General features: G+C 40.1%; 1 long non-coding RNA gene across 1 annotated transcript; it reads right to left on the reverse strand.

Annotated features, from left to right (window-relative positions):
- Positions 1-16,753: 16,753 nt before the first annotated feature.
- Positions 16,754-35,952, reverse strand: LOC122464184. Its single transcript, XR_006288118.1, has 3 exons — positions 35,882-35,952; positions 30,772-30,774; positions 16,754-16,766 (listed from the first exon to the last, which is right to left on the reverse strand). It is a non-coding gene; the product is annotated as an uncharacterized LOC122464184 (long non-coding RNA).
- Positions 35,953-72,089: the final 36,137 nt, after the last annotated feature.

Consider the following 72,089-nt stretch of genomic DNA (forward strand, 5'->3'; position numbering starts at 1 on the left):
AAACGGACCACTTGTGGTATAGCCTGGACTGGAGAGTGAGTCTTCCCAAACACTTGCCAGACACAATCTAGTCAACATCACTTATAAAGGGCTGTGAGAAGAATGACAATTTGAAAAGGAAGGTAATTAGTGGGATGGATTGTTGGCTTCTCTTGGCTGATACTCCAGCAAGACAATCACTGGAATAGAAAGCTAAGTGCAGTATTAAAATTGCCCTAAGACACAAATTATACTAAAGGAGAAGTCAGAGCAGATTGGACATCCTAAAGGGAGCCAGATAAGGGTGTTTGGCATGGGTCAGTACAGGTCAATTGGCTGGACATCTTTGAAATGACTATGGTGTATATGAAAACTATGTAGTTTGGGAACCTCTTGGAGTTATCAGCATGCTACAAACTCAAGTAACATCTTGTAAGGGACCTAGTGAATAGGGGTTGAATTTGGTTCCTACAGAATAGCAAATTGGTGCATACTGTAAATCAACAACAATGAATTATCATATTGGTGCAAGTTACATTCCCTCCTACTTCCTTGGTGCTATAGCTAGTTAAAAAAGGGGAAAGAGATCCCAAAAATTCTGTGTAAAATGTTCCTTTTCTGTGAATTTTGAAAGTTTATTGAATTTGTGAAAAATGTGAGTTTGAAAGTTTTAATCATCTGTACTTTTCTGTTACACCTGCATTCTGACTGACAATGCTTAGTGCCTCATCAGCCCTCTATGCACAACTTCTAATGCAGTAAATGAGAGAGGGGTGTGTGTATAATAGACAGAATAAACAGACTCACTCTAATGTATACTACTGTTTAATATCCCCAGTAAAATTGGGCCAGCTGAACAGCCTAAGTAACTGAACAACCTAAGCAAAAGGAAAAAGAGAAGCCTTTGACATTGTTGATAATAGGACAGTACTAAAGATAGCAAATACTGAGAATAATCTCTTTTCTTTAATGTTGGAAAAGAAAGAACTTTCAGGACTTTTATTTTTCCAGTTAGCATATAGACAGTTTTGACAATTTCTGCATCTAAGTAGACAGTTTTCACTTGGTTACTAATGACAAATCATAGTTAAATATCAACTTCAAAACTCAATACCTTCATGGTACATTTAACAATAGCTTACAGGCCCTGTCTCCTTTTAATTCATTTGGACCATTTCTTGCAAATTCAAGCTATGGTATATGTGAGTCAGAACTGAGAGTTGAAGATTCAGGAATTGCCAGATCAAATAGCTCCAGTATATCTATATAATAGATAAAAGGGGAACATGAAGGGAGAGATATAGGACTAGGAAACTCATTCAATGGGACAATGCTATTGTAAAAGGACAGGTGAGAGCCCTTTTATCTTACTATATCTCAGTTGTTCTCAAACTTTTGTACTGGTGATCCCTTTCACATAGCAAGCCTCTGAGTGTGACCCCCCCCCCTTATAAATTAAAAACACTTGTTTATATATTTAACACCATTATAAATGCTGGAGGCAAAGTGGGCTTTGGGGTGGAGGCTGACAGCTCATGACCCCTCATGGAATAACCTCCCAACCCTCTGAGAGGTCCTGACCCCCAGTTTGAGAACCCCTTCTATATCAGGCTTGGTGGGCAAGAATATGTACTTTAAAATTGGAACAGGACAATTGAAGTTGGTTTGCTCGTATTTTGTATCGTGTGATATGTTATTGTGCCAGAAAGAACTGGATAATCAGTATTTAGATAACAACTAAAATTAGATTATCGGCAGGACCTGACTGAGGATCAAATCCTCCCCACTGTTGCATGTGTGTTAACGAGAGAAGAGGACATCTGGGACCTCATAGAGTTTAAGACAAGAAGGGATCATTAAATCACCTCATTTGGTCTCCTGTATATCATAAACCACCAAATATCACTCAGCCACCCCTGCACCAAGCCCAGAAACTAGCATTAGACAAAAATATTACCTCTCTCAGGGGAGTAAACTATTACTGCCATAGGCAGAGAAGAGGAGGGACCAGTGTTCACCAATGCCTGATGTCCCTGCAATGGCAGGGAATAGATTTAATGAGATAAAGGCAGATGATCAAAGGAGATGGCAGGTGATAAAAACCTACAGATAGATAGTAAAAAGAGGTGATCTTATCAGAGGGCTGATGTTGAGATAAGGGGGAAGGAAAATTACAATAAGTCTGTAGGAGCAACAAGGAAAACAAGTGGGGGAATCTGGCCAATATCCTAGATGTCTGTACACAATCTCAAGGAGTATGGGGAATAAACAGGAAGAAATAGAATTATTAGTACATAAGCTAAATTATTACTTATTTGACATCAGTGAGACTTGGTGGGATAAATTATAATGACTCGAATATTGGTATGCAGGGGCATAGCTTGTTTAGGAAGGATAGGTAGGGGGAAAAGGGAGGAGTTATATTATACATCAAGAATATACACACTTGTTCTCAGGTCCAGAAGGAGGTAAGAGGCAGACAGTTGAAAGTCTCTGGGTGAAGATAGAAGAGGAAAAAACAGGAGCAACATCATGATATGGGTCTATTATAGACCTCCAAATCAGGAGGAGGAGTTGGATGAGGCATTTCCAGAGCGAATAACAAAAATATACAAAACACGAGACCTGGTTATAATGGGGGACTTTAACTACCCAATCATCTGTTGGAAAATACAAAATAACTTCTAGGAATGTATTGGGATCAACTTCTTGTTTCAGAAGGTGGAGGAAGTAAGTAGGAGGAAAGCCATTTTAGACTTGATTCTGACTCAAAGGGAGGAACAGGGTGTGAATCTGAAGGCAATTTGGGTAAAAGTGATCAAGAAATGATAGATTTCATGATTTTAAGGAAAGGAAGGATTGAGATCCACGGAATAAGAAGAGTGGACTTCAAAAAAAGAAGACTTTAACAAACTCAGAGAACTGCTAGGTAAGGTCCCATGGGAAGAAAATCTAAGGGAAAAAGGTATTCAGGAGAGCTGGTAGTTTCTCAGTGACAATATTAAATGTGCAAAAGCAAACTATCCCAAAGGAAAGAGAGGAAGAATAGTAAGAGGCCAATATGACTCCACCAGGAGCTCTTTAATGGTCTGAAAAACAAAAAAGATTCTACAAGAAGTGGAAATATGGACAAATTGCTAAGGATGAGTACAAAAGACTAGCACAAGCATGCACAAAATGAGTTACCCTTATTAAGGGTCATAAAAGGCAATAAGAAGAGGCTCTATAAAGAGCAAGGGAAAGTTTAGGTCTTCTACTTAGGGGAGGAGGAGAGCTAATAACTGATGACATCAAGAAGGCTGAGGTATTCAGTGCCTATTTTGCTGCAGTCTACACTGAAAAAGTTAATGGTGACCAAACACTTAAATTATTTATATTAACAACAGAGAGGAAGGAATGCAAGCCAAAATAGGGACAGAACAGGTTAACGAGTATTTAGGTATGTTCAATGTATTCAAATCGGCAGGGGCTGGTGAAATTCACCATAGAGTACTTAAGGAACTAGCTGAAGCAATCATCTTTGAGAACTCCTGGGAGGATGTTGGCTGGAGATGGGCAAACAATAGTGCCTGTCTTTTAGAAGGGGAACAAAGAGGAGCTAGGAATGATAGACCAATCAGCCTAAGCTTGATACCTGGAAAGATATTGTAACAAATTATTAAACAATTTGTAAGCATCTAGAAAATAACAGGGTAATAAGTAATAGTCCACATGATTTCCTTCTTTGCAGGGTTATTAGCCTAGTGGATGTGGGAAGCTGTAGATGTGATATAATTTGATGTTAGTAAGGCTTTTGACACAGTTCCACATGCCATTCTTACAGGGAAACTAGGAAAATGTGGTCTCAAAGTAACTGTTATAAGATGGGTACACAAAACTGGTTGAAAGACCATACTAAAGAGTAGTTATCAATGGTTCAGTATCAAACTGGGATGATATATCTATTGGAGTCCCACAGGGGTCTGCTCTGGGTCTGATACTATTCAATATTTTCATCAATTACTTGGATAATGAGTGGAGAGTATACTTAGATCATTTGAAGATGACACAAAGCTAGGAAGGGTTGCTAGCACTTTGGAGGTTAAGTTTAGAATTCAAAGTATCATTGACAAATTGGAGAAATAACCTTACAAGTCGGAGAAATCAACAGGATGAAATTCAGTAAAGACAAGTGGAAAGTTCTGCACTTGGGAAAGAAAAATCAAATGCACAAATACAAAATGGTGAATAACTGGCTAGGCAGTTGAATAGGATCTGAGGGTTATAGTGGATAACAAATTCAATACAAGCCAACAGAGTGATGCAGTTTCAAAAAAGGCTGATCTCATTTGGGGTGTATCAACAAAGTGTCACATGTAAGACTTGGGGGTAATTGGCCTGCTCTACTCAGCACTGGTGAAGCTGCAGCTAGTTCTGAGCACTGCAGTTTAAGAAATATGTGGACAAACTGGAGAGAGTAGAGATGAGAGACACAAAAATGATAAAATGCTTAGGAAACCTGACCCATGAGGAAAGGTTGAAAAAGGACATATTTAGTCTTGAAAAAAAAGACTGAATGGGGACTTGATAACAATCTTCAAAGATATTAAGGGCTGTTACAAAGAGGATGGTGATCAATTGTTCTCCATGACCACTGAAAGTAAGACAAGAAGTAATGGGCTTAATTGGCAGCAAGGGAGATTCAGGTTAGATGTTAGGAAAAGTTTTCTAACAATAAGGACAATTAAGCACTGGAATAGGCTTCCAAAGGAGGTTGTGGAATTCACATCACTGGAAGTATTTAAGAACAGGTTAGACAAACACCTGTCAGGGATGGTGTAGGTATACTTGGTCCTGCCTCAGCACAGGGAGATGGACTAGATGACCTCTCGAGGTGCATTCCAGTTGTACATTTCTATGATTCTGTGATCCTAGCAAGTGAACACCCGCTCCCGTCCACACACAGGAGCAGAAGAGGATCTTCTAACTTTCTAACCTAACTTTCACAAAAGCAGTAGGATGGGGGACTAACTACTGACCTAGATACACATAACAGCTGCAAGGGGTCATGGTCTTCGTGCGCCCATTTTCCTAGTACCTGCACAGTGAACATCACAGTGTGCAGCATAAGTAAGTGGATCTACATGCTGCTTGATTTGAAAAGGACATTCCTCTCTTTGGTCCCCAAATGTGAGCCAACATGCCCTGCAGTCGGGGCCCATTGCAAAATGGATGTCATTCTAATCCACCTGTCTCCTAGACTAATAAAGGCAAAGGCAGGATTTTTGTATAATCTTGAGCATTAACTGTGTTCCTGGTAAATCATTTAGGGAAACTGGAAGTTGGAATTGATTGTCTAAGGAAGGAATTGATTGTCTAAGATAGAGTTAGGGATCAGTCATTTAGCTGTTGATTTCAACAATTCTTTTCATTGATGCTTTCCTTCAATGGTAAAGAAAAAAGTGACTTGAATAATTTAATTGTTGGCCTGGTCATTGCTTGTGTTCTCACTGGTCATTGCTCTTGGGAGACTAAATAAAGTAATGAAATTAAGAACAAACTAATTTTTGATCACAGATAAGATGGAAGTTATAGAGCTGGTCAAAACACAGTAATTGTCAAAAAAAATTGTGAAAAACATTTTTTTTCAAAATGTTCCCTCTTTTTTATTTTTTCCAAATGAGAAACAAAGTCAGTATTAAATTTTTGATTTTCAGAAATGCAAATATTTTGGTTTTCACTTTTTTAGTTGTTTTTTTCTCCACAGACCCCTCTTTTTTCCTTTTCCTCATCTTTCCCAGAGGCAAAACAGAAAAAAAGGAAAACAGGAAAGGAAGAAATAAATCTATTTCTAGTTTTCCAAAACTGAAAAATTGGGGGGGGGTGTCAAAAAAATCAAAAAGCTCAAAGAAAACAAAAATGTATATGAAAACTTTTCTATAGAAAAACATCTATTCTTCTTTGAAAAGCATGTCTAAATGAAAAATTTCAACCAGATCAAGTATATTGTACTCCCATATTTATTGAATTCAGTGCCTTTAGATATACTATCTTAATGATTTGTCTAATTTTAAAGAAATTTTAATATTAATTGTATTGAGAGTGCTAATATCATCAGAGCAGTGGGCTGAAGCTATCACAACTTCAGAAATATGTTTTAAATGGGAGATAGATGTAAATAAATGGACTGATTCTGCATGATACTATGCTCCTCCCTGAAAAGCACGAAGGTTGGGAACAGGGACTGAAACTTTTAATGCCATTTAAAATCAAACAAAAACCCCACCCACTCTTTATTGCAAGAATATTTGCAAGAAAAGCAAATGGTGTGTTTTGTTTTTGTAAAATGAAAACTTAGGGATAGTTCATTTGTAGATTCGACTTAATCTGAAGCACTTGTATTTTGAGTGTGTTGGGCATAGGAAGGAATTAAGGGAAAGGTTTTGGTTTGGCCCATTTCTTTTGAAAACTGAAAACGATCCACATAGGTCAGTGAGTCGATACGGAAACATTTCCCAGTGCTACCCAATCCCTCAACACAAGATATATTACATTGCTGAACTAATGAGAAGTCAGGAGTTAGCAAACAACAACAAAGCTTTGATTGTTTCAGGTGATGGGAATCCTAATAATTTTGTTTGTGACAGCTTTTGCCAACTTGGCTCATTTGACCTTGCAAAAAATGAGAAAGATAAAGAATTGAAGAAAGCTAATATCACTGGTGTGAGCTGGAAAGGTTATGTAAATTTTGACAGATGTCAGTGTTTATTTTAAGCATTTTTTTTAGATTTTTATCAATTTAAATTTTCACAGTAACACCAAATTATGGGCTTTAAGCTTTTTTATTTCTATTTATTTCAATGTTCACAGTTGTGGGAAATTATGGGGTGGGTCAGATGATGGGAAGAGTCAGACAATAATTATTTAATGTCAGTAGAAGTTGTGATTCAAAAAGTTAAATCTCTATGTCTGTTAAAACACAAATTGCTGACATCACATGTCAAAATATACAAAATAAATATCCTTAATATCAAACTGTAAGAAGTTTTCAAGCAATATTTTTCTTACTTATCAATGGAAATATTTGTTGTTAATGTGTGTGTGTATGGTAAAATAATTTGCAGGTACTTACAGATAAAAATCTAATACTTCCAAGACCATTTATAAGGATAAACAAAAAATGAAAACTAGTGTATAGATATATTTAATCTCCTGCCAAAAATACAAAAAAACTCATATGGCCTAGTTAGTGTGAAGGATTAGAAGACACTAGGATCCTAAATTCTAACCCAGTTTAAGCCACTTACTCAATTTGTGGCCTGGGGCAGGCCATTTTAACATCATATTCCTCTATCAATCCACCTGGAAAATGTACTAAAAAGTAGAACCATACTGAAATCAGAAGCTGAATCTTAGCTGAGGGATTTTTTTTTTAAATATATAAAGAAATTTTAAGTAATAAAAGAATATCCTTCATCCTAAATGTATTTTCAGCCTAGCTGTGAAGTCTATTATTCTCCTCATTCTCTCAGTTGGTGCCTTAGGAGAACAAAAGTATCACTTACTTGTAGCCAATGTGTAAAATAATTTGTCAAGGCAATTCACTATAGTCACACAACAGTAGCATATATAAACTGTTCAAAAAATGATGGATTTCAGTGAATTTTCCCTTGTACATCAATTGATAGCTGCTTCCTTTTGCATGAACACAAGTACCTACTGTATGTTCCCCCTCACTGACCTGTCATGTTGTAAAGTTAATCTTCGAAATATCATCTCTACTAAGTAGTACAAAGACAGAACTGTGCTATCCACTTGGAACTTCCAGTGCTACTCTCTAGCCTCCAAAAGATTGAGGGTCATGCCACTCAAGAAGTATTCAGGCATGTAGCCTGAACATCTTTGTCCCTTTGCAGTAATGTCATTCAAAATGGGAGACATTCTATAATATAAAATAATTACTACCAGGAAATAATGAAAGGATACATTAGCTCAGAAAACCTGTAAGAGGGGAAGGATGGTCCAGTAGTTAGGGCACTAGCTTAAGACTTGAGAGACCCAATTCCCTGCTCCACTGTAGACGTCCTGTATGACATTGGGCAAGTCACTTAGCCTCTCTGTGCCTCAGTTCCCCATCTATAAAATGGGGATAATAGTACTTCCCTATCCCACAAAGGTGTTGTGACACACACAGATACTACAGCAATGGCGGCTTTCTAAGTACCTAGGATAGATAAGAAGCCCCACCTAAGAGAATTAAGTTAATATAATATACAGTATACTGACATGAAGGAAGCCATTGCTCCAAACATCAATTATGTAACTTCAGCTTACTTATCCATTCCACCTTGCTTCATACAGATAATATAAGGCCACATTCTGCCCTCACATCCGTTCAACTTCTTTGATGCCAGTGGGGGTGCACTGGTATACCATAAACGGCCTATGAAACTTTGACAAGTCTAGCCTTCTAGTAGGTTTTGGATGAGTTTGCCTTTTTTTAAAGTTGAAACTGGTTTGTCAATCATCAAAACAAGATTTAAAAAAGGGGTTTATTTCCAGTTCATTGATATTTTCTTGAGATTCATTGTACCAATGACAGAAATAGTTGTACATAGTGTAACAGTAGTTACAATTTTTTGATGCTGATGCTTTACTCATTACAGAAGCAAAGATTCTCATTAATTTTGGTAGGAGCTTTGCCTGTGTATATAACATGTTATCAGTCCAAGCCCTCAGTTTGTTTAACTGAAACATAAGAGTCTATCCACTGTCTAAGGTAGATTTGTTATGAGGCCAAAGCTGAATAATGTCATTTGCTCACCAGTTGTTTTCAGCTTTGATCTCCCTGATTATATATCTCTGTGGTACTTTAATTTTTGATTCTGCCTGCCCTATTTTGTGTTTTGCATTTGTATGTAATTTTATCCTTGTACTGTTTTTAGAGTTGGTGGCTTTGCTTTAGTCTGGCCCCGAGAATTTATATTCTTTTCTGGAGAATACAGTCAACAGTATACACATTTCCTTTTTGTATAATCCTTGCATATATGCATATATTTTCTCCTTCAATTCTGTGATAAATTTTGCCTTTCCAAGTGATGAATCTGTACAGATTTGCCTCAGTATGAGGGAGGGCTATATTGAACTGAGCATCATAAAACTGTCTGGCCTATTTGATGTATATCTATTATCCAAATGCTTCCTCCTCTTTTCCTCTCTTGTTTGGCCTTAATTTATTGTTTGTATTTCAGTAGTGCTACAACACAGTAGGCTCTTTACAAATGTATAGGAACTCATAGTCTCTGCCCCCAAAGAGTTAACAGTCTAAAAGTAGTGGATCTCTTATTGCATTTATAAGCATGGAATACTACTTTACAGCTACTGCACTTGGCAATCATAACATACGAGTTACAGTTTCAAAGAATTAGGAACAACCTCCCCTCCCCACACACATACAGATGAATTATTTTACTGCGAGCTTCTCTGAGTTCATCAAAGTTTCATTAACTTTGACAAAGTTGCCATCATTGACAATATCTCATTTTACATTTTTCTACGATTGATAATTTGAAGATTAAGCAGTTTTTAAATGACTGAATAACATCCTGCTACATACTTGGAAGCTACAAAAGGCACTCCATATATATTTAATTAAACTGACCTTAAAGCCAGCCTGAAATGTTCATTTTAACAAACATCTTGCTGTGTAATTCACTCCTGGAAGATTTGGTTGGCATTAAGGATATTTTAGGAATACTCAACAGCTAAAACATCATTAAGCTTTAGAGATTATCTATCATTATTGCTTCTAAAATATATTACTATGAGAGACAAAGGAAAATAGAGACATTTGATTTAGAGTAATAGATTTTAAGGTCAGAAGGAACCATCATGGTCATCTAGTCTGACCTTTTGCACATTGCAGGCCACAGAACCTCAACAACCCACTCCTGTAATAGATCCGTAACCTCAGGCTGAGGTACTGAAGTCCTCAAATCATGGTTTAAAGACTTCAAGTTACAGAAAATCTACAATTTACACTAGTTTAAATGTGCAAGTGACCCATGCCCCATGCTGCAGAGGAAGACAAAAAAACCCCAGGGATTCTGCCAATCTAACCTGGGGAAAAATTCCTTCCTGATCCCAAATATGGCAATCATTTAGACCCTGCGCATGTGAGCAAGACCCATCAGCCAGACACATGGGAAAGAATTCTCTATAGTAACTCAGACCCCTCCCCATCTAGTGTCCCATCACTAGAGGTTGGAGATATTTGCTACTAGCAGTTGCAGATTTGCTACATGCCATTGTAGGCAACCTCATCATACCATCCCTTCCGTAAACTTATCAAACTCAGTCTTGAAGTCAGTTAGGTTTTTTTTCCCCCACTGTTCCACTTGGAAGGCTGTTCCAGAACTTCCCTCCTCTGGTTGTTAGAAACCTTCACCTAATTTCAAGCCTAAACTTGTTGATAGCCAGTTTATAAGCATTTGTTCTTGTGTCCACATTTGTCTTTAACATAAATAACTCCTCTCCCTCCCTGATATTTATCCCTCCTATGTATTTATAGAGAGCAGTCATATCTCCCCATAGCCTTTTTTGGTTAGGCTAAACAAGCCAAGGTCTTTGAGTCTCCTCTGATGAGGTACGTTTTCCATTCCTCTGATCATCCTAGTAGCCCTTCTCTGCACTTGTCCCAGTTTGAATTAATCTGTCTTAAACATGGGAGACCAGAATTGTACACAGTATTCCAGATGAGGTTTCACCAGTGTCTTGTATAATGGGACTAACACATCATAGAATCATAGAATATCAGAGTTGGAAGGGACTGCAGGAGGTCATCTAGTCCAAAGCAGGACCAATCCCCAACTAAATCATCCCAGCCAGGGCTTTGTCAAGCCTGACCTTGAAAACCTCTAAGGAAGGAGATTCCACCACCTCCCTAGGTAACCCATTCCAGTGCTTCACATCCTCCTAGTGAAAAAGTTTTTCCTAACATCCAACCTAAGCCTCCCACACTCCAACTTGAGACCATTACTCTTTGTTCTTTCATCTGGTACCACTGAGAACAGTCTTGGTCCATCCTCTTTGGAACCCCCTTTCAGGTAGTTGAAAGCAGCTATCAAATCCCCCCCCATTCTTCTCTTCTGCAGACTAAACAATCCCAGTTCCTCTCCTCATAAGTCATGTGCTCCAGTCCCCAATCATTTTTGTTGCCCTCAGCTGGACTCTTTTCAAGTTTTCCACATCCTTCTTGTAGTGTGGGGCCCAAAACTGGACACAGTACTCCAGATGAGGCCTCACCAATGCCGAATAGAGGGGAATGATCACATCCCTCGATCTGCTGGCAATGCTCCTACTTATACAGCCCAAAATGCCGTTGGCCTTCTTGGCAACAAGGGCACACTGTTGACTCATATCCAGCTTCTTGTCCACTGTAACCCCTAGGTCCTCTTCTTCAGAACTGCTGCCTAGCCATTCGATGTACCTTTGCCTTTATTTCTGTCTTTCCTGAACAGCATATTTCCTTCAATACCTATACTCAAATCATGACTACTATTCTACCATGTTTCTGTTATCCCTATAATATCATATGGTTTCATTTCCTGCACCAGTAGTTATAGTTCCTCCATTTTGTTACCCAGGCTCCTTGCACTGGTATACAAATAACTTAGTTGTTTCTGCTTGGCTTTGCCCAGATTCCTCAACCTATTGGATACAGTCATTCTACTGCCAGTATCACCTACCTGACAGTTAGCTTCATTGGTATCGGCACTACCTTTCCTCTTAATGTCCATTCTCCTACCCACTGCTGTTCCTTTCTTACTTGATTTTCCTCTCACTCAGTGTTAGAATCAGGCATGGAGATTACATGAGCATCTCCCACCTCCCCTGAGTTCCTAGTTTAAAACTCTTGTAATCAGTTGTGCCAATCTCCATCCCAGAAGTCTATTTCCCTCCTTACTCAGGTGGAGTCCATCCCATGAGAACAGGCCTTTGTTCATCTGGTCTTTTCCGCTGCCTGGTTCTCGTAGTCACGTGTTCTATTAAAAATCAGTGTGGGCTAAATCACCAAATATTTATTTCCTTAATCTGGCCTGGAAACAAAGATTTTTAGCCCCCTCATCTTGCAAGGTGCTGAGCATTGTCTGTGGGATGCTGAGTATTCTCAGGTCTTAGTAACGGCACAGCAATGGCAGTTGAGCCTTCCCAGCACTTTAGCCCTCTGCATTATTGAGACCTTTGTTACTGATCATCACAGACTACAGACCCTTTCTCTGTGCTTTCTGTTAGAACTGCTTCGTTTCTTTGACAGTTCAAGGACATTTCCATTTGGAGAGAATTGTGTGAAAAATCTGGGAGCCGCTTTTTTGTTTTTAAAAAGAGACAAATGGTATTTTGTGTGTGCTCGCCACATTTTAGTTAAATGAAACACACTGTGATGCTTAAAGTAAGGCCACTACTCTGAACAAAGAGAGCGATCTCTCAAGTGAATTATATACAATGGAGCCAAGAGATTATGGAATCAACAGTGACTGGTTTGTATCTGTTGAAATGGAATTGGCACTCAATAGAGGGGGGACGGATTATATAACAGGTGCTGCTGTTGAGTTAAAATAAAATGGTTGAACAGAGATAATATTTTATAACCTTAATTTATTCAGTGAATTTAGCCTCTTTTTCTATTCATGGAACAGTCATGTCCTCACTGTTAAATCGTTCCCAGAAATACTACCATCCAGCGGTAGCACTAAGAAAAATAATTTTGCAATTCAGTTTCCTCAAATGTATTCATTATTCAATATGTTCTATACATTTTTGGTGATTTTTTTCTAACTCTTTGGATTGCTTATCAATAGTTCTCTGTGAATGTTCAATATCTGAATTGTGTTAGGTATGGCCAGAAAAGTCAGATGTGTTATTTCTGTTCCCTGGCTGGATGTGTGTGTGAGCACACTGCTGGAATATCTCTGTTCAGGTGAATGCAGAATTTGGTTTCTGTGACTATTAAAGTTTGCTTTCCCAAATGTTCATGCCAGTAAAACTCAGTTGCATGAATATTTGCAGAAAGTGAACACACAAAGGGAGCAAATATGGAAGAAGCAAATTTATTTAAACAGTTGAGCAAATATTCACACATATATCCAGTTCTGCTTAAAAGCAGCTTCCCTGTAAATGTACAGAGCTTTCTGCATATGTGTATTTCCTTGCTTCCAGGTAAAAACACAGAGAGAAATCCCTACTATCCTGATGTCAACCTGCCCCTCCAACCAATCCTGTTCTCCACTTCAAAAAATGACATAGATCATTACAGAACTGCCAAGCAGGAAGACATGTGATGAATGTGGATGTGGGTTGGGGTAGGCAACATGCCACTACTGTGTTGCAGTCCAACAGTATGTGGCATTGCCTTATAAATGAATTTTCTTCTCAAATGATCCTATTACTTGATTCTCTGGCTGTCTTAAAAATCTTTTTAATTGACAAGAGCCTTTTGTGATTTTGGCCTTTGTAGCTGAGGTGATCTGTAATCCTCCCATAGTTCAATTCATACCTAAAGCATAGGTGTTTAAAAAGCTAAAACAAAGTTTTATAGCTATAGGGCCATTCACTTGCCTTCATTTTGGACTTGCTGTGCTAGTGAATGCATCCCCCAGGCTTTATATGAGCTTCTATAAGCTTTGTTTTAGTTTTAAAATGCCATAGAATGGAGCACAAGGCGTGTGAATGAAACTTGTTGATCAATCATTGTGGGACTCTTGAGTGCATGTGTACACAGACACATACACACATACCATGATGGCACATCACTGGAGCAGATATTAGTTAAGCACGTGTTGTGGATTTGTTGAACGAAGAGCATAGCACATGAACTCGTGAAACCATTTTATATAAGTGTGAATCCTATTTCTTCCTCCAGTGTTTTGGCTGGACTGGTTCAAGGGTTAATCAGGGAGGTTCTGCTGTATAGAGGGCAATAGGGCTGATTTTCAAGTCTACTTGCCAGAGTTCCAGCTTTGGAAGTTCTCAGTGTGTCTCAATGCTAGGAGGTGATGTATGCTAGTAGATCTGTAACCATTCCCCAATAGGGGTAAGGAAGCACATGTGTTGCAGATGTTGTTACACCTTTCAGGTTGCAGCAGTGGACACAGCGTGGCTGCTACTTTGCAGAATGGAACTTGGACAATGAAATGAGACTACTTGCCCAAGTTGCTGGACAGGCTTTCAGGATGGGGACTAAGAGAATCTCTTTTCTTTGACCTTTAATGTTTTTGAAAGATGTCTGGGGTTGTCTCTTATACACTGCCTCATAATGTTTGCTAACTGTGCAAGACATTATTGTTTGCAATGTTGTTGTATCTTTGCTGGTCCCAGGGTATTAGAGAAGGTAGCTGAGATAATATCTTTTATTGAAGCAACTTCTGTTGGTGAAAGAAACAAGCTTTCACGCTTACACAGAGCTCTTCTTCAGGTCTTCTTGAAGAAGTTATTGATAAGGAAGTTAAAGGAATGTGCAAACATGACACATCCTCATCACTTCCCGCACATACAGTGACACCCCTATTGTCTACACCAGTGGTGGGCAACCTGTGGCCCATGTGCGGCCTGCAGGCCGCAGGTTGCCCAACACTGGTCTACACAATGTTCCTTGTTCTGCTACTAACTTATGGTAAAGAAAGAAATCACTCCTTGGGCAGGGTGTAATGCAGTCTAAAATATGATGGTTCTCACTGTTTGTAATCTAAATTGAATATGCCCTTATTTCCCTTTTTGCTGGTGCTATCAAGGGCTTAATAGCTTTCTTGAGCTTGAATGATTATTTCTAACCACCTTTCAGTAAGGTAGATTTTTACCATAAACCATATTGGATCTTGCTTGAACTTACAAACAGATTATTCATAAGGTTTACTTGGTTTCCTGAGAATAGAATTCATGTAGGATTTATTAAATAAAAAGATGCATCTCCCTCTCTGCCCTGTGGCTAATAGGTTTGCCCATGAATTGGTTGTCTCCACCTCAACTACTGTACTCTTCTCCTCTCTGACTTCTCTGCTTTCATCTTGTTCTCTTCCAGCCAGTTCAGATTGCTGTGACTAAAATAATCATTCTTGCCCACAGCTGAGCTCATGCCACTTCACTCTTTAAAATCCTCCCTTGGCGCGATCAGAGAGCAAGTGTGAAAAATTGGGATGGGGGTGGGGCGTAGTAGGTGCCTAGATAAGAAAAAGCCCCAAATATTGGGACTGACCCTACAAAATCGGAACATCCGGTCACCCTACTTCCTCTTAACGTCTGCATCAAATTCAGACTTCTATATTCTTCACCCCCAAAATTCTGAACAACGGTACCTCAGCTACATCTTACAACTCTGTGACAGACTGTACCCTATCATAGAATCATAGGTCTCAAGAGGTCTTCTAGTTCAGTCCCCTGCACTCAAAGCAGGACTATATTATCTAGACTATCCCTGCTCTTAAAAATCTCCAATGATGGAGATTCCACAACCTTCCTAGGCAATTTATTCCAGTGCTTAACCACCCTGACAGGAAGCTTTTCCTAATGCCCAACCTAAAGCCTCCTTGCTGCAATTTAAGCCCATTGCTTCTTCTCCTACCCTCAGAGGTTAAGGAGAACAGTTTTTCTGTCTTCTCCTTGTAACAATCTTTTATGTACTTGAAAACTGTTATGTCCCCCCTCAGTCTTCTTTTCTCCAGACTAAACAAACCCATTTTTTTTCAATTTTCTCTCATAGGTCATGTTTTTTAGACCTTTAATAATTTTTTGTTGCACTTCTCTGGATTTTCTCCAATTTGTCCATCTCTTTCCTGAAATGTGGTGCCCAGAACTGGGCACAATACTCCGGCTGAGGCCTAATTAGCATGGATTAGAGCGGAAGAATTACTTCTTGTGTCTTGCTTACACCACTCCTACACTCTTGTGTCTTGCTTACACCACTAATACATCCCAGAATGATGTTTGCTGTTTTTGCAACAGTGTTACACTGTTGACTCATATTTAGCTTGTGGACCCCCAGATCCCTTTCCATAGTACTCTTTCCTATGCAGTCATTTCCCATTTTGAATGTGTGCAACTGATTGTTGTTTTTTTTGCATTTGTTCTTATTGAATTTCATGTATTTACTTTAGACCATTTCTCCAATTTGTCCAGATCATTTTGAATTTTAATCCTATCCTCCAAAGCACTTGCAATCCCTACCAGCTTGGTATAGTCTGCAAAATGTATCAGTGTACTCTATGCCATTATCTAAATCATAGATGAAGATATTGAACAGAACTGGACCTATAACTAGTCCCTGCTGGACCCAACTCAATATGCCTTTCCAGCTTGACTGTGAACCTCTGATAACTACTGTCTGGGAATGGTTTTCCAACCAGTTATGCACCCACCTTGTAGTAACTCCATCTAGGTTGTATTTCCCTAGTTTGTTTATGAGAAGGTCATGCAAGACAGTATCAAAAGCCTTACTAAAGTCAAGATATACCACATCTACTACTTCCCTCCTATCCACAAGGCTTGTTACCTTGTCAAAGAAAGCTATTAGGCCTGTTGGACATGATTTGTTCTTGACAAATCCATGCACTGACTCTTTCTTATCAGATTATTATCTTCTAGATCAGTGGTTCCCAAACTTGTTCCGCCACTTGTGCAGGGAAAGCCCCTGGTGGGCCGGGCCGGTTTGTTGTTGAGTATGCAGGTTCGGCTGATCACAGCTCCCAGTGGCCATGGTTTGCTGCTCCAGGCCAATGGGAGCTGCTGCAAGTGGCGCGGGCCAAGGGGCATACTGGCTGCCACTTCCAGCAGCTCCCATTGTCCTGGAGCAGTGAACTGCGGCCACTGGGAGCCGCAATTGGCTGAACCTGCGGATGCGGCAGGTAAACAAACCAGCCCAGCTCGCCAGGGGCTTTCTCTGCACAAGCAGCGGAACAAGTTTGGGAAAAACTGTTCTAGATGTTTGCAAATTGATTGCTTAATTATCTGCTCCATTATCTTTCTGGGTACTGAAATTAAACAGACTAGTCTGTAATTCACCAAGGTGTCCTTATTCCTCTTTTTATACATTGGAACTATATTTGCCCTTTTCCCGTCTTCTGGAATCTCTCCCATCATCCATGACTTTTCAAAGATGATTGCTAATGGTTCATATATCTTTTTGGTCAGCTCCTTGAGTATTGTAGGATGTATTTCATCAGGCCCTGGTGACTTGAAGACATCTAACTTGTCTCAGTAATTTTTAACTTTTTTTCCCCCTATTTTAGTCTCTGATCCTACCTCATTTTCACTGGCGTTCACTATGTTAGATGTCCAATCGCTACTAAATTTTTCAGTGAAAACTGAAATAAAAAAGTCATTTAGCACTTCTGCCATGTCCACATTTTCTGTTATTGTTTCCTCCCCCACACCAGTTGATTAATGGCCCTGCCCTATCTTTGGTCTTTCTCTTATTTCTAATGTATTTGTAGAAATATAAATGTTCACCACTTTTACAAAACTAGGATAATTTTTGTACAAAGTATGCCTTGTGAAAACTCATCATTCACTTATCATTATTGTCCTGGTAAAATAAATGCAACAACATTGTATGTAAAGTTATAAGATTCTACTGCATGATGTTACTAAGGCGTATTCCAATTCTGAGGAAGCAGCCTAAATCAATTCCTCGGAGACAAAAAGCTAGTCAGCACCTCAGCCAAATGTCAGCATAATCAAATAGACTATCACCATTTTAAGCAGCCATTCATTGGCAAGAAAAAGGGTGTGAGCGATGAATTTACATTTTGGCAATGGAACAGTTGGAGTTCCCATCCAAAACAGACTTGTTGTCACCTGAACCCCAGTTGGAGATGATTCTTAAAGAAGAGAAATGCTATAAGAAAGGAGAACAGAGGACACAAATTACCTCTCTCCCAGCATCAACTACTCACGGCATCAACAAAGTTTGAAAGCCAAAAGGAGCATCATTGAACTGGGGGATGGGTCCTGGCTGAAATATCCAGCCATACTGCTCTGAACACATGGTGAGAAAAATCTTGTTGCTTTAAGTTCACTTAGTTTGTTAATATATGTATTAGTTTTCATTTTACCTTTTATTTCTTTGTACCCAAAAAGGTGGAGGATTCTTGTTTGTGGAGGAGGATAGTGCCTCTTCTCTCTGGAATAATTCAATGAGGGACATGACATAAGCCCTGTGGGTATTTGTAAAGTGGTTCCACTGCAGTTACAAAATATCTGCTCACCCTGCAAGTTACTGGAGACCTTTTTGATGTGAAATACTCAGATCTTTGGAAGAAATAAACTACCTACAGCTATCTCTAGCTTTTAGATACCAGAAAAGCACCTACTTCTTATTCTGGTTACCCTACAGAGAACAAGATTAATGCTGAAGAGGGGTCACAAATTCTCCCTGGAGTCTTTTTTTCTTGTTAATATTAATGTCTAGTAATGCTAACTGGACTCTCAAACTTGTACGTTGACATCTGGTTATGACCTGTGGATCCCTGAGTTGCAGAGATACATTCATGTTGCCAGGCAACCCTATTGTACCAGTTAGTTTGGGGTTTGGGTTTTTTTTTTGCGTTTTAGAAAAAGGAAGTTTTGCTTTCTAGTAGGTTTCAGAGTAACAGCCGTGTTAGTCTGTGTTCGCAAAAAGAAAAGGAGTACTTGTGGCACCTTAGAGACTAACCAATTTATTTGAGCATAAGCTTTCGTGAGCTACAGCTCACTTCATCGGATGCATACTGTGGAAAGTGTAGAAGATCTTATTATATACACACAAAGCATGAAAAAATACCTCCTCCCACCCCACTCTCCTGCTGGTAATAGCTTATCTAAAGTGATCACTCTCCTTACAATGTGTATGATAATCAAGTTGGGCCATTTCCAGCACAAATCCAGGTTTTCTCACCCCCCCCCCACACACACAAACTCACTCTCCTGCTGGTAATAGCTTATCTAAAGTGACCACTCTCCTTACAATGTGTATGATAATCAAGGTGGGCCATTTCCAACACAAATCCAGGGTTTAACAAGAACGTCTGTGGGGGGGGGGGTAGGAAAAAACAAGGGGAAATAGGCTACCTTGCATAGTAGACAGCTGAATGGATAAGAGCAGAGATGACTCAACCTACAAAATTCAGATCTGGATTTTTCAATATCACTAAATTAAGAGTTGTTTGGACCCAGACTTTTTGTTTGTGAAGATGTGAACCATTGGCAAAATTTGGATCTGGATCCAGACTTGATTTCAAATACCAACTCACTCTGCCGCAAAAACAAACAAACAAACAAAAAACCTTGGAAGTATTTAGATCTGGGACTTTGATTCAGGTCCATTCCTGGATAAAACACACGAGAGGGCAGAGAGAAGGAAGTCTTCCCCTTCTCTCTCTTTGTTACCCTCCACAGAGCAAAACCTATGAAAGTTTAGCACCACTAGCAATGTAAGACTCTGTTAAGTTGGGGCAGAAAAAGGAGGGGAGGGAAACCTCATTTTGCACAAGCCAACAGTGATGCCCTTGCTCTTGCAGGACTGATCTTTATCCCGCTGCATTCCTGGAGTAATTAGTCAGTGTTAGGCAAAATAGCTCATTACCTGCTGCCAGGGCTGTATGAAGGTATGCCAAACCCAGTGCAGCTGGTAACTTGATATAGCCACTACCAGTAAATTACATGTTAGTAAGTGGGTCTTCCATCTAAGTCTAGAGGAAGTCTAAGGCCATGTCTACACTACACACTTAAGTCAACATAAGGCAGCTTATGTTGACCTAACTATGGAGGTGTAGCCACTGAAATGCTCCTCCCGCTGATGTAACTCTCCTGCTACACCAACATAATAAAACCACCCTGATGAGAGGCGTAGTGCTTAGGATGATGTAGTTAGAGTGACAAACCATTAGTGTAGACACTGTGTTGCTTATGTGTCCATGCCCATTGTGACCGTTCTGGTCACCAGTTTGAACTCTGCTCCCCTGCATCCAGGTACACAGGCATCCGCCCCACCCTCTTTAAAGTGCTGGAAATTTTTGAAATTCCTCTTCCTGTTTACTTACTGTGATCGGTTCACATAGTATCTGGCCAGCTGACCATGCCAGCTCCCTGCAGCAAACGCAGTCCTGCCTGGAGTACCCCAGAGTTGGTGGATCTGCTGGGTCTGTGGGGAGAGGAGACTGTGCAGTCACAGCTCCACTCCAGCCTTCACCACTAGCTCTCATTTTGGTGTTCTTGTGCCGGAGGGCAGGGGGAAAACTCCTCACACAGTTCCAGGAAGGTGGCTTTGCACATCTGAAAGTTTTGCAGCCACTGCTCATCATCCCATGCCTGCATAATGAAGCGATCCCACCACTCAGTGCTTGTTGCCTGCACCCGGAATCGACAGTCCACCATGGGCAGCTGCTCTGTGAATTCCACACGCAAGCTTGAATTGTTTCTGTCCAGGCCACACAGACATCACAGTGTCATTATCAGATTTTCAGCTCACAAAATACTGCAGGATCAACCGCATTGTGTTAAGAGCTGTGCAGGATCCATGCTTTCAGACAGAGATAGCGGGCACACAGTTTACAGGGGCTGTTGAAAAGCGGCGCAAAATGTAGTTGGAAGCCCATGGAATGATGGGATGGTTAAAACTGCATTATGGGATGCTGAGCCCGTCCCCATGAGGCACTGCGATCCCTTCCCAGAACACCCAGCAGCAGATGGTAGCGAGTTGCACAGTGGGATATCTACCCATGGTGCACTGCTCTCTCTGTTGATGCAAGAGCACCAACTAGGGATGTGCTCCACTGTCACAGGGAGTGTTGTATGGACATGCAAAAGTGGTTTAATTAGGGCAATGGATGAACGTTGGCGTAACTTAAGTTGACTTAATGTTGTAGTGTAGATATAGCCTAAGTCTCAGGCTGTCTATATGTCATCTAAACTAATGTAACACATATGGAGGAGTATAACAAGATTTTAACCTGCACAGTTAGCAGTAATTATAACTAGAGCTGACTGGGAGATACAGACAATTCTGTTTCACAAAGACTTGAGGTTTTGACATTTGTTTTTATTTTGATTTGGAGTGAAAAGTAAACCTTTTGAATTTTTTTGTGAAATGGGGTTGTGTCAAGCTGTTCATCTGTGGATCAAAAGGGTCACCTTTACAATTTGTGTTCTCCTCCTCGTTTTCTCAGATATGTTCCAACTAGCTCATGTTATAATCCTTCCTATAGCAGCCAAGTAAATTTTGCTATCTCATTGTGGCAGGGGGCTTGTTAATTCAATCTGCCTGTAAGAGAAGTGAGCATGACACTCAGAATTAGAGTTTGAAATAAGGATGTCTTTCAGAGAACCCTAGGAAAAGCCAGCTGTGGGGAGAACACTAGAAAGAGAAACCCCTGGCAGAGGGTATATGTAATCTATCTGGGGCAGGGCACCTCCTAAAAGGTGTATATTACATTACATTGGATACCCTCCTGGCTTACTGAAACTCACCTCTGAATTTGGTCCTGTAGCATTTTTCTTTGTTATGAAATCATCAATCAGATTGACAGCAAGTTGTCTGTGAGCAACCAACCTCTGTCTACATATGCGTTATCCATTGATTTCAATGGGAATTCTGTCATGGATAAAAGCAGCATTTGGCCTTAAATATACTGCAGATAAAATAATCCAGTAAATAACAAACTAAATAAGACAAAACATTTGACAGTATCAGAGCTGGTTCTCTGTGTGGTACTGTCATAAATATAAAGGGAAGGCTTACCACCTTTAAATCCTTCCTGGCCAGAGGAAAAACCCTTTCACCTGTAAAGGGTTAAGAAGCTAAAACAAACTTGCTGGCACCTGACCAAAATGATCAATGAGGAGACAAGACACTTTCAAAACTAGACCGGGGGGGGGGTGAGGGGGGCGGCAAAGGGTCTGTCTGTGAATTTGATGCTTTTGCCAGGACCAGAGCAGGAATGCAGGTCAGAACTCCTGTAAAAAGTCAGTAAGCAATCTAGTTAGATATGCGTTAGATTCTGTTTTGTTTAAAAGGCTGATAAAATAAGTTGTGCTGAATGGGATGTATATTCCTGTTTTGTGTCTTTTTGTAAAGGTATTTACCATCCTGGTTTTACAGAGGTTTTTCTTTTACTTTTTCTTTAATTAAAATTCTCTTTTAAGAACCTGGTTGCTTTTTCATTGTTCTTAAGATCCAAGGGTTTGGGTCTGTGTTCACCTATGCAAATTGGTGAGGATTTTTATCAAGCCTTCCCCAGGAAAGGGGGTGTAGAGCTTGGGGAGATATTTTGGAGGGAAGACATCTCCAAGTGGGCTCTTTCCCTGTTCTTTGTTTAACACGCTTGGTGGTGGCAGCATAAGGTCCAAGGACAAAAGGTAAAAGTTTGTACCTTGGGGAAGTTTTAACATAAGCTGGTAAGAATAAGCTTAGGGGGTCTTTCATCCAGGTCCCCACACCTGTACCCTAGAGTTCAGAGTGGGGAACACTGCTAAATTGACACTATAGGGAGAATTTCAGTGGGAAATTCTTTACTTCCTTGAAAACAGCAGCATGTAAAATTTTACTTGCCTCCTACCAACTGATCACCAGCGGGACTTAAATTAGCAGTGATATCTAACGGTTTATTTAGCTGTCAGTTTTTTTAAAAAATGCATAGTGGAGACAGGCAGCACACAGTGAAATCTTGAAAACAAGTTTGTTTTCATACAAATGTGTGCAAAGCTGAAAAACACAGACTGTAGCCACTAGAGAGCAACAAGGACAAGTTTCATTAAACATTTTATTCAAAACCCTTGCCTCTGTTCTAACTTTCCTGTGGAGAACTTTGGCATGTGTTACCACTGAAGTCTGTGGTTTAAACACAAAAGGAAAAAGGAATCACAAAAGGAACAGCCACCCCCAGAATCATTTCAATTCAAGGGCTTTCTACGTTTGTTTTCACAGCACAATCCATCAACATGTAGTAAACCTATAGAGATACAATGTGTCGATGCAGATCCACATCATAGGAGACTTCTGTGTCACTTTTTAAAAAAATGATGAAGGAAAATTTTTTGAAGTACTGTTTCTTTATTTCCTAGAGAATGGAAGACTTCTTGAAAGATTTACAAGGTACCAATGAACCCTCCAGCAAGAAAATAGCAAGTTACTGCTGAAGATATAAGGTAAGGTGTCAGAATGTATATGGATTAAACTAAGGACAGTTGGGTTATTTCACTGCTGTTTATTGTGCATCATACAGGGTATTGGGGATGGGAAGGGAGACTGAGTGATGGTAAGATTTTAAGTTTGCCACACTTTTTTCAATTGATAGCCATACGTACATAGAACAGAGCAATCTAGTTCCAGACAATGCAGCGTGGAAGGGACTTTAATAGAACTGTAGAAAGGTAGGGCTATAATGCACCTTGAGAGGTCATCTAAGCTAGGTTCCTGCACTGAAACAGGACCAGGTATACCTAGACCATTCCTGACAGGTGTTTGTCCAATCTGTTCTGAAAAACTTCCAATGGTGGGGATTCCACAACCTCCCTTGGAAGCCTATGCTAGTGCTTAACTATTCTTATAGTTAAAAACCTTTCCCTAATAACTAACCTAAAATTCCCTTACTGCATATTACCTCTTGTCCTACCTTAGGTGGACATGGAGATCAATTGATCACGGTCTGCTTTGTAACATCCCCTAACATATTTTGAAGACTTATCAGATCCCCACCCAGTCTTCTTTTCTCAAGGCTAAACATGCCCAGTTTTTTAACTTTTCCCAATATGGCAGGTTTTCTAAACCTTTTATCATTTTTGTTGCTCTCCTCTGGACTCTCTCCAATTTACTCATATCTGTCCTAAAGTGCAGTACCCAGAATTGGCCATAGTACTCCAGCTGAAGCCTCATCAGTGCCAAGTAAAGAGGGACAATTACTTCCAGTGTATTTCATGTGACACTCCTGTTAGTACTCCCCAGAATGATAATAGCCTTTTTGATCCACTATAACCCCAAGATTCTTTTCAATAGTACTGTGACTCATGTTCCCCATTCTGTACTTGTGTCTTTGGTTTTTCCTTCTTAAGTGTAGTACTTTGCTCTTGTCTTCACTGAATTTCATCTTGTTGATTTAAGACCAATTCTGTAATTGGTCAAGGTTATTTTGAATTCTTATTTTATCTTCCAAAGTGATTACAACTTCTCCCAACTTGGTGTCATCCACAAATGTTATAAGCATACTCTCTACTCCATTATCCAAGCTATTTAGGAAAATATTGAATAATACCAGACCCAAGACTAACCCCTGTGGGATCCCACAAAATCCATCCTCTCAATTTGACAGAAAACCGTTGACACCCTTTGAATATGAACTTTCAACCAGTTGTGCAGCTACCTGACAGTAATTTCATCTCGATCATATTTCCCTAGTTTGCTTATGAGAGTGCCAATGTGGGACTATGTCAAAAGCTTCACTAAAATCAAGATATACCACCTATTCTGCTCCCCACCCCCATCCACTAATCCTGTCAAAGAAAGAAATGAGATTGGTTTGGCATGGGTTGTTCTTGACAATATTTCTTATAACACCATTACCCTCTAGGTGCTTACAAATTGATTATTTAATAAATTGTTCTAATGTCTTTCTGCATATCAGAGTTAAGTGGCCTGGTCTATAATTTCCCAGGTGTCTTCTTTTCATCTCTTTTTAAAAAGATACTATGTTTGCTCTTCTCTAGTCCTCTGGGACCTCACCTGTCCTCAAGGTGTTCTTGAAGATAATTGCTAATGGTTGAGAGATGTTTTGACCAGTTCCTTAAGTATCCTAGGATGAATTTCATCAGGCCTTGAGGATTTGAATACATTGAATGTATCTAAATATTCTTTAACTTGTTCTTTTCCCATTTTGGCTTGTATTCCTTCCTCTTTGTTGTTAATACAATTTGTTTTAAGTGTCTGGTCACCATTAACCTTTTTTAGTGAAGACTAAAGCAAAATATACACTGAACACCTTAGCCTTTTTGATGTCATCAGTTATTAACTCTTCTTCCCTGTTAAGTAGAAGACTTACACTTTACTCTTGTTTCTAATGTATTTATAGAACTCTTCTTATTACCTATTCTGTCCCTTTCTAGGTGTTACTCATTTTGTGCCTTAGGCCGTGTCTACACTAGCAAGCTTACTAGGGTTGCCATTTTGCTTGGATGTGTTCCTAGAGGTTTCATCACCTGACATGACGCGTTATGCCAACGGGAGAGAGCTTTCCCATTGATATAATAAAACCAGCTCAACGAGCGGTGGTAGCTATGTTGGGAGACATACACTTGAGCCCTTATGCTGGCAAACTTATGTCACTTGGGGGTGTATGTTTTTTCACACCCGATAAACAAAAGTTTTGCTGACATAGCCTTAATCTTTCTGATTTTGTCCCTACATGCTTGTGCTATTCTTTTGTACTCATTCTTAGCAATTTGTCCAGGTTTCCACTTTTTGTAGATTCCTTTTTGATTTTCAGGTAATTAAAGAGCTCCTGATACAGCCATAATGGCCTCTTACTATTCTTTCTCTCTTTTCTTCACATCTCGATAGCTTGCAATTGTGCCCTTAATATTGTCTCTTTGAGAAACTGCCAGCTCTCTTGAACTCTTTTGTCCCTTAGATTTTCTTCCCATAGGAATATACCTACCAGTTCTCTGAATCTATTCAGTATGGTGAAGTCCATTTTCCTTATTTTGCTGCGCTCAGCCCTTCCTTTCCTTGGAACCATGAAATCTATCATTGCATCATCACTTTCACCCAAGCTGCCTTCCACCTTCAGATTCGCAACCAATTACTCCCTGTTAGTCAGAATCAAGTCTAAAATTGATGACCCTGGTGACATCCTCCACCTTCTGAAACAAAAAGTTGTTCCCAGTACATTCCAAGAACTTACTGGTCATTTTGTGTTTTGCCGTATTACTTTTCCAAAAGGCGTCTGAGTGTAATCCCCATTATTACTAGGTATTGTGCTTTAAATGTTTGTTGTTTGTTCTAGAAATGTCTAATCCACTTTTCCCTCATGATTTGGTGGTCTATAGTAGACCCCTACCATGATGTCACCATTGTTTTTTTCCTCTTTTATCTATACCCAGAGACTTTTTTCAGCTGGTCTGCCTCTCACCTCCTTCTGGACCTCAGATCAAGTGTATGCGTTCTTGATGTATAATGCATGATCTCTTCCCTTATTTCCCTGGCTGTCCTTCCCGAGCAAGCTATAGCCGTCTGTACCAATATTCCAGTCATGAGATTTATCCCACTATGTCTCTGTGATTCCAATTAAGTCCTAATTGGGTCCTGATTTAGCTTAAAAATAATACTTTCAGTTCTTTCTGTTGATTCTCCATACTGCTTGCAGGGAAATTATGTGCATTTAATAAGAATGTGCACAATTCCCTGTGGTTGGGTTCATGTGATCCATTGTGACATTGGAAATTGTTAATTGTTTAACTGAGAAAAGATGGCCGTGGCACCAAAAAGGATACAAACATTTCAGTTGAACAGTGGTGTTGTAGAAACACATATGATGGCATCTACAGATACAAATCATAGTTTTGGGGCAAACAGATATCATTGCATATCCTCTCAGTGCCAGATGTACCCCTTGTATGTGCTGTGTATGCGTTTGCTGATTCGGTTCATGATGCCTTTGTAATTTGTACAGTGCCTCCAGATCAATGTAACACTGCAATGCTATCTCAACTGTAAGAGGAAACATATTTTTTCTAGTCTTGAATTTCCAAATGTAAGTGCACTGTATACGTGTCCTTTCATGATTTATGGTGCCTGGCCAGGCTACATATAATGCCTAAAATGCACATACTCTGTTGTTGAGAAACTGCTTGCATATGAAGACTTTGTCTGTATATGTAACTCCATCTTACCAGTCTCATGAAATCATGTATTCTTAATGCTGCCTCATTTCCTTTGCTAGGAACAATATCTAGTGCTGCTATTGATGCAGCCAGGGCCTTTGCAATAAAGTTCTATTTAAAAAGAGATTTTTCTGTGTGTTTGTGGACCATTTTGACAAGAACGGGTGGAGGAAAGAGGTTTGAGTCTAATGTGGACACTAGATCTGGGTTTGTACTCACCTCCTGATGTAAACGGAGGGAGTGGAAAGTTAATTGGGTGTGTTGAGAATGGCAGAACACTCACCAGGAATGCTGGTGTAACTCTGCCTCATCCTCCCCTTCTTAGCCAATGAACACGTCTTCCTCATCCATCACTCCAGGAGGGGGGGGCTGAGGGGTGGGGGGAGTTTCCTTCTCCACTCCAGGATGTGAAGTGTCCACAGTGATTGCATGGGAACGGGGCAGGTCCAGGCTGAATATCACATCCAGCTCATTATAAAAATCACAAGTCATGCAGGTGACTCCAGAATTATTATCATTCTCATTCACTTTCCGGCACCCTTGCCTCAGCTCTTTTCCTTTTGTGTGGCAATGGGAATCCACTCTGGGCTACCAAAGTTTCACTATCACCTTCACCAAGTTGCTATAAATATTCCTGTTCCCCTGGAAGTGCTGTAGCTGCGTCTGAACATTCTTCTGTCCCCAAATGCAAGGAAATTGAGCCCCAACCTCCTGGACCAGGCAGCGGCATGAGACAAAGCGCAAGGAGCCATGCTTTCAGTGAAAAGCTAGCAGGAAGAGAAGTGGCTGGGCATTTAAAATTGATGTGAATCCAGATACTGTGACCCTTGTGCAGCAGAATTCACATGTGCTACCAGACTGGTCACGCCTGAAGGGAGTCTTGTTAATGGGACACTGCAGCTTGAGGACTGCTTATAGTGGTACAGGTCCATGTACCCCCACACTGACACTGTCTCAATAGAACTTTTCTGACAGGGGACTTATGTCACTCTGGAAAGGAGAATAACTTCCAGAAAAAGTGCAGAGTTTTGTTGGTAGGAGACAAAATGAAGTGTGGATGCATACCTGGCTGTGCTGAAAAAAGGTGAGTTTCGCCAGTCCAACTTCCTAATGTAGAATAAGTCTAAGGGACAAGACCAGAAATTGACAGGCACACAAAGAACTGAGATCTTTTGGTCCTAAATTAGGCTCTGGCATCAATTATGAGGATGGAGCAAGTGGACTCTACCACACTTGGAGACCAGGAGTCCTCCAGTAGTAGTTATACAGTTAGATGTTTTTGTGATAGCCTGATTCAGTCTGTTAGTTGTACTTTTTTGTTAATATTAAAATAACTGAGCAAGTCTTTTAAAAACTCTGGTGGAGTGGTTTCTATTAGTCTGAGCTCTTGACAGGAACTAGTGACAAATGTGTGGGTAATAAGCATTGTTTGCAATGTTGTAACCATGTTGGTCTCAGGATATGAGACAGACAACGTAGGTGAGGTAATATCTGATATCGGGCCAACTTCTCTTGATGGAGGGACAAGTTTTCGAGCTACACAGAGCTCTTCTTCAGGTCTGCCAAAGGAAATCTGAGCGTCTGGGCTAAATACAAATTGGGACAGATTTTTAAGCATAAGAGGTACCACATTTAGGCAGTCACTGAAATGAAGTGCGCAACTGAAGGCTAAATTGTTATACATAAGGCACTTGAAGTGGACAATGAAGGGGTAGCAGGCAGGGTGGTGTGTTACAAATTTTTGTAATGAGCCATAAAACCAGTGCCCCTGTTGAATCCATGATTTTTGGTCTCTAGCAGAGTTATGAATTTAAGTTTCCAGGATAATCTTTTGAAGGTAGACAGGTTTCCTCTGAGGATTTCATTTTCATTTTCCCCTTGGTGTTTTTATATAGCCACACTTACTTTGCAAAGTGTGCATCTTTCTCAATACCAGTACAATTTTATAGTGTTACCTTGTGTTCAGGAAGAAAACATTCTGGGAGACTACTCCATAGCTTTGGGTCCTATGGCGGTTTGGGGCTTAAGCCTTCAGACCTTTCTTAAAGTATGTTATAAATATAAAGTGAGGGGTAACAACCTTTATGTATGCAGTAACATCAAATCCCTCTTGGCCAGAGGTACAGAATTACTTACCTGTAAGGAGTTAATCAGTTTAATTAACCTGGTTGGCACCTGACCAGATACTTTTAAATTTGGGAGTGGGGGGAGGTTTTGTTTGTGTACTCTTTGTTTTGTTCCCTCTTGAGACAAAGAGAGAGATCAACCAGGTAATCCAGCTCCTTCTGAAGTGATACATCTAAAATTACAAAAATTGTAAATAATAGCAAGGAAATGCATTAGATTATCTTTTGTTTTAGCTTGTAAATTTTACCTATGCTAAGAGGGAGTTTTATTCCTGTTTTTGTAACTGTAAAGTTAAGTCCAGAAGGGAGTTCTCTGTGTTTTAAATCTTTTATTACCCTGTAATGTTACCTTCCATCCTGATTTTGCAGGTGTGATTATTTTACTTTTTTTCTTTATAATAAAATTCTTCTTTTAAGAACCTAATTGATTTTTAGCATCCTAAAAACCAGGGATTTGGTCTGTACTCACTTTGTTAACCTATCGGTTGGTATATTATTCTCAAGCCCTCCTAGGAAAGGGGGTGAAGGGCTTGGGGGGGTATTTTGGGGGAGATAGGGCTCCAAGTGGCCCCTCCCTGAATGTTTGTTTAAATCACCTGGAGGTGGCAGCAATACCGTCCAAGGACAAGGAAAGGAATTTGTGCCTTGGGGAAGTTTTTAACCTAAACTGGTGGAATATAAGGTTAGGGGGTCTTTCATGCGGGTCCCCACATCTGTACCCCAGAGTTCAGAGTGGGGAGGGAACCTTGACAAAGTAAAAATCCTTTTAATTAAAATATTGTTTAAGTCAAGTGTTGTGGTTCTCTTGGCATCAGCAGAAAATGAAGGGAACTTCAAACTTTTTATATAATGTGAAAGAACATCTGTTCAATCTGAGATTAGAGGAAGTGAATCTGTGAATAATTTTGTTTGTCTGAGAGTAAGTGTGAAGTGTCTGAAGTATGAATAAATTTAGTTCCAACTTTTTGTCAATTTTGCCTTTTATTTATTTTAGAATTTTAAATTGGATTTATTACTTTAAGGTGGCCTGACATAAGATCTCAGTGGAACCTATAACTAAAGAGAACTCAAGTCGGCTTCCTCAAAGTTGTTGCGACCCTAAGTGTTTTTTGGAGATCACAAAACAAGCAGTCTGGGCACTGTGAAACATTCAATAGTTTTAAAACATTATCTTGATAGAAAGCTATATTGCCAAAGTCCCATTTTTCATAAATTATATATCCAGAACGGATTGGAAGACAAGTCTACCAACTCCATGTAGTGCCTTATTTAGATTTGTTAAGGAATTTCTGGAAGAAAATACCAGAAAGAATGGAGAGGCAGGTTATGAGCCTTTAAAATAAATTGTCTCCATGACTGTATTATCATTGCTTCAGAAGCCAAGTGACTGTGGTGTAAGCCTCTCCCCTTTTTGGTTGCTCAACAACAGGATGGAGTAATCCAGTCACATCAGCAAAATCAAGACTCATTGAAAGCAAGCAAGAATATCCTAGCAGTCTGAACCCTGAAGACCAATTAGCTTGCAGAGTTTTTGTAAATGGATTTAGGGATTCCTTCCTCAGGTCTGCTCATCCCATTCCCTAAATCTGGTCTCCTCCAGTGACCACTTCCATCTGGTGAGGTAATGAGCCCTCTCCCTCAGTGTGTTAGGAGAACCCACTTCATCCTTTTGCTACAGAATCAATGCCTGCTAACAAGGAGGGTTATTTCAAGTAAACACTGCTGGCTTGTTACAAGGGATGTTTAAATGAACTGACAGGGTTGTGAAGGCTTTCTTAAACAAACTGACTTTCTACAGGATTCAGAAGTTGAAGCAGCCGGAATTTCTTATGGCACTAAATACAGTTGAAATGGATGAAAACATGAGTGGACTAATGCACAAGCTGCATTGAATTCCTTATTGGCATTTGTTGTGGATATTCTCTGCACAGCAATTGGTAATTTTATCCAGGGATTTTAGGTTTGCTTCAGAACCCTAGTTTCCATGATTGTTAATGTGAAACTGTTTTTCCCTTAAATAAATAAAGCTGTTACACTGATATAACTACAGCTGACCTACACTATGTGGGTCAGTAGAGAACACAGTGTTTCAAATACCATGCCACTAACTAGCTAGTCTTCATTAATTCCCCCTTACCATGCATACAGGCAACGGGAGCTGAAGGAGCAGGAAAGGAAAGGAAAAGTATAAAATGGCTGGCTGTCCCATAAAGCAAGCAAAAATCCAGCCCACATCATTTTGCAGTTTGTTTACTTGTGGCTTCATTAAAATTGTATGCTGAGCCAATGACTAGATTTTGTTAATGGCTCCACAGAGGGACAATCATTGCCAAAACGTGAACACTGTGATCCGTTTCCCCAATTATTGCTTTGTAACCATTTCTAATTTGACAGCTCCTGCTGAACAAGGGTTTGTTTATTTTGTTTCATTGTTCTGAATATAGAAACATCAGATGAGCCTAATGGCAGAGCATTAATAACGAGCACCACTAATCAGAAACATACGTTAACAGCATGCTAAGGGAACATAATGACTTCTTTGGGACTATTTGAAAGATTTTTTTCATTGTAGAATCTCTTTAGTGGACATAAATCACAAGGTTTTGTTGCTCACTAAACAAGGAAAGGTAAGGATATTTAATTCCTTGTGGCCTACAGACAAACAATGGTAACATGGTGAAGTGATTTTTTTCATCCTTGGCATTATTGCATAACTTTAGGGGAAGATGGAGTAGAGGAAGTTCCAATTCTTCATCGTGAACTAGCATTCAAACCAGTTCTAAGTCTGCATTGTTATTAATTATCTCAGTGGGCCTTTGTGGTTGCTTTTGTGATGTGGATATCCATTCGTAAAACCCTAATGTAACTGATTGCAATAAGGAGATTACAGCACAAATTGAAGTAAATATTTCTAAAATGACATCAAAAGAGAAAAAAAATGGAGTGAAAAACAAGCAATTAGCCCACAGTAAATACTGGACTAGATCAGACTTAATGATCCACCTAAAGTGAGAGGCAGCACATTGCTGCACTGTCTTGGAGTATACTGGGATGCTGACTGTGACTCAGGAAATCTTCCTCCCAGACTCCCTGCTACTTCCCGGAGGGCATAAACTAGGCCAGATGTAGACACAGCATCACGTATTCTCCACGATGTGCTGGGGAAGTGGACCCAAAGTTATGTTTATTCTCTGCACCCTGCCACCCACCTACATATCAGGGGAATGTAACAGCTCTGCAGAGCCTGTTTTCCCTCCTGTGTTGATACCTGTGATGTGGGTAGCTGGTACAGGGGAGTAAGATTACTTCCTTTTGCCACTGCACAAGTCAAGGCATAATTTGGCCTATTACATTTGATTAGTTCATGTTGTCATTTATTTCTGGCTTTCAGATTGGTTAGGCTGAATATACAATAATTCACTTTCAGTACATATTCCACCAAAGGCTTGCTACTTTCCAGTTTTAGCTGTAAAGAAATTTATGGAAATGATATTTGCTATCTGGACCTATTGCTTTAATGTACATTTACATGTTTTTTTCAGGTAATACATCCAAAATGAAAAGCATGTAAGAAATCAGAAGAGAATCGCATTTTAGGTCCACATTTCCATATTTTTTTATTTAGATTGGATCATTATATTAGCAATGGTTCTACCTTTTAGCACTCTGGAATAAATTATTCTGGCATGTGATGGAGTTTTCACGTCACACTTGCCCAGAAAGGGTTAATGAAGATTAAAAACTGGACACAGTACTCCAGATGAGGCCTCACCAATGTCGAATAGAGGGGAACGATCACATCCCTCGATCTGCTGGCAATGCCCCTACTTATACATCCCAAAATGCCATTGGCCTTCTTGACAACAAGGGCACACTGTTGACTCCTATCCAGCTTCTCGTCCACTGTAACTCCTAGGTTCTTTTCTGCAGAACTGCTGCCGAGCCATTCGGTCCCTAGTCTGTAGTGGTGCATGGGATTCTTCCGTCCTAAGTGCAGGACTCTGCACTTGTCCTTGTTGAACCTCATCAGATTTCTTTTGGCCCAATCCTCTAATTTGTCTAGGTCCCTCTGTATGCTATCCCTACCCTCCAGCGTATCTACCTCTCCTCCCAGTTTAGTGTCATCTGCAAACTTGCTGAGGGTGCAATCCACACCATCCTCCAGATCATTAATGAAGATATTGAACAAAACCGGCCCCAGGACCGACTCTTGGAGCACTCCGCTTGATACCAGCTGCCAACTAGACATGGAGCCATTGATCACTATCCGTTGAGCCCGACAATCTAGCCAATTTTCTACCACCTTGTAGTCCATTCATCCAGCCCATACTTCTTTAACTGACTGGCAAGAATACTGTGGGAGACCATGTCAAAAGCTTTGCTAAAGTCAAGGAACAACACACCAATGCTTTCCCCTCATCCACAGAGCCAGTTATCTCATCATAGAAGGCAATTAGATTAGTCAGGCATGACTTGCCCTTGGTGAATCCATGCTGACTATTTCTGATCACTTTCCTCTCCTCTAATGCTCATAAGATTTCCAACTGAAAATAGACTTTATTATGGGATTGGTGGAGTGTCTGCTTCTTGACCTGGAAAGATCTTGAGAGCAACTTGTGTTGCAGAATTTAATTATTTTTGGTGTTTCAGGTTCAAAAACCCCAATCAAAAACAAAGCAAAAAGGGGACCTCCCCCCCCCGAACACCTTATTCAAACGCTTCACAATCTGAAAAGGTTTATGTTTGGTTCTATAAATGAAAGAAAGCACAGAGGAGAAAGGGAGGAGGTGGTATCTTTTAAAAAACAAAAACAAACAAACAAAAAAACTACAGTATTTGCAAAGTTAATATTTTGAGGTGAGTGGCCATATGACCACCACTAGGAGGTGTTCAGAAATTGCATTTCAATTCACCCTAGAATAAATAGGAGCCATTGGCAAAATCAGATCTATATTTCATTTTGAATTTCAAACACACACCAAAATTGGTGGATGACTGAGACCAGAGGTTTGTTTAAGAGCATCTCCAGTTGTGAGACACAACTTGCAAAGAAATGCAAATAAAAATCATCCCTAAGGGAGTAGTAAACCAAAACAGTTCAGAGACATTTCCCTTTGTATGGTAGAGAACATTTGTGGTTTATTCTCTTATCTCTTTGAAGTCTGGAGGCAGGAGGCACCTCTTTTCATTCTTCCTCTCCAGGAACATTAGCAGCAGTCTTTCCTATAGATTTATTTTGTTAAGTCTTTTTATTTTTCCTGGTTGGAGAGCTGACTGAGATGTTCTGATTTGCATTCATCTTTAGATTGTAAGTAGGAAAACTTAAAAAAATCTTGCTCCATATTTGTAACAAAGGAAGAATCTTTGGGCTAAATCTTCAGCTGATGTAAATCAAATTAGCTCCATTGACCTCAATGGAACTATTCTGATTTTCCCCAGCTGAGGATCTGGCCCAGAATATTTATCTGCTATTGACCCTTTGATAAAGATTTTAGTAGTAGTTTGTCCTTATTCGAAGTTAATAACATAGCAGAGAATTTTAGCTTTAACAATCTTAAATGTGTGTCCTTTGTGTCCTTATTGTATTTTGAGACAGGCTTTTAAATTCTTAATCTGTACTATGGAAACAAATATTCCTTAATGTTTAAAAATGTATATGAATGAATCTCGCTTTAGATGTAGATATGAAATCTCATATGTGTCTGTTTCACCACAAGGAAGGTTCTCTCCTGGATCAGTAACTGATTAAAAGAGAGGAAACAAAGGGTAGAAATAAATGGTCAGTTTTCACAATGGAGAGAGGTAAACAGCAGGGTCCCTCAAGGATCTGCACTGGGACCTATGCTGTTCAGCATTTTCATTAATTATCTGGAAAAGTGGGTGATCAGGAAAGTGGTGAACGTCATAGGTGATACAAAATTATTGAAGATAGGTAAGGCCAAAACTGACTGAAGAGTTACAAAGGGTGACAAAATGGCATATGAAATTCAACATTGATAAGTATAAAGCTATGCACATTGGAAAAAATAATCCCAACTACACATATGTCAGGAACTATTAGGAAAGGGATAGAAAATAAGACAGTAAATTTCATAAATCCATGATATGTCCACACCTTGAATATTGTGTCCAGTTCTGATCGCCTTGTCTCAAAAAGGATAGAGTGGAACTGGACAAGATGCAACAAAGAGTCCTGTGGCACCTTATAGACTAACAGACGTATTGGAGCATAAGCTTTCATGGGTGAATACCTGCGGGTGTTCCTGTACCTGTGGGTGACATGCATCCGACGAAGTGGGTATTCACCCACAAAAGTTTATGCTCCAATATGTCTGTTAGTCTATAAGGTGCCAGAGGTCTCTTTGCCGCTTTTACAGATCCAGACTAACACAGCTACCCCTCTGATATTGACAAAGATGATCGAGTGTATGGAACGGCTTCCATACAAGGAGAGAATAAAAAGATTAGCTCTGGTCATCTTAGAAAAGAAGTGATTAAGGGGGGATATGACAGAGGTCAATAAAATCATGAATGATGTGGAAGAAGTGAATAGAGAAGCATTATTTACTCCTTACCAAAAATCCAGGGTCAACCACTGAAATTAATTGGCAGCAGGTTTAACACAAACAGGAGGAAGTATTTTTTCATCCAACGTACAATTAACCTGTGGAACTCACTTCCATGGAATGTTGTGATGGCCAAAAGTATAACAGGGTTCAAAAAAGAGCTAGATTAGTTCATAGAGCATAGGTTCCTCAATGACTATTAACCAAGATGGTCAGGAATGCAACTCCATCTTTGGGGGAACCCTAAACTTCTGACTTTCAGAAACCAGGAGGGAAGATGGGGTGGATCACTCCAACTATCTGTTCTTTACACTTGCCCTGAAGCTCTGCTACTGGCCACTGTTGTAGACAGGATTCTGGGCCAGATGGACCATTGGTCTGACCCATTGTGGCAGTTCTTATGTTCTTAAATGTTACAGGCTTTCTATCACAATAGCCTTTACAGCAGTTTCTTATTTTATTTCTTAAAGATCAAATTTTGTACAAAAATGCATATACAATTGTACTACTAAATTTGCATAGGCACTTACCATATCGTGTAGATGGGTATTTTTGGGTCTAAATATCTTGTCTAAATACCTCCAATAGTTGCAGCAGTTGTGATATCTGTGCACGCAACTGTACGCTTGCTGTTTTGTGTGCATTGTTGCATATACTGAAGGACCTCACTACAGTTTTATTTCAGGATGGGGTGGGAAAGGGAATCCTGAAAGGCACCGGAGCAGCATCCGCAACATGGATTTCAGCTGCAATGATATGGCCTTCACTACAACTTTGTGTTGAGGAGTGATACTGGGCATCAATTACTTAGATCATGGAGGTCCCTCATGTTGGGCAGCAGGGCAAGTGTAGCCCACCTGCAAGACGAGAAGGTCCCCCCTCACCAAGAAACTCGGCCCAGATCGTGGTGAGGTGCGAGCCAAGGATGTCACAGAATGCATGGTAGAACTCCATGGTCAGCCCATTTGTTAGTGAGCATCAGACAGGGCTTCCAAGAACTTGGTCAGAGTGAGACGGTGGTCTAGAAAGTGTCAGTTGCCCTCACTGATCATTGGAATTTCATCCTACAGAACCCTGCAAGCATCAGCGTTGGTCAGGTCTGGAGAGAAGAGGCTGGTGTAGGAAGCCGTGCCTTTTCCCACATCTACACTGGATCTGTAAGATGGGTGCCATCCTCTGCCAGAAGACAGGTGAAGTGCTTTTTGGTATCCCCCCCCTTTTCACCAGGGCACAGAAGAAGCAAAAGCTGTGATACATCTCCTAAAGGAGCTGGATATGGGATCCAAAAAGCACCCGGGGTCTGATGGTGGTTGAGGGCCTGGAGCTCATCCCAGCTCTCCTGACACACTCTGCAGAGGGACAGATCTCTGGGTTGAGCAGCCAGGTACCTCTCCTACTCCAAAACAACAGCTCCATTGCCATGTCCCTCCTCCTACTGGCCCCCCAATGTAGTTGCAGCAGAAGAGCCAGGTGCATACCTTCCTCACATCCCAGCATCGGTGTGCTGAGGAAAAGGCATGTCTCTGTCTGGCCAGACAGAATTCCCAGAAGGATGCCATGAAGCCCACATCCTGCAGCAAGCTATCAAAATGCTAGTAGGCCAGCCCCGGCCACTCAGCCATTCACTGCCGCCACCAGTTGAGTGGTGACTTGCCCGTGAAGGAAAGCAGAACCGAGGTTGTGTGTAATATAAACTAACGTGAAAGAACAAAACATTGATTTTATCAAAACTGAACATTCTGATTGACCTCAAATGAGATATTAGATTTAAAAAATATATATTTTGTGGGAAATTTTGATGGGTTTTTTTTGGTCTGATTAGAAAAAAGAAAAGAAATGTCAAAATTGCAGAACTTCCTGCAAAACAGAAATTCCAGTTCCCCTATAGCTCTATTAGCAGCCTGAATGACATTCCTTTAACATAGTTTTTCATTTTCCAACCAGCTCCATTTAATGCACTAAGGAAAAGATAAAAGAATTTCAGAATTCAGACCAAAAGCTTGGTGACTTCTCAGGCAGATACTTTAAGACTATACTAGAGCTCTCTACATGCCTATCTTCATCCTCACCCTGCTCAGGCTTTCACAGGCAACTGGATCACATGGTCCTAGTTTCTTGTGGTCAGTTAGCTCCAGCTTGGCTCTAATTGAAGCTTCTGCCTCTTTTCACACATTCCAGAACTCTGGAGAAGTAAAAAAGAAGTGCAAGTCAAAATGAATTCAATACGTCAATGTGAGAGGTGGGTCAGTAGTTAGGGGGAATGGATGGTTTTCTTTCTGGTTTAGGGAAGAGAAGCGGAGAATCAGGACACTGCATGGATGGGGAGAGAGGGGGAGAGAGAGAAATCATTAACACGCACACACGTGTGAACAGATTCACAGAGTAGACAGAACTACCATTAAAGGCTACCATCCTAATGGTCTTGGAAAGGGAGGGCAATGGAGTTTCCATGGATCCTAACAAATCTGCACATCTTCCTAGGCTAACAGTGCTCTCACATATTGTAGGTCAATTCAGAAGACCAAGGAACATTGTGTATTTCATATTTGTAATTGAATCTTTTATCATTTTGATTCTTAGGGATTTGTGCACAAACTGTATGCATCACTGAGCTGAGAGAGTGTGTCTATCACACCTACCAGGACTGTAGCGGCATACAGAATTATCTTTAGTACTAGCTTAGCATTTCACAAGAAATCCTAAAATATGGTACTGAAACCATAGTTTTCTTTCCTTACCCCACAAGTCCCATCCATTAGGTGCTACTCCTGGTAATCAATTGTTTTTTTTGTCAAGGTCCAAATTTCTTGGTCAAGGTCCAGACTCCAGAGAAGGGGGGGGAGTATTAAAAAAATAAAATATTTCAGGGTCTGTTCAAAAACGGCTGGTGATCCGACTTTGGCCTGTGGTCTGCCTATTGATTACCCCTGCTGTATACCATTTATAGTGGATCTGAAGACCAATCCAAATTACTGGAGAATCGATTTTTAAATTAGAGATAGTTAGCTTTGAAAAATGTATCGCTATTGAAAAGGGGGGAAAACGAGCACAGAACTATATTTTCATCATCATCTAAGCTCCTTTATCGTTATCATTTTACTTCTAAGGCTGAGTTAGAAGCACTCCCCAATCAGCCCAGTGCAGTTAAAAGTCACTCAACCATTTCTTTAGCCTGAGGTTGGATTGAAAGGGGAGAAGGCAGTCTCCTCATGAAGTGACATGTGGAGGAGTGGCAGGAGGTATTCAATGAGGAAACCATTACATTAACACAAGCCAATTAAAATTCACTTAACAATATGAACAAATAGCAGAAAGTGTGTGACACAGCTGTGCATATAATTAAAGTTTTGTCAGACTGTCTTGTCATGCTAAGTACTCTTTGTCTTTTGACTTTTAAAAAGTATGTATCTCAGAGAAACCCCACAATTAGGGAAGGTAAAATTGCTCAGTTAAACCAGCTATGATCCAAAATTTGAACCAAAGTTTTATGAAAATAATTCGACATTTTATTAAAATTATTTTAATGTGTATGTGATTTTGTATTTCCTCATTCTGAAAATACTTTAAGATAGACTATACTTTGGTCTGACCAGCAGCAGAAAGTACCAAAGATCTTACATGATTTGTAGTCTACCTTTACAGATGTCTTAGAGAAAGGGTCAATGGCCCTAGGAGGGTGAATGGGAAAAAAGAGATTATGACTAGTCTTGGAAAAGAACATTTTGGGATTGATACCTCCAACTTTTTTGGGCTTATCTAAATTTATATTAACTTTTTCCATATTAAACTCCATTCTGTCCTAATATGTTCTTTATAGTCTATGAAAACATGACTTCCCTTTCACCATGGCACAGGAAGTGCTGTCTTGAAGAGACCGGAAAGACATGTAAGCAGAAACTGTAGAATTAACAAAATCAATCTTTTTGTTACATTCTATTAGGTAGTGAAAAAACAGATTTGTGTCTCTGAGAGCAGTGTGTCTTTTCATTGTTACGCACAGTAAATTGTTCCTTTAAAACACTGAAGGCATAGGCATGGGAAGTAGGGGTGTGCTGCAGAACTGCCAGGTTTTATGCGGGGCTGCTGGGCCCACTCCCCAGCCACTGGATTCGCGCATAAAACTTGAGGGTTTCCCATGCCTGTGCCCTGCTCCCAGCCCTCTGCCTGCACTCTGCTCTCCAACCCCTCATCTCATCTGGGGCTTGGGTCCTGGCTGCCAGCCCCACCCCCACTCCCAGGCCTCCGCTCCCAGGGCCCATCCCAGTCCTGGCCCCACGCCTCAGGCTCTGCTCTTGGCCCTGCACGTGAGGTCCCGGCTGCTGGCCCCTGCCCAGGGCTCCACTCCTGGCTCCACTCCTGGCCCCATGCCTGCCCTCAGCTGTGGCCTCGGCCTCCTTACCCCTGTCCAGGTCCCCCTCCTCCTGGAGACACAGCCCTACTCACAGCCTTGGAGGGAGTGGAGGGAAAGACAGGAGTAAGGGGGCTGGCTTTCAGCACCCTCATTACTTAAAATGTTCCAGCGCCACTGACTAAAGGATGATATTCCAGATTTAAAACCTAGAACACCTGAGTTCTGTGAGACAGTTGGCAGGTGACAATAATCAGGACTCAGGTGGCATCCAGCATTTGAAGGCTCACTGAGTGCTTGTGACTTAAAAAGAACCTAGCCTTCATTTCCCAGCTGGGATCTGGGGGACACAAAAAGATATAAGCAAGCTTATGAAAGCTTGTGACTTTTACAATATCTTATATTATTTGATATACAGCCGAGAAAAAAGTTGAACATAAAACTGGATATTGATGTGCAGCTTTTTATTCTCACACAGTGCTGCATTCAGTAAAGAATTGGGATGACTACAGTACATATGCACTTTCAAATGTTAATGTATAATTCCGGTGAGCATTGCTGAACTTCTTTACATTTTGTGTCTCAACAACCAAGCTCATTTATTTCTTAACATTACAATCTCCATTTCTTATGCAAACTAGTGGTGTAATGTAACCTTGTAGACTCTGCTCACTTGTTCTCCACCATCAGCTGATTCTCCAGCCTCTATTCTCCTTATCATCCTTTCCTCCCTTTTGCCCTCTTTTTATCCTCCTTTTTACTTTTCCTCTCTTCCATCACAAAACATTATTTCTGAGCATTCCTTTGAATTTTAAAAAGGTTCACACCCCTTTTTAGTTTTTTTTTGACCACTGTAGAGAATAAGCAACATTGGAGCAACATTCATTAGAATAATGTACTTTAAGTGAATGTTTATTTATTTTGATTTCTAATAAAGTACCTATCCTAGAATCTACATGCCTTTGCCAAAAAAAAAAAAAAAAACCCAAAAAACTCAACACCCAAGAAAAATACAATCACCTCAAAAATAAACTCAGCAGAAGCTCTTCTTTTCCAATCCTCCTGCCCTGGCCCAAAAGAAAAGGAAAAAAATTCCAAACATATTTAAGTTAATTTCAAACAAACAATGTACCTGTCAGGGTTCCTTCCCCACTCTGAACTCTAGGGTACAGATGTGGGGACCTGCATAAAAGACCCCCTAAGCTTATTCTTACTAGCTTAGGTTAAAAACTTCCCCAAGGTACAAACTTTGCCTTGTCCTTGAACCCTATGCTGCCACCACAAAACGTGTTAAACAAAGAACAGGGAAAGAGACCACTTGGAGACATCTTCCCCCAAAATATCACCCAAGCCCTACACCCCCTTTCCTGGGGAAGGTTTGATAATAATCCTCACCAATTTGTACAGGTGAACACAGACCCAAACCCTTGGATCTTAAGAACAATGAAAAATCAATCAGGTTCTTAAAAGAAGAATTTTAATTAAAGAAAAGATAAAAGAATTACCTCTGTAAAATCAGGATGGAAAATACTTTACAGGGTATTCAGATTCAAAACACAGAGGATCCCCCTCTGGGCAAAACCTTAAAGTTACAGAAAACAGGAATAAACCTCCCTCTGAACACAGGGAAAATTCACATAAAACAAAAGATAAACTAATCCGTCTTGCCTGGCTTACCTATACTGGTTGCAATATTGGAGACTTGGATTAGGATGGGTTGGAGAAGATGGATTTCTGTCTGGCTTCTCTCAGTCCCAAGAGAGAACAAACACTTAAACAAAGAGCACAAACAAAAGCCTTTCTCCCGCCCCCCCCCAAGATTTGAAAGTATCTTGTTCCCTTATTGGTCCTTTGGGTCAGGTGCCAGCCAGGTTAGCTGAGCTTCTTAACCCTTTACAGGTAACAGGATGTTGCCTCTGGCAGGAGGGATTTTATAGCACTGTATACAGAAAGGTGGTTATCCTTCCCTTTATATTTATGACAGCACCCTTCCCCACAAACTTCATCTCTTATCAAGCTTCTCCCTCCCAAAAGCCTGAGATGGCTGTGGCTGCCTTCCTTAAAGGGCAGTAAATTATGGCTTTGTTGGACCAAGCAGGGAATAGAGTCCAAAGCTGAGGGTCACTCTTGGAGAACATGCTTCTGATAACTCTTCCTCTTTTATACTGAGGCTCCCGCTCAAATAACAAAACCACAGCAGATGAGTCTGTTGATGGAACAGTGTCTTACCGCAGTGCCTTTGGGGAGTACTCTGGTTTCATTAACCTTTTTAGAGTAGATCATCAAAATAGGACTGTCACCCTGAAAGGCTGCTTGTACCCCAATCTGAATATGCAGGAGATAGTGGTCTGTCAACAATATTGTCCTAATTTCCAGCTGCCTAACTTGCCATCTCATCCCCAATATGACATCATGAGCATGACCAGTCACGTGAGCTGAACCTGAAATAGTATCACGGTGATCTCAGCTGATTCTAAACTGATCCTCAGAATTCATCATCCAAGCTAACGATACATTCACTGAGTAATATTATGTTGGCGCTGCCAAAGCCACTGCGGTGAGAAACGTCCAAGGTCATGCACAGAGGTGGTCAGATAGGTTCAACTTTTGAAATTTCAATGTGATTTTTCATTGAAATTCAAAATTCGAGGGAAAAAATGGGCTGAATTTTCAAAAAAAAAAAAAACCCAAGCAGTTACAATTTCCTATTTTTCAACCAGCTCTGCCCATGCTTGGACTGTGTCGTGCGGCAGAGGAATTGGAACAACAGAACTAGATCCACCTTAACTCTGTTGTAGGACTCACTCTCAAGATGGATGCCCTGTGTTTTGACCCAGAATTGAAATGGATCTCCTACATTTCAGGCTGGATGCAAACAACATTGCCATGCTGCTTCCACTCTAATACCCCTTAGCCTCATGTTGTACCAAATATGTGGTTAATAACACCTGTACACAAACTGCTTGTCCTGCTGCATTATGGCAATAAATCCAATATGAGGAGGCCTCACCCTCATGATTGAAAATTGACACTTTACTATATGCCAATCTGGCGAACATTGCTAAATAGCCACAGAAAGCAAATCTTGAACCCACATTCAAGCAAGAAATCTGACTCTAAAGAGTTACATCCATGGTCTGAGTAGGTTCATTCTGCTCTGGTATTTACTTGTGGTTGCCATTAAAAATTCTAAATTCGCAAAGTTACTGAACCATGGTAGCAGTTACCACAGGATGGTGAGATGCTACAGTTATTTCCCATTATATATACTGCAAGTTGAAATTTAAGGAAGAAGCTGAGCAGCTTATATTTCTGAATGTTTGACCATTCCCATCCTCTCATTCCTTAACCCTGCAAGCCAATACATGGCTTCCTTTCCTTCATCTGTCCAGATTTTCTCAGCTCAGCAGCTCCCTCACACAAACTGACCCAAATATTGTAATTCCCTCTCTTCACTCTGATCCCTGTGCTAAATAGCAACTCCCAAGAGCATCCCTATCCTTGGTGACATTTTTTGTCAGTGGTCTCCATTTTAGTACTCTCTTCTTGCTACTCTGCTCTATTCAAATCTTGCATGTTTCTTGATTTTCTTGGAATGCCATTGGATAATTTTTTCTTAGCTTAATAGCGCCAGGGAAGTCCAGAAATGCGTTCAGTTTAAAGACAGTAGCCAGATCAGCTGTGATCGTCAGACCTGGTGACCTCCTGTGCTGGATTTCAACAAATGAAAGGGGCCTTTGTGGGTTGAAGAAAAGTAGGAGGGAAGGTACTACTCATTTAAAGTTTCAATACAGTCTCAGTTACAAAATGGTTCCTATTTTGTTTGAAGAAGTACAGTCATCCCTTCCAAAAATGCACATACAAAAGTAGATTTTGAACTTATTCCATCTGTCTTCTCAAAAGAATGGGAAAAAAATACAAAAGCTGAGCCAACAGCAAAACTTTTATTTATGTTAGATGATACTCTTTATAGAGAGACAATAAGCAACTCAGGACCAATAACGTCATTTATGATTTTTCAATAGATTAATCAAATCCAGAGTCTGATTAAAATACACAAGTTCATAATTTTATGGACTTTCTAAAAGCCACTCTGATCTTTGGCTTTTTCCACTGATCTGTTTTATTAGTGTTATTAATTACGTGAATAAAGAAATATTCCTCACAATTCCTTAGAATGATGGCCAGTGTCTACACAGTAAATGTAAAATGGAAATTTCTTGTATTGCCATTTTTTTTTCCGCTGTCAATTTGAGTGAACAGAATTGAGAGAGAATTTAAATTCAGATGTTTTCTCTCCTGGCGTTTCACTTATGTAAGAGATGACAAGGATGTGTGCCATGTAACATGATGTTACTACATTACAGGGTATCATATCACCATGAAGCCATTGTCCATCATGAAGCTGAAATGATGATAGTAACAACTACCTGCAAATCAGTAATGTGACATGGCGTAGTAAACCTAGAACTTTGTGAGATTTTTTTGGTAAGGAAACGTGAAAACAGGCAAAATTCATCAAGGTTTAGTCGTTCCAGCAAAATTTCTTGAGGGGATTTGAGCTGGGTCCTACACAGGCAGGGTTTGTCTGGTTTTAGATTTGGTTTAACTAGATCCTTTTACCCCTCACTTGTCCAGGCTCCTACCGACAAGCCTCTGTGCTCCATTCTTTTGTGCCCTTCAGAGTGTGATTCCTTTTACCCACTCCTCACATCTTAATGACTACAGAGGAGCTTGTCTACACTGAATCTGAGGGTGCGTCTATGCAGCAACTAGACACCCACTGCTGGCCCGTGCCAGCCAACTCGGGTTTGCGGGGTTCAGGCTGCGGGGCTGTTTCATTGCTGTGTAGACTTGCGGACTAGGGCTGGAGCCCAGGCTCTAGGACCCTGCAAGGTGGGAGGATCCCAGAGCTCGGGCTCCAGCCCAGGCCCAGAAGTCTACACTGAAACTACTCCACAGCCTGAGCCCTGTGAGTCCGAGTCGGCTGGCACAGGCCAGCCACAGGTTTCTCTTTGCTCTGTAGACACATCCTGAGAGTGAGCTTTCAGCCTGGGTTACAGGGCTCGTGCTAGCGCTCTAAAAATAGCTGTGTAGAGCCGCTTCATAGCACCCTCTTCAACACTGCAGCTTGGGTTGGATTTCAGGCTCTCAAGGCTTCCCCCATTCCCTCTCAGGCTTAAAAGCCCAGGCTCCTCCCTAAGCCACAATGTTGAAGCACTGTCTACAAAGATAGTTTAAGAGTGCTAGCACAAGCCCTGCTAGTACAAGTCTGTGGACCCAGGCTGAGAGGCTTATTCCCAGATGCAGTGTAGACGTGCCCTTGAAGTTTAAGAATTGCATTCATTAGATCCAGATTTATAGTTGCTCTTTCCTGTGTACATCTGCCTACCCACACTGAATGTCTAAATTTGACATCCCATTAGTTTTACAGTATAGGAACTCCGCTGACTTCAGTGAAGTTCCTCTTGATTTTCACTGTTGCAAGAGAGAAGAGATTCATGCCTGTGATGTGCACTTAAAGAAAATAGAAAACACACAAAATGTTTATTTCTCAGCCAGTTCTTTTCGAGTGAAGCAAAGCATGATTTTGTTTTCATTGCATTATCTGGGGCAAGATAAAAACAGAAATGTTTTGGAAGATGACGAAAGGTGGCGGTGGTGGTGGTGGGTTATGCTCAAAGCTCCAGAAAAGCACCTGAAGTGTTAATAAATTTCATCCCCCAAAATACTCAGTGATGAAATTGTGTTTGAAGCATAAGTAACCATAATCCAACAATTTATATTTGCATAAAGTTATAGGCACCTGAACACGGGGGCTTAAATTTAAAGTTCATCATAACTATAATATCATGGTATAGTAGGGTTGGAAAAAAGGATATAATTGCTGCTACAGAAAATGATTAATGGGAACCCTTTAATGGTAGTGCTGTTTATTTTTAATCAAATAATTCCTGGTCCAAGTCCTAAAAGTGACAGAAATGTAACAAATGTGTCAATTAGATGCATATGGACAAAATTCAGCTTCCTCCTAAGGTAAACTTCACCACTTACTATTACACACTTGGGAAATACAAGCAAGCTGTACCCTGTGTGCATTTGGAAAAGGGAATGGCAGAGCTATAGAATGTTTTAGCGGATGACCATACAGCGGAGTATCCTTACTTTATTTCAGAACACCTGGGCAGTTGATTAATGAAGATGTCTTTAGGTCTCTCCATTAACACTAATTTTAGTCTTATTTAACCATAATTACCATAAAACAGAACTGTGAATGTCTTATTTCATTAAGCCTAAGCTTTGATGAATTCCACATAATTTATTTTACGTAAACTTTAAGATGCTTTCTCTTTCTCTGTCTTCATTTCCCTTTAATGCATATAACTTATAAGAAATTAGTCTTTTATTTTTACAGGCGGATAATTGCATTATTTTGTAGTTTTATTGTACTTGTGTCACTACCATCGTCAATTGCTTAATATTCAAGCTCTTATCAGTAGAGTCCTGCACAGATACAAATTGAGATCAGCGGATGCGGATATCCACGGAGCTGCCGGGCTGTACAGGGAACTGCAGTGGTGAAAGGAGCAGCACGTGGGGCAGCGGCCCAGGAGCAGCGCCCCACACCGGCAGCTCCTCTAGCACGGCTGTACCGCCTGCAGTCCCTTCCATGCAGCGGTCTGCATCTCCTATCTGGGGCCATGCATGAACTTGAACACACGAGCGGGACTAGGGCCAGCTGCCAGTGAGCCTGGTGCCTGCCCCAGTGGGTGGGGCTGGAGGCAGGGCTGCAGGCAGTACTGGGTGAGCTGCCGGTGCTGGCTCCTGGGAGTGGCTGCCCCAGGTGCTGCTCCTTTGGCCACTGCAGTTCCTAGTATAGCACTGCAGCTCTACAGATGCCGATTTATATCCTGGGATATCCGCATCCGTGGATATAAATTTGTATCCACGCAGGGCTCTGCTTATCAGCCTGGGTGGGGAAGGCCATTGTCCTTTCAAAAGATAAATAGAGTGGGCCACGTTTTCCTCTCAGTTGTACTGGTCTAAATGTGGAGTAACGCCAGCAACTTGGTTATTCCAGATTTACATTAGTGTAGACAATGTAGTCCTAGATTTTAAGCCACAAGGGACCATTAGCTCTCCTAGTCTGAACCCTTTATTATACAGTATTTCATCCAGTTATTTTGTATTGCTGTGCACCAATTTAAGGGCTGGGAAAACTGATTTGATCCACAAGCTGCTGGACAGCTTTAGGATAAATGGGTAACGTATACAGGGATAGAACCCCTTCTTCTACTCCTGAGTGCCCCATTGCCTTTGGACAGCTTGAGAGATGTGAGCTGACTGGCTCTTTCTTCCTACAACCATTTGCCTCTTGCCCCCTTTTTACCTGAACCTAGCATCCATCCCTATAGTTATATGGTACAGGAACTGTGTTTTCAGGTTGTTGTGGGTCTGATTGATTGCCCGTTCAGAGGTCAGGAAGGAATTTTTCCCAATAGGGCCTAATTGCCTGGCCCTAATGGATTTTTTCAATTCCTCATAACATCCTGAAGACACAGTTAGGTAAATAGGCATAGAATTTAGGTATTGTGTGCACATTAGTTCATTGTAACTGGTGTCCACTGTGGATTAAAGGCCAAAGGATCAGCAACAAGAAATTAAGAGATGCAGGATTTCACTGGTGGATCCAGGTCTACGGAAAAAGGGAGACCCAATGCCATACAGACCTGTGCCTTCTTTCATACCTTCTGTCCTCTTCACAGAGGGGAAGGTGAGAGGATTCAGCAGCAGATGCTTAATCCTAGGGGTAGTCAGCAGAGGGTCTACCCTGAGTTATGGGCTATATCAGTGTTTTCCAACTGTTTTAATGGGGACACCAGGACTGGCATTAGAATTGCTGGGGCCCGGGGCTGAAGCCCTTGAGCTTTAGCTTTGCCCCCCCCGCTGGGGCGGTGGAGCTCAGGTAGGTGGGCTCAAGCTTTAGTTCCCACTCTTGGGGTCATGTCATAATTTTTGTTGTCAGAAGGAGATCACAGTGCAATGAAGTCTGAGCACCCCTGGGCTATATGATAGAAGCTCTACACTGGACCAATCTAAATGCCTAGTATGGGGAGATTGGCAAATAGTGTCCCTCTTCAATGTTACATTTTAATTAAGTTGCAGCCAGCAGTTTAAAATCCATCCCTGTGTTTGTCCTCATTCATTTGTGCATCCTGATCAATCAACCCAGTAAGTTGTGTTTGACTAAAGCATGTCTTCCAGAAAGACATCCAGTCTTGATTTGAAGACTTTAAGAGATGTCAGTAGAATTTGTTCCTCATTCTTTCTAATAATTGATGCATTCTCTTCAATAAACTCCATAAGATCACCGTGGTACTCTGGTTTTATGCGAATGTGATGCAGCGATAAATCAGGCCCAGTATTTTAGGATACACTTCAATTAAAGTACAGAACATCAAAACCAGTATGGTTTCTTTTCATTTCTTATTGACCAGTTAGTATAACAGAGAACCTATACATTGCCCAAAATTTAGAGAGAGAATAGTAAATGTTTATTTTGTAGATTAAAACATGTTTTTCAAACAGTAGGAAAACATGACAAAGTTCATCTTATTCCGTATTAAATATACCATTTCCATGCTATATTAGGTTTATTTGGGGTGAAAAGTAGTATACAACCATGAAGAAATATTCTCAGTCAAAATGAGCCAAAAGAACATGCTCTCCTGGAAGAAAGAAATCTAGCCAGCCATCCAGGCCCCTGAGTGTACAGCAATTCTAGGGTCTTATTAATTGCCGTTTATTCTGCATCCAGCAAAAAAGAAAGAAAGAAAGAAAGAAAGAAAGAAAGAAAAGGGGGGCATGCTTTATATTAAGGTTACATGTATAAATAGTTTGAGGAGTTGATAAATTATTTACTGAAGTTGTACTAAATGGTTAATCAATTGTTATTGACTGTTTTTGAGTCCAACAGGTCAATAGATCATTTATAACTATGGCTTATAATCAGCTAAAGCATCTTCTACTGTTGTGCTTCTAGCACATATTTGTCACATTTGCTACTGATGTCAGTGGCATGCTTATAACAGCTATTAATAATTTATTAACATTGTGTAACCCGTTTATAAATGCATCCTTAATATAAAGTGACTGCAAGTATACATTCAGCTACAGAAGTAAATGTAGAGGAGAAGACAGCTAAAAGTTTGGTAGTAGAAACAAACATTTTTACTACCCTGAAAGAGCGCCTGGTGTGGATGTTGTATGTTCTCATACAAGTATGTGCCTTGCTTCCATTTGCAAGTTTTCTAGTAAATAAACACACCTTTCCCCTTATCTCCCCTCCCTGTGCATCACTGCGCTCATGTCCTTTAGGAATCACAGTGCTTCACCAAAGAAGTCAAATCAGTTGGGGGAAAAAAACAGGCTGAGTTCTTACATGAAGTACTGTACAGATTTAAAGAGACCTCACAATAGTAGATTATCAGTGAAATAACCACTGCTGGCAAATATATTTATTTATAACTTTGAAACACTGTTGAGGCGTGGGTTCGCAATTCATTGATAGACAAGAAAAAGAAACTTCTTTTGAAGACTAGATACAGTTCGAGGATTTTTCTTTTTTTCTTCAGATTATCATATCTTTCTGCATTTCATGGTCACATGAGCTATTGTTAAGACAGGTCATGTCTGCAACATCCTTATTTTATGTTAAAAAAAAAGCCTTGTTGCCTTGGCAACTGCCATATTGCCTTCTTGAAATAACACGCACGATACAGACTTTGATCTCTTGCACTGTAGAATGTTCAAGGGAATATGTTTCGTGGAAAACACATTTTTTTTCAAACTTTAATGAGGTTTGAATGATATTTTTAACCATTTTTCTATCTTCTCTTCTCATTTAAAGCACTTCTGTAATGAAAAGAACACAGTGCACCAACAAATGCATTCATACCTATTGACCCCTGTCAGAGTTACCAATATTTTTATTAAAAAGACAAATAGAATTGTTGACAGTATTCATTATTTTCTGGACTGATATGATAAAAGTTATGGCAATGATTTGATTTAGTCACTTCATCCCACTTGCTCCACTTTCCTCAAATAGCTCAGACAATAAAGCCATGAAGTTAGTACAGGCAGCCAGGTTTCTCCTACCCCACATTTGTCTCAATTATTTTATTAATATAGTCCTCGATTTTAGGGCCAGAGGTCCATTATATTAATCTAGTCTGACCTCCTGTATAACACTGGCCATAGAATTGCATCTAGTAATTCCTGCATCAAGCCATTAACATCTGTTTTGAGCTACGGCCTATCTTTTTAGAAATATATCATCAGAATAGCCATAATGGGTCAGACCAATGGTCCATCTAGCCCACACTTCTGTCTTCTGACAATGGCCAGAGCCAGTTGCTTTGGAGAGAATGAGCAGAACATGGCAATTATCAAGGGATCTATCCCGTCATCCAGTCCCAGCTTCTGGCAGTTGGAGGTGTAGGGACACGCAGAGCATGGGATTGCATCCCTGGCCATCTTGGCTAATAGTCATTGACTAACCTATCCTCCATAAACGTATCTAATTCATTTGCTATGTTTAAATGGGACTCTCATACTTCTGACTGTTCCTCACTAGCTCCTACCTGTACTTTACCAACTTCTTTCCTATCCTCTTTACTGGGATATAGAATTCCTTCTTTAAGGGATGTCTCCACCTGAACTGTGTGCTCCTCTGAGCCTGTCAACTTTCTTTCAGCCCTTAGTTTAAAAAATCCTCTACAAATCCTTCTGAACTCCATTTTTACAGTTGATATTTTGCAAGCAAAGTCCTAGATTGTGACTGGATCTTATATAAGTGTATGGGAGAATGGAGAAAGAGCATTGCACACCTTATATGCCCTGCATAATTCCTTTATCCTGCATCCTCTCTGCACTGGGTCAGGGATTGGGTCTGGTGCACATGTGCTGCACCACCTGAAGGGTTATAGCAGGGGCATGCTTTCCTGTAATGGGGTGTTCACCTTACATTTGCCCTTTAGAGATTAATGTAGGCTAAGAAGGGGGCCAATTAACCAGACAGGCTACAGCTGAGAAAACCAGATGGCTCAAGTAATCTCCTGACTGAATAATAAGGGAACCCAGCTGAAGGGGAATGAGCTGGGCTGAGTTTATAAAGGCAGGAAGCTGACAGAAGAGGTATGGAGGCTGCAGGGAAATAATCTGCAATCACTCCCTGGGAGAAGGGAGGTTTGTTTGGGGTTATAGAGGCAAGTAGTATGCAGTTACTCACTAGGAGGAGGGAGTTGTGAGGCTTGCAAGCTGGGAGGGAAGAGCCAGAAGGTAAGGAAAGGGCTCAGGGAAAGGCATTAAGGTCAGGAGGGAACAGACCTTGGCTGCTGACTAGAGGTTCCCAGTGTTGAGGGTGAGCCCTGGTTCCTCTGCTAGCCACTGGGGAGGTGGCACCATAGGGGCAGTGACTAGGAAGATTGCCTGCTAGTGAGGAAACCCTTTCGTACCCCAGAAGGAGAAAACATGTATTGTGGACTGGAGGGCCAAGTCACACAGGAGCACCCAGAGTTGCAGAGAGGGAAAGAGAAAGCAGCATTATGTCATGGAGCAAGAGGCAGGAGGTGGCCCCACACCTGGAAGGAGCTAATCCCAGAATGGCCAGGAGGAGGTACCCCTAATAAATTCATAGATATTAAGGTCAGAAGGGACCATTATGATCATCTAGTCTGTCCTCCTGCACAATGCAGGCCACAGAATCTCACCCACCCAGTCCTACGATAAACCTCTCACCTATTTGAGCTATTGAAGTCCTCAAATCATGGTTTAAAGACTTCAAGGAGCAGAGAATCCTCCAGCAAGTGACCCGTGCCCCATGCTACAGAGGAAGGTGAAAAATCTCCAGGGCCTCTTCCAACCTGCCCTGGAGGAAAATTCCTTCCGGACCCCAAATATGGCGATCAGCTGAACCCTGAGCATATGGGCAAGATTCACCAGCCAGATACCCAGGAAAAAATTCTCTGTAGTAACTCAGATCCTACCCCATCTAACATCTCATCACAGGCCATTGGGCCTATTTACCATGAATATTTAAAGATCAATTAATTGCCAAAATCATATTATCCCATCATACCATCTCCTCCATAAACTTAGCGAATTTAATCTTAAAGCCAGATAGGTCTTTTGTCCCCACTGCTTCTCTTGGAAGGCTATTCCAAAACTTCACTCCTCTGATGGTTAGAAACCTAATGATGAGGTGGAGCCTGTGACAGGGCCCCTTGGGGGTGGAGAGAGGGAAGAAGCTTTGAATCATTCCAGTGAAGGACTCATGATCAATAGCACCCTGAGCTGATAGAGATGACATACCTTTATTAGCTACAGGACCAAAGACCCTAAATCATCATTTGTCTTTGTCTAAGTTGAATAAATAGCTCCCTAACCCAATAATAATATACTTGGGGCACAGATCCCAGAAACAATTCTTGAATGGATATACAAGTGCTTCTTAAGGGGCTGATCCAAAGTCCATTGAACTCAACTGAAGAAAAACTCCTATTGATTTCAGTGGGCTTTGGACCAGGTCCTGAATGAATAATGCCTCAAGTGAATTCCAGAGGCGTGCTTAGAAACCATATTTATTTAGTATTTATTTTTTAAGAACTGACAATGTGTTAAGTACTGTTCAAGATGATCCCTGCCCCAAGATAGCTCCTGCAAATCTAAAAAACCTGATAGACATGGGATAGACCCGATGCATTGGGAAGCTGGAATGAATAGGATGTTAGGGTTTTATTAATTGTTGAGGTTATTATTGTCTCACTCATTGTGTGAATCACAGAAGAACTTGCCCTTGAATAGGTAAATATGGGCTTTAACCAGTAAAACATTTGATTTATATATATATAAAAAAAAGCCATATACAATACACATCACTCAGTGTAGATCTTGGTGATGTTATTTATATTTTATATGTATGTAGAAAAATTTATGTAAAAAAAATGGCTACAGTATTATAATGAAACCTCAAAATGTCCTCAACTAACTCTAAAATGTAACATAAAACAATGACAAAAGTGAGGAAGTTCAGGTTTAGGATTCTCAGCTGAGATCTTCAAAGGCTCCTGATGGGATCTGGGCACCTGACTCCTTTAGTCTCCTTTGAAAATTCATGTCTGAATTCTCACCTTCAGTAACTCCTCATGCCTACTGGGGCATCCTCAGGGCAGATTTTGAGGCAGATTTATTATGGTCTTTCCCTACTACGGAAAATTGACTTGGGCATATACTTGTGTTATTTCCTGCCTAGTTTCAGGTGTCACCAGCCTTCATTTATTGTGCTTAGGTGGCATGGTAGACATATCTAAACACCCTTCCAGGTATGTGATACCACATTGAAGAAAAAATGGGGAAAAAATAAGGCCTGAGTAGCTTTAAATGTCTTTGCTTTGAAAAGACCTTCTCCATTGTTCTTCAAAAGGTCCAGATTGTGATACTCTGATTTTCATTGAATGGCACATTACAGCACAAATATTCCTGTTGAAGTCTTCCTCCTTAAACCAGTCTTTAGAAAGAAAAATAATCCAACCCCTCCCCCTCAATAATGCATTAGGGAATTGCCTTAGAATTCAAAATAAGTTTAATGACTTTAAAGACAGTTTAGTAGGTAATTCATTTCAGCACAAAGAACCTTCAGCACATGTGCCAAGTTTGTGTGTGAAAGGATTTCAGTCAGCTGGGTTCATAATTTCAGATTCAGGGACAGAATAATTTGAAGTCCAAAATTTGGCCCTTAGTATATATTCAGCAGTTCATATAAAAAAAGCCATAAGCTGATACATAGAATATTGCATAAAATGTTCATCAAACATTTTAAAATAATGTAAAATATCAGTAAAACTTTGTAAATAATTTATAAACAGAAAAATGGATGAAAGTTTGAGATCGTTTATAACAAACAGTTTAACCAACTGTAATATACAGGCAGAGCTACAGACAGGACTATGATTTGTACGGTCATTTGGTGAAGAATTGTACTGCCTTCCATGGGGTACTCCACACTATTAAATAAAAAAGAAAGGGTACATTTTTGCTGGACTTGCTCAGGCCAGGGAAGTTTTCAGGGCTCGGACCATGATACATGGATTCATCAACTGAAATTCCTTCGGCCTCCAATCCTGCTGTAGTGTAGCTTAAATCATTGGGGAGGTCTGGCCTCCACAGTCACAATAGGAGGTCAGGCTTGGTAAAGATTTTACTTTTTTTTCTTCTTAAAAAAATGTTTTCATTTAATGATTTTTCTGTGGAGAAAGGCAGCTTTTCAAACATGAAAATGTCCTTCCCCTATAGCAGAGGTAGTTTGAAGAATAAAACTCAATAGCAGGTATATTTCAAATATATCATTTTCTAGGGTTCCTCTTCTAAAACATATTGTTCTCCCGCTCTTTATTTTTGTGCTGAACTCAGTGGAAGTCTAAAGTGGGCTGTCCTGGAGCTTATTTCCAGTTATTGGTCAGTCAGTTTGAAAAGGACCTGGAGTCACCCCTAGTACAGGGCGATTGTCTCCCCTACTCTCTGAGGTGAATCCCCACTCAAGTACAGCTGCCTCTAGAGGCACAATGGGGACAATTTGCTGTGTAAGTCAAGCCCATCCATTTCTGCCCCCCCTTACCAAGATATCCTTGTAAGTACATCAGAAGAAAATACACCATTTTGAATATTAATAATACTTATCAATTACATAGCACTTTATTTTGTTTACCTCCTTTCGTTCAGAGTACCAAAATGTTTAACAGACTGTATGTTGACAGCAGCACCCACTGGAACGACAGAAATGCAGTTAAATCTGCAGAATTTCTGTACCAACACAATACACAATGGTGCTTAGAAGAAGTAATGGAAAATAACTTCTTCCATTGATATTATGCCGGGATATTTTAAGCACCATGCTGATAATTCCAAGGTGGAGTTTAATCAAGACACTAGAGTTAGCATTACTACATTGTCTAAAAATGCCAGAATTTAATTTAGCAACCACAGATTTACATGATCTTGATTTTACTTATCCTGCAAAGGATGCCACCACCCACATCACAATGTCCCTTAGCACCATGCTGGGGATTGCCTATCCAATGACTCAAAGGGAACAGTGCCATCTACTAAAATGCCACCATCATCTCTGGCACGTACTACCTAGGTAATAGCAGTCAGTCTCTCATTCAAATACTGATCAAACCCAATTGCACTCAATGTAGTTTGAGATTTGATGAAATCAATGTTGGTCAAAGCTTTGTAGTTCAGATTAGGTCCCTCAAGTTTTACAGCACACGCATATTACATTTGGCTGTGTACCTCTCTCTGGGGCTCATCAAGTGTGTGTGCTGATTCTGAAATCTATCATGCCATTTTCTGGAGTAAAACAAACAACTGGGATAATACCATAGCTGTCAAACCCCTTCAGATATAAATTCTGTAATAAAGGCAACCTTTTGTAAATAAATAAATAAATAAAGTTAAGCATTCGCAGAAGAGACATGCACGTAAAGAGGAAAACCGGAACAATGCATTTTATAAAGTGCAAATTGTCAAAACATATTCTATAATAACCTTACCAGCTGCAGTGCGTTTGTCTTCTGTTTTAAATGGCCTTTTCATAAATTGAAAAGGATCATTTCTCTCATTAACCTTTAAGTCAGTAAAATAAGACATTTTAAGTGTTTTCTGCACATATTTCCTTGAGCCTCAGGAAAACTTAGCATAGCTCCAAATCAGGAAGACATTTTAGGGGGGATAAATATATATATTTCTGGTTCTTTAGCATTTTTAAGACCCTTGTTTTCTTGTATAAACTGTCGTCTTGTCCTTAAGTTAAAATATGAATGTTTATATTTTATTTTTAATCTTGCATATTCTTTTAAAACAATCACTTTTACATTCTGAATTATTCCCTTTCAGTAAACTATTGTCTGGAGTTATTTAAGAGAAAATGCAACAGAAAAACAGCATCATATACCATGGGCAAGTTTTGAGTAGAATAACTGAACAGGGGAAGACTGAAAGGCATGGGGAGTAGAGTCTGATTTTTACAATAAAGAGGAAGTGTGAGTTAGGGATCAGAGACCAGGGAAGAATAGAAACGTCTCAGGAAGAATGAAAGAGATTCAGGAATCTCTTCCAGATAATGGCAAAAGAATGGGAAAAAATATCTACTGCTGACTGATGGGGAATAGAACCCAATGAAGTCTTTGTGACTGAGAATATGAGTGCCACTAAGGAATAGGAGGATATAAAGCCGGGGGGGAGGCAGGCAATGTGATCAATTACATAGAGGATCCTGAAATCCAAAGGGAGAATTTACACCAAATTAGTAAATGCACCAAGTCAGATTATGAAGATCAGTGAGTAAGCTGTGAAGTGTCTTTATTTTTCAAGGTTCTTAAGGGTGGGAGTGATGTAATCCATCTCTAAGTACAAATAAAGAGAGATGCTGCTGCTGTGTTTTGGATATACAGAGAGTGGAGACAGTAAAGGAGGGACCTGGAATACTTGAAACAAGCAGAGATGACAGAATGAATACAATTTTCATCAGCAGAGTAGTCAGAGCATCAGACGTAGACGATGCTTTGGAGGTGGACGTAAGCAGCTTCAGACAGTTGGGAAATGCGGATGACAAAGGCATGTGAAAGGCCAGGGCCAAAGTGCAGGAACCTGAGATTGGAGTCAAAGAGAATCGGAGGTAGATATGTTTTGGTTGAAGGTGCTCTTCTTACCAATAGATAGGATGACATTAAACTGAAGGACAGGAGGAGCAAAATGAGGCTGAACTGGGCATAAATGGCTGAATCTGTCTCCCATTAAAATCAATGGCAAAACTTCTCTTGATTTCCGTGGTGTAAGGTCAGTCCCAAAATGAGAAGTGGGCCAAATCAGTGAAAGTTATGTAGATTTGGATACACTCCATGTAGGAATGCTAGCCATGACTGAACTAATAAGGAAAATATTTAGTCAAAGGGATAAGATTAATAGTGAAGAGGGCTGGGGCCATCAGAGGAAACCCATAGCAGAGAGAAATGTCTATTATTCCGATAGATGATTTTGTTCGGATGTTAATTCTGGGGAAGGGTGTGAAACGAAAAAGTGAGAGAAAAAAACACACATCACAAAAGCTGAGAACCAAGACTAAGGAAAATTAACTTTAAATTGAGACTTCAGGGATAGAAAGGTTTTTCTGTCTCCCCTTAAATTAATATGATAGAAAAACATTGTAGGCATGATTGCAGCTCTTGTATTGTAAGCCTATTGTATACTAAGTTATATGATAGTAAGAAGTCAAATCTCATTATCATAAAGGAAATATGATAAATATTTTCTCTTACTGCTTTTGTTGTTCAAAAGTACTGTGAAGACACACACTGCAAGATAAAATTACATTTTACTACAATGCCTCAAATTATACTGACAGCTAACTCACATACAGTATCTGCTCACATAAAGTGAAGAGAAAAAGCCACAGAAATGCAATTTAATTGTTCTTGTGAAAGTGCCCTCTAAGGAAATTGTTAATACATTTCAATTTTTTTGTCCAATGTTGTATGTATTCTGTATTTCAGAAAATAATATTTTATCATCCAAGACTATAAAGACTACCAGTTTAGGTTTCGATGTCCAAATTCTGTTCTGAGTCGGAAAAGTGTAATTAAGGTAAATAGGGTAACTCCCTTAAAATCAGTGCAGTTACTGTGGTTTTACAGTGAGATTACTGAGCACAATTTAGTGCCTAGGCAATAATAGGTGTGTCTAAAACATATCAAACATTTTTAAAAGGGGGGAAAATCAGAAATAGGGAAGTCAAACCACTGACCTCAATCACAAGGAATATGTATGATGATTCTGGCTCAACAATAAGGGCCCACTTCTGCCACCCTTGCTCACACTGAATTATATCTTGTTCCACAAGTACTGCCATTAATTTCAATACTTCAAGTTTAGAGGCTTCTTAATAAAAAGGAAGAGTGGCTTATCTTAATCACTGAAGGCACAATTCTGCCACATTTCCTCATATTCAGTTGTACCTTGTTTGGGGAGTAGCCTCATGTTAGTGATCATATATGATGTATGTATAATGCTATGAGATGTGGTTGGGAGCAAGTTTTAACAACTACAAAATTTAATTAGAAAAATGAGTTTAGTCTGTCACTGTCTAACCTGAGATACTGTGTTAATTAATACAAAATATTAACAGATCAAGCATTTTGGAGTTATAACAACACTTTTTTGCATTTACCTTTTTTATTTATGTATATCACACCTTTCATCTCAGGATCTTGAATAATTTAACAGATATTGATTTAATGAAATCCCTGTGAAGTAGGTAAATGTATTTGTTTTCCAGATGGTAAACTGAGGCACAGGGTAGCAAGGTCACACAATGAGCATTGACAGAGCAGGATCTAGTTGGGAGTCCTGATTCCTCATCTTCTATTATAGCCACTAAAACCACTTTTCTTAGTTTGCAGCTTACAGACTCAAATGAACAATTACTTGGTGGATACTTATAATTTATAGATATTTTAAAATTTGATATTTTATTACACCTAGTTAACAAAAAATAAATGTGCCTTTTTCTGTAAGGAGAACACACAATTCAGCTACAGCATTCAGTCAAATATCTGGGGCTGTATTTATATCCACTGTCTATTCTGAACAAGGCCTCTTGGTACCAGTATCTCCATGTGTCTATCAACATTATTTTTGTCAAGTTCCAAGATGCTGATGAGAACCTCTGGCAGACTTTTGAAATTCCCAAGACTGTTTTCAAACTACCTTGAGGAATCCTGTTTTGGGGTCATGAATATTTTCTTTCTTTGAACAGGAATATTAGCATGGTTGCTTAGAAACCAGACAAAGGGATTCAAGGGAGAAAGAAGGTGTAAATGAAATAATGAAAATATCATCTGTGGCAACATCTGATTCAGATGGGTACTGGAGAGAGGGGGCTTTGTGCATATACATTTAACAAAATTATATTTTCATTTCTGCCCAGCAGTTCTTGAGATGAATCTTAACATCCTTAATCTCTATTCGTTTCTAAAAACTACACCTTTATTCAGAAGTCCTATAGAAATTTTATATTATTTCAAGAAAGAACTGAAATTAGGAACGACCTTCTGAGAAAGATTGCTTTGGCAATTTGATAATCAAAATTCAAACTTTGTTTGCAATTTTGTTTTTAAGACTCCGGTGGATAGTAACCACTTCTCCGTTCCTGTTAGCCACCATGTGTGTAAAATTAAAATGGACAGTGATCTAGAAAATTACATAAATAAGCCTTTTATCACATTTGCTGCTCTTCAGAAATTAACAGCTCTCTTTTCGATAATTCATGTTTCTGATGCAACTTTACACTGTGTGTATGTTCAGGCAAATGAATATATGTGTGGCATCTGTGGGAAGCTTAGACATATGGTAATACAACAGCACAATCTGAAGTTACCTCAGACCTTTAGACCCTGCATTCAAATAGGTTTGACAGATTCTGATTCAATGTGGCTTGGATGTAGAACAGATGTAACGTGCTCAGGTTGGGACAAAAGAAGCATCCTGAAGTGCTGTTCAGCAAACCATCTGGCTCATTCCACATTACAATGCTGCCTACTCAACTAGAGTTCATTCAGCGAACAAATAGCTTAGTTATTAAATGATTACTTTGAAGCTCTTTCTTACTTTAAAGATTCATAAGACCTGTCACTGAAATGTACTCTATAGTTACAAATCCCATTTATTTCAGTGGGAATTGAGGATGCTTGAGGATTCAGTGGCACTTTTTAATCACATAGGAAGGGCCATATAATTCACATAAAGAAGAGGAGTACTTGTGGCACCTTAGAGACTAACAAGTTTATTTGAGCATAAGCTTTCGTGAGCATGCATCCGATGAAGTGAGCTGTAGCTCACGAAAGCTTATGCTCAAATAAATTGGTTAGTCTCTAAGGTGCCACAAGGACTCCTTTTCTTTTTGCGGATACAGACTAACACGGCTGCTACTCTGAAATAATTCACATAGAGATGGAAGCATGCAAATTCAGACATGTGAGCTAATAATGGTCATAGCCTCATTTATGCTGACATCCTTTACACCATTCTGGCAGTGTGAAGTAGGTATAACTTAATTAACACCCATGTTAAAGGGCCCTTTCATTGGCATAGCTGTGTAATGGGCTCTTAGTGAAAATGAGAATCAGACCCAATGTGTGTATAAGGATTTTGGGAATGAAGGCTTGTCCCTAATGGTGGAATTTAACGTAGAACAAGATGTATGCAGTGTAGTTGTAGCTATGTCAGTCCCAAGATATTAGAGAGGCAAGATGGGTGAGGTAATATCTTTTATCTGACCAACTTCTGTTGGAGGGACAGACAAGCTTTCAAGACATACAGAACAACATTAGCAATCTCCCTCAGAACACCATCCTCACCAGCATGGATGTTGCTTCCCTATACACCAACATCCCTCACAATGATAGCATAGCTGCCTGCCTCAAATATTTGCAAGACAACAGACAACTCTCAAATATCCATCCCAAACTCATAGCCAAACTCATCCATTTCATCTTCACCCATAACAATTCTAGATTCAACTACAAACACCTTGTCCAACCCATAGGAACAGCCATGGGTACTAGGCTGGCTCCCCAATATGCCAGCCTCTTCATGGGCCACCTTGGTGAATAATTTCTGGACAAATGCACCATGCAACCAATAATATATCTGAGATACATCAATACTTTCTTACTTCAGACAGACAGCTTAAACATCCTCATAGATTTCCACCACAACTTCAACAGCCACTATCTGTCCATTAAGCTCTCTCTGGAACATTCCCATACTAGCAACAACTTCCTGGGCACCACAGTAAACTTCAGCAATGGAACACTACAAACCAAGAAATCTATTATCTGCAGCTAGGCACTCAGATACCACAGAATATGCTCCAAGGAGAAAGTCTGGGATATACACCTTAACACACTTGAAACCACCTTCACCAAAGAAGGACACACTACCAGAGAAGTAGATAGCATCATGGAATGGGCACCCAATTACCCTGAGAGAACCTGCTTCAGTACACAAATGAAACCCCCTCCATCCACACAGCCCTAGTTGTTACCTACCTCCCCACACTGGAACCCATATGGGGTATCATTTAACTACAACTCATACTCAGTGGGGACCCTATCATGAAATAAATCTTTTTTGAATCCCCACTTCTGGCCTTCAAACAAGCCCCCAGTCTCTTCAAGCTCATCATCAGAAGCGAACTCCCCTCAGACCAGGACACACTATCTCAAAGCAGCACCAGATCCTGCCAGAACAACTGATGCAAAACCTGCAGACATATGTCCACTGCTACAATGATTAACCTTCCCCACCACCACAAGACACTGGCTCTAGTGGGGGGCGGAGGCCTCAGAGCCACAGCCTGGCCATGATAAGGGTCGGGCAAGCAGCTGTGGGGAGCCATGGTGGATCCTCCACCTGTCAGCAGTGTGGGGGGCCCATTTCCCCACCTCCTGGGCTCCCCACTGGCCCGGGGCAGGTGGAGGGTCTGCAGCTCCTCACAACTGCCTGCGCGCGGCTCTTACCATGGCCAGGATGCGGCTCTAAGGCCCCACCCCCAGCTGGAGCCGGGTCGAGGAGAGCTGCGCAGGCAGCTGTGGGGAGCCGGCATGGAGTTGCGGACCCTCCTCCTGCCCCCGATGGTCCTGAGGGTGGGGACAGAGGCCGGGGGCTGCCTGCAGCCCTCCCACACCCTGGGCAGGTGGAGGGTCCACCATGGCTCCCCACGGCTGCCCAGGCAACACACTGGCCAGGGGGTGGGGTGGTGGGGCCTTGGGGGAAAGAGGAGGGAAAGGGGGCGGGGTCCACCCTGGTGAAAAGTGGATGGATCAGGCCTGCCCACTTTCAAAAAGTGGGAGGGCTATGGCGCCCGGCCTGCCCCTCCCCAGTTCCAGCACCACTCGCCCAGTACTTGGCCACATGGGAAAGAGCCATGGCGGGAAGCAGGAGGGTGTTTGGGGATGGAATGTGGGCGGGGCTACAAAGGCAGTTTGGGTAGGCTGAGCCTTCCCCTCCGCCGCCGCCCATGACTACATGGTAGACATAATACCCGCCGCCCATGACTACACTCTTGAATGAACTCACACAGGAAAATTATAAAAGACACAAAACACCCTGTCCCCTGTGGGTGAACACTATTTATAAAGTGATCACTCTGTATCTGACCTATCAGTCTTCATCCTCAAAGGAAACCCGCACAACGCTTTCAAAAGATGAGTCTGGGAGCTTAAATTCATAACTCTGCTAGACACTAAAAATCATGGACTGAACAGAGACACTGGATTTATGGCTTATTACAATAGTCTGTAACCCACTAACCCCTCTTTTTGTCCAATGACTGCAGAGGTGTTAATGGGCCACTCTACCTCAAATGGTCCCTTAGAATATATGCTAACAATTCAGGCTAAACAATCTGTTCCACCTTGTATTTAGCTGTGATGCTAGGAGTACCTTTCAAGACCTGAAGAAGAGCTCCGTGTGGCTCAAAAGCTTGTCTCTCTCACCAACAGAAGTGGTATAACAAAAGATCTTACTTCACCCTCCTTGTCTTCTGTATAACAAGGTAGTTTACTTGATTTTACATATGTAAAGTAATTAATTATATTTATTATTTCTAACTGTGAATTATATATGATTGCACACAAAAACTACTTTAAAAGACATTAAGGTTGCAATGTAAAGCACCCAGAAGTTAAGAAATGCCAGAATTAATCTTTCCTGTGCAACTATAATTTGGCCCTTTTGTGCATATGTATTACGATAGTCTTTAATTACATGATCACATACTTCTTTTTTACAGGCTTTTTCTACCAACCTAACCCATAAAAAATGTGTTGTAATATAAGATAATTTCTGTTAGGTGTCAAATAATTTGTATAGACATATGCTATATGTATGTGAATTAAAATAGAATGGAAAAAGAGAAAAATGTATAATAATATCACTCCAATCCATCATACATATTATGGGGCATTATTATCAGAAGTATCAGGCACAAAGGCGTAACCCTATCTCAATCTGTATTTAAAGTAGCACACATTCAAATGCAACAAGGTCAGATAGGTTTCATGTTGTCAGTATGAAACCACAATTACATATTGTCTTCCAAAGAGTAGTGACCCCATAGAGCCATCACATCTATGTTCTCCTGTATCGAGGGGAGCCTTTTGCTCTCATTACTGCCTTAAATTGCCAACTCTTTAGGCTGTTTCTGGCAGGAAACGTAGGACATTGCATTTGACCTTGACTTCACATTTCATTACAAAGTAAACAAGACATGAGCAACCTTTACTCTCTGTTTAGTGCCCTCCACCTATATGCTTATAATGGCAGCAGCTCCACTTTTACTGTATCTTGCTCACTTCATTTTTGACATTCACAGCACATTTGATGTAAGGCCCTAACCATAATAGTGGTGGAATCAGAGTTGACTAAAAAGAGATAAAAAGAAAAAAATAGTTTGCTTTGTAGAGTTCAGAAACTGTGTTCTGTTTTTCATGAAAAAAAAATCCATCCTATGTCTTGCTATTTTTTTATCAAAATCTTATTCAAAACCATTATTACCATTTTTTGTTTACCAAAACCAGTTTTCAGTAAAAAGGTATTTTTGGTAACTAAAATGTTTCATAAATTCAAAATTGATTTTGATAAAAAATTTGGTTAAAATTTCATTAAAAATATCAAAATTTTATTAAATGGGAAATTTCAATAACTTTTGGCAACAAATTTCATTGTTTTTAAAAAGGTTGGGTTTTTTGCCCCCCCCCAAAAATTGTAATGTGAAAATTTTCAAACAGCTGTAAGTGGATTTTTTAAGTTATCACTTGACATACAAATGATGTTAGAGTGTTAATAATTTCAGTGTAGATATTTTTCTTTCCGGTTAAACTTTTGGAAGTGTTAACATGTAACTGACAGGTTTAGAACTGGCATCTTTCTACATGCGCTAGAAAAACAAAATGAAGGTTTTAGAGATTGAAAAGTAGTAGCATATATTGTGGCAAGTCTCCTCTTTCACCACATCAGTCTCAGCATTTCTCTCTCTGCTGGGGTGGCGCTGGAGTAAATCAATCCTATTACGGAGGTTTTTATTCTCAACTTTGGTTTATATACAAGCCTCAGGGTTGCCCAACTACCAGCACACACACACTGAAGCACATCCACCCCCCCCCCCCTGCACACACACACACAAAACACATTTCCTTGCTCCCATAGGAGCATTAACTTATTATGTAGGCTTCTGGTCACCAGTCTTTCCCCAAACAGAAGTATATTCAGTGTTTCCCCTATAGGAGGAGAACAGCCTTCCACCCAGGAGAAGCCTGTTCTCCAAGCTGCCCCTAACCCTGCTGCAGCTTATTTCTTCTCCTTGCTTCCCTTCTCTCCCTAGAAGAGAGGTTTAAAAAGTCACCAGCTGACTGATTAACCTGAGGTAACCTCTTTTCAGTTCATAGGAAAAAGGGCCTTCACCATTCTAAGACTGATATACTTGCCTTCCAAGCCTCTCTTATTAGAGAAACAAGGCAGGTGAGGTAATATATCTTTCACTGGACCAACTTCTGTTGAGTGAGAGAGACAAGCTTTCGAGCCCCACAATGCTCTTCTTCAGGTCTGGGAAAGGTACTCCTAGGCTATATCTACCCTACTTCATTTACAGTGGCACACTGCTCCTATCCAGCTGCATCACTGTAGCACTTCTGGTGAAGATGCTCTAAGGTCTCTCCCATCAGCTTAATAACTCCTGCCTCTGCAAGAGGCGGTAGTTATGTCGGCAGGAGAAGCTCTCCAGCCAACATAGCACTGTCCACGCTGGCACTTAGGTCAGTGTCATTTATGTGGATTATTCACATCCCTGAGGGAAATAAATTATACCAAAGTAATTTGTAACATAAACATAGCCCTAGTGCCACAGCAGAATGCAAGGTGGAACAGATTGTTTAGCATAATTAATTAGCACATATTCTAAGGGACCATTTAAGGTAGAGTGGTCTGTTATCACCTTTGCAGTCATGGGACAAAAATGGGGGGTTAGTGGGTTAGAGATTGTTGTAAAAGCCATAAATCCAGTGTCTCTGTTCAGGTCCATGATTTTTAGAACATAAGAACGGCCACACTGGGTCAGACCACAGGTCCATCTAGCCCACTATCCTGTCGAATGCCAGGTGCTTCAGAAGGAAAGACCAGAACAGGTAACCATCAAGTGATCCATCCCCTGTTGCCCATCCTGGCTAATAGCCTTTGATGGACCTATCCTCCATGAATTTAGCCAGTTCTTTTTTGAACCCTGTTATAGTCTTGGCCTTCACAACAGCCTCTGGCAAAGAGTTCCACTGTGTGTTGTGTGAAGAAATACTTCCTTTTCTTTGTAAATAACACTTTCTTATTTACTTTCTCCTCATCAGTCATGATTTTATAGACCTCTGTCATATTCCCCCTTAGTTATCTTTTTTCCAAGCTGAAAAGTCCAATCTTATTAATTTCTCCTCATATGGAAGCTGTTCAATTCCCCTAATCATTTTTGTCGCCCTTTTCTGCACCTTTTCCAATTCTACCGTATCTTTTTTGAGATGGGGCAACCACATCTTCACACAGTATTCAAGGTGTAGGTGTACCATGGATTTGTATAGAAGCAATATGATATTTTCTGTCTGATTATCTATCCCTTTCCTCATGATTCCCAACATTCTGTTATCTTTTTTGACTGCTGCTGTGCATTGAGCGCATGTTTTCAGCGAACTATCCACAATGACTCCAAGATCTTTCTTGAGTGGTAACAGCCAATTTAGACTGTTCATTTTATATGTATAGTTGGGGTTATGTTTTCCAATGTGCATTACTTTGCATTTATCAATACTGAATTTCATCTGCCATTTTGTTGCCCAGTCACCCAGTTTTGTGAGATCCCTTTGTAACTCTTCATAGTCTGCCTGGGATTTAACTATCTTGAGTAGTTTTGTATCATCTGCGAATTTTGCCACCTCACTGTTTACCCCCTTTTCCAGATCATTTATGAATATGTTGAACAGTACTGGTCCCAATACAGACCTCTGGGGGATACCACTGTTTACCTCTCTCCATTCTGAAAACTGACCATTTATTCCCACCCTTTCTTTCCTATCTTTTAACCAGTTACTGATCCATGAGAGGACCTTCCCTCTGATCCCTTGACAATTTACTTTGCTTAAGAGCCTTTGGTGAGGGACCTTGTCAGAAGTTTTCTGAAAAAACTAAGTACACTATATTCACTGGCTCCCCCTTGTCCACAGGCTTGTTGACCCCCTCAAAGAATTCTAGTAGATTGGTGAGGCATGATTTCCCTTTACAAAAACCATGTTGACTCTTCCCCAACAAATTATGTTCATCTATGTGTCTGACAATTCTGTTCTTTACCATAGTTTCAACCAATTTGCCTGGTACTGAGGTTAGGCTTACCAGCCTGTAATTGCTGGGATTGCCTCTGGAGTCAATCTTAAAAATTGGTGTAACATTAGATATCCTCCAGTGATCTGGTACAGAAACTGATTGAATTAATAGGTTACATACCCCAGTTAGTAGTTCTGCAATTTCACATTTGAGTTTCTTCAGAACTCTTGGGTGAATAGGATCTGGTCCTGGTGACATATTACTGTTTAATTTATCCCAAAACCTCAATCTGGGACAGTTCCTCATATTTGTCACCTAAAAAGAATGGTTCAGGTTTGGGACTCTCCCTCACATCTTCAACCGTGAAGACTGATGCAACAAATTCATTTAGTTTCTCCACAGTGGCCTTATCGTCCTTGAGTGCTCCTTTACCATCTCGATTGTCCAGTGCCCCCACTGGTTGTATAGCAGGCTTCCTGCTTCTGATGTACTTAAAAAAATTTGCTATTATTTTTTGAGTCTTTGGCTAGCTGTTCTTTAAATTCTTTTTTGGCCTCTCTAATTATATTTTTACACTTCACTGGCCAGAGTTCATGCTCCTTTCTATTTTCCACAATAGGATTTAACTTCCACTTTTCCAAAGATGCCTTATTGGCTCTCGCTGCTTCTTTTACATTGTTTAGCAGAGTTATGAATTTAATTTATGAATTTACAGAGTATGAATGTAAGTTCCCAGGCTCATCTTTTGAAAGCATTGTGCAGGCTCAAAAGCTTGTCTCTCTTCCCAGCAGAAATTGGTCCAATAAAAGATATTATTTCACTCACATTGTCTCTCTAATATCCTGGGACCAACTTGGTTACAACTACACTGCATACCACTCTTATAGCTGCCAGGTCTGACTTTCTCAGAACATAAACTTGAATCTAAAATGGCAGCCACAGTTTGCAAGTCAAACAGGATTATGAAAAATCTGATAGTGTGTCTATCAATATTGTCCTATTGAGAACATTGTAACCAACCTCATATGGAAAGGTAACTTTTGCCTCAGCAGGACACCACTAACGATTTTTCTTAAGGAAGCAAATGCACCAAAAAATGGAATTTCCCTGGATTTTTGAGAAATGAATATCAGATCTATTTTGTGTCTGAATGTGTACATCTAGTTTATTACTATGGCAAAGTATCTTTTAACCTGGCTAAAATGCCATGCAAAGCCTAGGATTGGTAAGTTTGTAAGCTTCATAGGTCTGAACCCTTTTCTTCCCATCAAAAAAACAAAACAAAACAAAAAACAAAAGAAGCCCAGGGTGGGGGTTGGAGTAGGGGAGAAGTAGGAGCAGACTCATGTCTTCTACTAGTTTCTACCTGGTGGCATAGTGGAATGTTGCAGAACAAGGACACAGATTATTTTAGAAAACCTTTCATGTGGAGGCCTCAGGCTTCCATCTGCTCTATGTATGCCTGGAAGGTTGTTGACTATAATGCCCAGGAAGCCATGGGGGAAGACTTCAGCATCAACCCATGTTATTTAAGCCATTTTTTTTTAAATGAACCCACCAGGGCTGAGTAAAAAGAGAACTCTGCATTTGACTTGGTTATGTTGACTTGAGTCATTAAAAGGGGCCAGGCCTCAGAGACTATCATTTTAACCTACTCTCTTTGCTGTGGATGTAAGGTTCAGATAAAAACAAAATCACATTAACTCCCTGTATTGAGATGTCTCTTTACCTTTGTCTTTCTCTTTTCCAAATTCCGTTTTTCATTCAAACAGCATTATCTTAGCAAATCCATAGTGGTAGCTAAGAGAAAACAATGAATTTGGTGGGTTATTCTCTACTAGTAATTTTTTAAAATTCTGTCCTATGCTTTTACTGCATTAGTCCTCTCTACAGTAGCTAAGGTTCCTGATCACCTCAGATTTTAACTTGATTTCTATTGCAGTTGGTTATTTTCTGATTTGGAGATGAGGAGCTGGCTTTACTTTTGATTTGAGTTGTCATTTTAAGGTTTGGCAAAAGCATCTAGAGCTCAAGAGTTCTCTGGTCATTATAAATTGAAAGAAAGAAGAAAAGAATCTGTCATATTAATACTGTCTTGTAAAGTTTTAAATAAAGTGCTACAATATATTATTTAATATGGGGATCACCGGGTGGTGTTCAGTTTCACTAGCCCTCATAGTTTAATTTGGGGTGAGAGGGGTGCAGGGGTAGCTGAATGCTTTCTCCAGTATTATCAATCTTGCATTAAAGGTCAAGCGGGGTAGCAATGGAAAATGTAAAGCTGCTGAGGTTATTTTGAGATAGCCATTTGTAGTCTGGTTACCTAACAAGGAATTGCTATTTGTTTATTTAGCACAGCTATGATACAATAAAATGGAAAACTTAAACTAATAAAATTTTAAAATCCGTTTTAAACACAGGGGATAAGTGTACATATGTGGTAATATTAGTTAATTCTTCTAGCAATTTGGTCAATGCTAATATTTAAGAATTAATAAAAAGAAAGCAAATGTAGAAATCTAGGTTTATCAGGCTATGAAAAATGAAAGAACAGCAACATGATGATGGTACTGTTTGTATCTCTGTGGTAACAGTATTTATGTTTGTAGATGTATGGAGAAGTGCGAGGATAATGGTTACATAGTTTTGCAGATGGAGCAGAACTCTATGGTTTAAGAAAAAATAAGCATGTGGGTACCAAAATAATAAGGCTCTATCCCCATCTTCTAACAACTGCTGGACTCAATGGTATCATATAACTATAATGGTCTCATAATGGAAATGGGATAATACCAGGGTTGTCCCTCCTGTGCTAGTACACTCGTAACTACTGTGATAAAGTGTTGGTACTTTTGCAGATCTTCAAAAGTTGTCATTCATTTAGCTCAAACTTCACCAGTTGTGATGTTTTACAATCCCCTTTTCCCTCCCCTCCCACCCCTCTGAAATCACAGTTTTTCTGATAAAAATATTTAAAGTGCAATTATCTCCAGACCAAGGATTCTACTCTGAAAAAATTCATGAGTAATTTTGAATAACAAATACATTAGAGAATTACATGTGTTGTGTGTGAACAAGTCACACGCACAAAAAGGATATTAATTGAATGAATTATTCAGTACAAGTTATTCACTTTAGCTCTAATGCTTGGTTGGGAAATATTTACATTTAAAAGAAAAAAAACTATTAATTTCTTAGCCATTAATCATGCATCTGGTAACCATTTACTGTAACTTCACATTTTGTGTCATGGGGTGGAGGTGGGGGATCAGACACATAGTGCCAACTCATTGTGTATAATTGAGATGCCTAATGCATTCAGATGTGTTTTTGTTTTTTGGTGTTTGATTCTCCCAGGGGTACAGCCCTCAGTGATGTTCTTTGACTTCACTTGTGCCCCAGAACTAACTCTATGTTTATGAGCAATCCTCTCTTTAGAGCCTCTTTTTCTCTGTTTTCAGCACAGATGGATGTGTTCTCTCGTTCTCGTTCTCTCTCTCTCTCTCTCAAAAACACAGTTTTCACTCTGTTTTAGACTTATTAGAACTTTCTCAATGTTATATTCCTTGCTCTCTCTCTTTTCCAGGCCATAACTTTCTCCTTCTTCCAATGTTCCTTGTTACTAGCCAAGTAAGGGCATTCCCTAATTAATAGTTTGCCCCATTGTTCTCTTAAGAAGCCTTATCTCTCATATTGTTTTGTTTCTTGTTTGCTTCCCCCCAACAGACTCCTTTGCAGTCTGTTGGGGGAAGTGAAGATCAGGATAAAATCAAATGAGTAAACTGAGGCACACGTGTTATTTACAAAAAATAATACATATAACTCCTTCATTTTCCACACGCCTAAACAGATAATTCCCACATAGACCTGGCCCTTATTGGAGAACTACATTTTGAGTAAGAAGGAAACAAATTATTCATCTAAAACTACTTTCTTTTTTGTTTTGTTCTTGACTTCAGTGGCACGACTCATGAAAGTAAAGATATTCACATAAGTAAGGGTTTGTAGGCTCAAGCCCTTAAAGACCAATATTGTTTATTAATTAATGGGAATAGAGGCATAACCTTACACCCCAGCTCAGCAATTGACAGCATGTGGGTAGACTGTTGCACCTATCCAGAGCCCAATTGACTTCAGTGGGGCACCATACAAACACAGCCATCTGCCTGCGCACTATCAATTGCAGGATCTGGGCCTTAAGAAGTAAATTCAACAGCTTCTTACTATTAGTTAAAGTTTTTCCATTGACATCATTGTTCAGCTCAATGCTATTTGCAATAGACAACTTTTGTAAATGTATCGTCTCCAAGAATTTGTCTGAAATCTGTAACCACCCATAAAATATAAATTTACAGTGTGATTTATCACATAATGTGTTTACTACAAACAATGTAAGATTAAAAGCATATTTATTGTAAGCACTGAAGTGATGAATTAGATGTTTCATGTTTCATCTATATCTGTCATGATGCTACAAAGCTTGATAGCAATATAAGATGTACAGTGGTTTAATATTGGGCTCAGGTTCAATTTTCTATTTTAGGTTCGGTTTTACAATTATTTTATCATATTATTTCAGAACAGCAAAGAGTGTTTACTCCTTATGAAAGGAAATCCACTCTATGACTTAGAAGCAATAAAGGCTCACATACAGCAAAAAAATCTTTCAATTATTCCTTCTCAAATATTTTTCTTCTAGAAGAGGAGATAGGTCTACTGATTTATGCGTGTGAGAGTTAAAAGATTTGGTTCTGCCACAGACTGCTTGTATAACCTTGAAAAGGAACATAAGAATGGCCATACTGGGTCAGACCAAAGGTCCATCTAGCCCGGTATCCTGTCTTTTGACAGTGGTCAATGCCAGGTGCTTCAGAGGGAATGAACAGAACAGGCCAATTTTGAGTGATCCATCTGCAGTCATCCAGCCCCAGCTTCTGGGAGCTGGAGGTTTAGGGTCACTTGGAGCATGGGGTTGCATCCCTGACCATCTTGGCTAATAGCCAGTGATGGACCTCTCCTCTATTTAGCCACTCTGGCCCAGATCCTTAAAGGTATTTAGGCACCTAGCTCCCATTGATTTCAAAGGGAGTTACGCCCCTAAATACCTTTCAGAATCTGTGCTTCCATGTCTCCGTTTACCTATTTGTGCAATAGGGATGATGCCTACCTTACAATGATGTCTTGATGTTAATAATTAATGTGTATGAAATGCTTCGTGATTCTAGGATGCAATATGCTATAGAAGTGTAAAGCACTATTGTTCCACTTTTGTTTTTTCTTCCCTATTAAATGTAGTTGTTTTACTCCCGAATGTTTTACAAGATAGCTAACAAATGGCATTTTTTTTTCCACTGGGAACTATAATCAGACATTCCTATGACACTATAGAAATGGAGCTCAGACAACATTAATATGTATCACCATTTTTGAAGTTGCCTTAAAACAAATTTCAAGTTTCAGCGTAGCAGTCGTGTTAGTCTGTATCAGCAAAAAGAAAAGGAGTGCTTGTGGTACCTTAGAGACTACCAAATTTATTTGAGCTGAACTCAAGGGTACAGATGTGGAGACCCTCATGAAAGACCCCATAAGCTTATTTCTACCAGCTTAGGTTAAAACTTCACCAAGGCACAAAGTCTTTGCCCTTGGATTAGGTAAACGTTGCCACCACCAAGTGATTTAACAAACAATCAGGGAAGGAACCACTTGGAGTTCCTA

This window comes from Chelonia mydas, chromosome 2, assembly GCF_015237465.2.
Source record: "Chelonia mydas isolate rCheMyd1 chromosome 2, rCheMyd1.pri.v2, whole genome shotgun sequence".
Taxonomy (NCBI): domain Eukaryota; kingdom Metazoa; phylum Chordata; order Testudines; family Cheloniidae; genus Chelonia; species Chelonia mydas.